The 71,394-nt window shown below is 39.5% G+C and overlaps 3 protein-coding genes across 5 annotated transcripts; 2 read left to right on the plus strand and 1 right to left on the minus strand.

Moving 5' to 3' along the window:
* Positions 1–6,427: 6,427 nt before the first annotated feature.
* On the plus strand, positions 6,428–16,392 carry CFAP90 (cilia and flagella associated protein 90). The gene is made up of 3 exons (XM_059815653.1): positions 6,428–6,619; positions 10,247–10,363; positions 16,064–16,392. Exons 1-3 carry the CDS (start codon positions 6,428–6,430, stop codon positions 16,241–16,243), a joined length of 489 nt encoding a protein of 162 aa, XP_059671636.1. The 3' UTR covers positions 16,244–16,392.
* A 1,100-nt stretch (positions 16,393–17,492) lies between these two features.
* FASTKD3 (FAST kinase domains 3) lies at positions 17,493–29,389 on the minus strand. 2 transcript variants are annotated; one of them, XM_059836262.1, is made up of 7 exons: positions 29,361–29,389; positions 27,360–28,823; positions 23,958–24,043; positions 23,228–23,390; positions 21,987–22,056; positions 20,559–20,673; positions 19,636–19,766 (listed from the first exon to the last, which is right to left on the minus strand). In XM_059836262.1, exons 2-7 carry the CDS (start codon positions 28,792–28,794, stop codon positions 19,668–19,670), a joined length of 1,968 nt encoding a protein of 655 aa, XP_059692245.1. In that variant the 5' UTR covers positions 28,795–28,823; positions 29,361–29,389; the 3' UTR covers positions 19,636–19,667. The 2 variants fall into 2 exon arrangements, with proteins under 2 accessions (XP_059692246.1, XP_059692245.1); XM_059836263.1 differs by lacking the exon at positions 20,559–20,673 and having other exon boundaries at positions 17,493–19,766.
* A 265-nt stretch (positions 29,390–29,654) lies between these two features.
* Positions 29,655–58,927, plus strand: MTRR (5-methyltetrahydrofolate-homocysteine methyltransferase reductase). 2 transcript variants are annotated; one of them, XM_059836042.1, is made up of 16 exons: positions 29,655–29,710; positions 30,675–30,810; positions 33,557–33,738; positions 37,053–37,206; positions 39,250–39,367; positions 40,414–40,780; positions 43,754–43,876; positions 45,512–45,665; positions 49,324–49,412; positions 51,110–51,290; positions 51,769–51,811; positions 52,254–52,440; positions 54,894–55,012; positions 56,619–56,711; positions 56,798–56,977; positions 57,981–58,927. In XM_059836042.1, exons 3-16 carry the CDS (start codon positions 33,595–33,597, stop codon positions 58,123–58,125), a joined length of 2,097 nt encoding a protein of 698 aa, XP_059692025.1. In that variant the 5' UTR covers positions 29,655–29,710; positions 30,675–30,810; positions 33,557–33,594; the 3' UTR covers positions 58,126–58,927. The 2 variants fall into 2 exon arrangements, with proteins under 2 accessions (XP_059692025.1, XP_059692026.1); XM_059836043.1 differs by lacking the exons at positions 45,512–45,665; positions 49,324–49,412.
* The last annotated feature ends 12,467 nt before the right edge of the window (positions 58,928–71,394 follow it).

The raw sequence follows: 71,394 nt of genomic DNA on the forward strand, positions 1-71,394 counted from the left end.
TAAATACTTTTGAATTAAAAAGTATCACACTTTCAGAGTTTCATAGATGAGCCAGGTGAAAGACTGAAAAAGTAGGTAATTGCACTATGCTTCAAAGGAGCATAGATAGTAAAGATTAATTTTTGCTTTGCTATTATCAGTACTTGAAAATAACATATTCTTTTAGTCATAACAGCCTAACAAGACCAAAATTAATAAAATCCTCCTATTTAAAAAATAGCATATAATTACAAGATTTTTTTCTGACTGATATCGTATGAATATAGAAGTCAACTTATTGTGCTGTTAGCTCTGGCTTGTTATTGAAATGTAAAAAGTATTCTGATTTCTCATTCCTGAAACATATATTTACATTTGTATTGCACTGGTGTCCTTTCAGAAGGAGTTCTCAAAATTGCGGGTCACAAATAAATGGCATCAGGCATCAGTCAGTGATCGCTGAGTGTGGCATGGTTTACTCACAGCAGCCATCTGCCCACTAGCAAATTGGAATGGCAGTAGATTTCAAATGCCTACATTTGCAGTAAAATAGACAATCTGAATTTTGATCCCTTTCAGTTAGCCTAAAAGCAAAATGCAAGTTATTTCAGTTATGTCCAACATAACACACTTGATGTCTTACCCAGATCTGGAGACTTTTGATCAGTAACTCTTAAGACAGGTGGTCAGCCTAATACAATCTCATTAAAAATGTTTTGTTGCCTTTATGATTTCTTCTTTTTAATTAGTAAGTTAAGATGAATATTTCCCAGTGGAATGAAAGACTTTCCAAATAGCTCACATAGCAGCAGAAACAATGTCGCAGTCATTGCCTAAAACAATCTATCACTTAGCTCTGCTTAAGACTTCTCCTAAAGCCCTCCTCTCCACTTACTATAAACTTATCCTAGGAACAATTTAAAAAAATATAAAATATCTTAGTCTTTGAATGTACTCTGGGCCCTTAAAATCATTCTGATACTATCACAGGTCAAAGCAATCATTTCTTACTGTGGATGAAAACCCTTTATGTAAAGTTGATTATATTGTACTGTTGTATCTATGTGCAGCTTTGAGGTATAACCTGTACATTCAGGATTTTGCTTTTCATTTGTATTCTTGCACACTTTGGGCATCAGCAGCAAACCTTGTACCTAACTCAACAGTGTTGTTTCTATAATTTTTATAAAAGTTAAACAATATTATATTTCTGTAAGCCATGAAACGTGAAGACATTTAAATGGCCGTGAGGTGACTGGTCCAATGAAATATAAAGAAAAATATATATGTGCCCTCCAAGAGCATGTTGAAAATGCCCTTGTTCAGACCACTCATGTTTCACTGGTGTTCTCTCACTTTGTAGTTGCATTCAGATTCTTGCAGCCAAATCCTGCGAAAGAACAAGGAAGCGGGCAAAAGATGATTATACATACAGTATGATGCCTAGACAAAGAAAGGTGCATACCATCCTCTCTCCAGCCTTCAGTTACTGACTATTATGATTATTATCTTTCTAGTGCTGAGAAGCTATTTGTATCCAATAAATACCTTTTGTCTTCCAATGCATTTTACATCTACTGTTTATACAGTTTTATTTTTCCCCTGTCTGGATTTACCCAGAGTTCTTTTATCTTATTTCTTCCTTTCCCACAGCAATTTCATCTGCCTCAATAACTAGATATAACTAACACTGCTCACATATCAGTGTGTAACTTGAAAAGCTTTATGATAACCATACAAACCAGTATTCAAGATGCCATATATTCTGCATCACAGTAAGGCTCAAGTTCTACAACTTCCATGTTGGTGCCGTAGTTCATAGGTCACTAGCGACCCACAAAGAATGTGACTTTTGAAATGACAATGCAAATGTATTTCACACCGTGAGGCAGCAACCAAAAGATCAATATAAGAGTGATTCACTGTGGTCTGGGGAAATGAAATCCAAATGGGAACACCTGGGGAGCCTCCTGGATTTCTTTTTCAAACTCAGTGCTTTGCTCCAATTTATGAAGGGCTACCAAGGGACAGGAAGAAAGATTAGAAATACAGATACTTTTGTTAACTACAAAAATAGTTGAGATTACCTGTAAATTAATGCTATTTAGCTGCTGTTTCTAAAGAGAAACATTAGCATCACATTTATGCTGTGTGAAAAGCATTTTTCATTCTCTTTATATTCCTTTATGATTCCTCTATTTTGTAAAATATCTACAGACCTTCCCTTTTTCCACTGAGGCACAGGTAGGAGTTCCACCTGCTCGTTTCTAAAGTGGCAGTTGTGCATATCTGAAGGTAGAGCTGTTGAAAGTCTGTCCTGTTTTGTTTTCAGAACCTCATATCAGGACAAATAAATTAGCTATGTTGTCAGGACACTTTATATAGCAGCAGATTTACTGTTAAAAGCAATTATTACCTTGTCCTTTGAGATGTCGTTTTCCTTTTGGTTGTACTTCTGTATGAAGATACTTTAATTTTTCATTTTCAGATAGCAGATTCTCCTTCACCTGACCTAGATACTACCCTTCAACACTTTTTACAAGTGGACCCCAAACAATTTTAAGACTAGGGCTTGTTAGTTTTATTTTTCCTTTCTTGTCTAAAATAGTGGAGTGACTCTGGGGAGGATACAAATGTAGAATGAGATATATGTGCCTTAAATAAAACATGTAATTAAAAGAGTATTTTTGTTCCTTGAAGTACTTCAAATTTGTGTGGATTTGTCAAAAGTGGTGTATAAATCAATTGTAGCTGGTTCACCCTAAAGTTTGCTATGTATTCATTTTAAACATTTTCAAATTTAGGGGCAGGAATTATTCAGGTCAATTTAGCTTTTAATATGTCAGAATGCAAGATAAGGATTTTTTAATCCCATTTGCAACTATGAAGATATGAACCACTTTATGTTGTAGAACACCACTGTTCAAAACAAAGATTCTGCCAAGAATTGTTTGAAATTTTTTGATGGAGTATTTTTCAAATATATTTGCACCCACTGAAATGCTCTGAATGAAAATCTCAATTTTGACGGGAAAAAATGCACGAGGTATTTTGAAAGAATGACATTCCTGGACTAGAAATTTTCATGTTTGCATTCCAAAACAGTGTTACAAATAGCAATTGTTATGAAAGTAATGTCCACCTCATGTATAAAATTGTGTATTACTCTACTTACCAAGAGGGTTATTGAACAGAATATTCATCTGACTCAGTGAATTGGAATATCCATTCAGCAGATATCAGTCAGCATACAAATAATAATTGATATTATATCAGTTAACCAGTTATCATATTTTTAAAAAATTATTAAAATATAAGGAATTACAATTATTTGAAAAGCCTAATTCTCCAGTCAAGCAGTTGAAATTGTAGTCACAGGCCAATCAGGAAATGTTTGCAATCTGCAGACCAAAGCTCAATTATAGTAATTGTGTAGAGAATTACTTGAAACAACAGATATATTCAGGGAAAATTTTAAAATTTCCTGAGTAGCTCATGAACAATAAAACCCAAACCCTGAAGATTGCAAACAGTGTGCTGACTTCTGCAGGTGACGTACAGTTGTCTCCGTCTCCTTCAAAAAACCTCTGAAGAGCCTCCCTGTTTGAGACGGGGAGCCCCACTAATTCAGGGTTTGGAAGAAACAAGCACTTGTGTGAAACAACTGGCTTGGACCAAAGCTATGGCAGTGGAAAGGGGACAGAGTTTTTGAGCCGTTTTTGTTTCATCCTCTTTTTCAAGAGCCATCGAATGCAGCGTTTGTTGGCAAAGGCTGTCTCTCCTTCGAGGATCAGCTGAGGGTCAGGAACATACAGCAATCTGATACTTGTTGAGGACAAACAGCAAGGACAGGAGATAAACTGCTAAGCTTTAATTTGAGGCTAGCCATCTCAGCTCTAAGTGACACGAGTTTGAAAAAGGTACGTCAGCTTGTAGTATGAAAACAGCTACTGTGTTTTTTCTGCGTATCAATGACCTGTCCAATTATATGTCGTCTATCCTCTTGTATCTGCCCCATCTCCATCCCCCTGTTGTTGTCGTTTCCATCCTGTTCCCCCCCGCCCCACCTCATTACCATTTGCTTCACAAATTCCTTTTAGGAATTTTGTGGAAAAGTTATTCCATAAGCCAGTCTGACATTTCAGAACAGGAACCCTGCCCTTGAGACACCTTTATGACTATAAAAGTACATACCAACATATTTGAAATTCAGGAACCTTAGCAGTGGAACCTGAGGGGGATATTGCTAATCCCTAAAAAGGCAAGCAATTGAACTTCTCCTCCTTAAGACACTGAATTCAAAGCAAGTTTTAACACTTTGGTCTCTGATCTCATCTGTATTTGAATGCTAACTTTTGACCATATAGATTAAAATTGCTCCATCGCCCTCTCACGATTGTTTACATGTTCATATTTAAATTACTAAGGAAACATATTGGCCTCCAGTGCTACTCTATAGCAGGAACATACACTTAACAGTAGCATAGTAGCAGCGTACCATCTAAGTCTGGTCGTAACTGGAACAAAAACCCCTGGGCATTCATATCCTGCTTCTGGGGAGTCTGCAAAAGGTGGCTATGAAGAAAAAGCCTTTGTAAGATTTAAATAATTCTAAAGTGATCTATACCTTCATTGGGAAGGAAAAATGAACTGAAAAACATCATTTTAAGTTATTTCAAATGGGTGATTTAGGACAAATCTGTAACAAGCATCCAGCAGTATTTTTGACAATCCGAACTGCATCCAGATAGTGCAATTCAATTAATGCCATTTTAAATGTTAATCAAAATGAGCTACATGTGAGCAGTAGAAGGAAAACTGGAGAGAAACATTTCAGATCTGACATTCAGACATTTCAGAGCTCTTGCCTAGTTTAGTTGAGATTTCTGGCAAACAGTTTCTTGTGGCTCAATTTATAGCTGCAGCTTCATTTGAGCTGCTTCATATAAACGGGCTTGCTATCTCTTGGTGCTCAGACTAAACAACCAAAAGGCACTTGCACAGTGGTAAACGTGTCTCTGTGTAGGAAGCTGATGTAAGGCAGCTGTTGGATTTTCAATTCCACTGCTCACTTACGCTGCGCTAATTTGGCCTATGCTGCAGAAGAGGACCCTAATTGGTAGAGGGATGTTATTAGGTAAGCAGATGGCAATTGTCACGAATGATTAAAAAAAACACCCACCCAAGACTGTAGAGTATAAATACCTCCACACTGCACTTGAAAAAAGCAAGAGGCTTCATTATTCAGTGTGTTAGTGATGGGAGAGTAGCAGCCATATAGTAGGGATGGGACTTTTACATCAGTAGACCTGAATTACTGCATGGGTCTTTGATGCCCAAAAGAACGGGTTGCGAAGATCTCTGGTACCCTGAATGTTGAGGGGGTTTTTTTAACTGTATCTTGGATGTTCAGTAAAAATAAGATGACTGGAAGAGTGCTGTTGTGAAAGTGCTTGCGAAAAGATACTAGTAGCAATAATAATAGTAAGGATGTACCTATGACACATTAGTTCTGCAACTGTGGTTGCAGAAAAGAAAGGTAGAACAAACCAAGCTTGTCACAGATCCCCAAGTGGCACGGTAAGTGTAGTTAATGTGTATGTATTCAAGCAGGATAACCATGAGGTGAATATCAAAACTAGGAGCCAGGTGCTACCAGGGTAGAGCAGTTTTAGAGTCAATCTGTTGTTAGAGATCTGCGCCTGGGAGACGCTTACTTTCAGTGCCCCCAGCATGAGTGTTTGTCTGTGAGAATGATTTCCAATTGCATTGCCTGAAATGGCTGAACATCCTGTGAAAACCTGTGCCCGAGCGGGTGAGGAGGCACGGGCCGAAGAGAGCCCAAGCTCCTCGAGGCTCAGTATCCTCGTTCTGGGGGAAACTCCACAGTTTGGTGTGGTTTTATTCAACTTCTCCATTTAAAAGTGCAAATAGCCACGGGAAAAAGTCAGTCCCTTTTGGCCAGGCTTTGCTCTAACCTTCTTCCCCAGCTTCCGAGGCCAGTAAGAGATGAGGGGGCCAGCCGTGAGGGAGGGCGGCGCTGGAGCCCCAGGCCGGGCCGCAGGTCAGGCTGCCCGCTGACATGGCCCTGAGGCCGCTGCTCGAAACCGGGCCCAAAACCTCACGTCTGGGTGTCCGCGAATCCACACTTCCAGCTTTAACACCACCCTGTGGAAACGCCCAGAGCCCCCCCGGGCCCCCTCTGGCCGCGACCGCCAGGGCCCAGCCGCGCCCGGGGGGCCACTTCCTGTCAGGCTGCCTCAGAGTCCGGGTCACGCCCGGGAGGGGCTTGGCCCGGTGCTCCCCGCGTCGGCTGTCCGTTTCGCGGCGCTGTGGGACCCCCTGCCCGCCTCGGCCCTGCCGCCCGGGCCCTCCCTTCGCCGCGGGCCGCCAGGCGACCTGCGGGCGGCGGCAGAGCGTTGCCGGGTAACGGCGGCCGCCTGGCAGCATGGCCTCCCCCGCCCCGGCGGCGCCCCCGGGGGCCCCGGGCGCAGGAGGGTCGGGAGGGGCAGAGGAGGACCTCGGTGGTGCGGCGGGAAGGAGGCGGCGGCCTCCTCTCTCTGCCGTCTCCGCCTTCAGCTGCATCCCGGCCAGACGGGAAGGGCCTCCGGAGCTCAGCTATTTCCACCGGGAGGCCAAGGTGAGGGGGGGAAGGGAGCGAGCCGGGGAGGCCGAGGGAGAGCCAGGGGAGAGCTGGGGAGCCTCGTAGGGCCCCGCGGGTCTGGAGGGACAAAACTTCCCCCTGGGTTTCTGTACAGCGTAATGACATTGTGCTCAGTCCCAGTGCAAGGGCTCAGCCCTCATCGTGAGGGACCTGGTCAGGTGCGCGCCTAAGAAAACCCTGTTAATACTTCAGAGGCCAGTGGAAATGCTGCGCGTTAGTCACTAGCTAGGCTATCTAATGCCTAAATAGCAGGTTTGATCCTCAGTGTCCTTTGCAAAGTGTAACAGGTGTTTGCTACTTGTGGATGGAAAATGAGGGTGATCTCTTTCACGGGATGGCAAGAGAAGGCAGAGCCATGGTTTGCCAAGGATTAAGGACCAACAGGCCACATGGTATCACCGAAATGTGAGACGTCTTTAGGGGGAACACTAGGAAAGGCGTCACCTGTCACTAGGGTTGGATGCGGCATCTGTGTTTTTTCTGGTACCACACCACACACTCTCGGGGACCCTTTAGTAAGAAACTGCTCCGTCTTCAGCCGAGGGAAAAGGTTTTCAGTGTGCATCACACAAATTTTCTGCATGCTCAGCTTTAATAAAGAAAATCAAAAGAGCTATTCAAAACAATAACATCAATACATGCCTTGATAACTGAATGCTTCTGAAGGTGACAATTTGTAGTAACTCTAGTAGACTAGCAGGGAGCCTCACCCCTCACTCTGCTGCATTATATCACACTTTTTCCTCATTCTCTCTGTCTTCGTATTTAAAATCAGAAAAGAAAACGGTCTTACACCGTCAGCCTCAGCTCATCTATACTTCCTGGGTAGCAAACCTTTCTTTCTCTGAGAAGAGTCATGTGAGACATTGAACTTAACGTCTTTTTTCCCCCAAAAAAGACATTAAAAAGTTCTGAAATGTCTATTATGTCAATGTAATATAGCAATATTCTGGCAACATATATTTATTTACAACAATAAATACACCCTGTGAATCCCTTCCCCACCCAAGTGACAGGGTGCTGAATGTGCAGGGCACTGGGCAGTGACAACTGGCAACCTGTGAGAGTTTGCAGGTCCTGTGGCCCTGGGATGTGGGCAGGGTGCAGACCACAGCACAGCACTGGTCATTAAAGGAACAGCAAAACCAATTTCCCGCAGAAGTTCCAGATTGACTGTGTAGTCCTGCTAAAAGACAGGTAGATTTGCAATTTCAGACTCTTTCATGTTGATTTCAGCATTACCTTGGGAAGGTGCTCTGAGCCAAAGGTGAGCGGGCACAGTTGGTGCCATGCTTAACAAAAGACGGTAGGGAGGGTACAACAAGAGTAAGGCTAGGGCAGGGCAGAGGGCTGGCATGGTGCACTTGGGGCTGGTGGAGCTCGCAGTCTATCCAATCTGCATAGAATTAGCAGCCATATGATAGACCTTTTGCTTACAATATAAAGTCTGCTTTCACACTCCTGATGACGTGGTTTATGGAAAATGCTGCTCCAGTGGCATGGAATCAAAAAGTGATAACAGCTGTTTAATAGTTTTTTTCACAGCACAGGCCTCAGCCACAGGGAAGGAAGCAGATTCAACCCATTCTTCTGCACAATTAAGGAATTAGATCATTTGAAATTTTTTATTTATACAGAAAAAGGAGTTTCATTCCTTTTTGCAGCTTAAATACCTAAAACCAACCGTGTGTCAGAGACTGAATCGGAGAGAAATAGAGGAAGATGTGCTCAGCACATGGCCAGAAGCCAGAAATTCCTGTCTTTTAATCCCTTGGCTGACAGTTGCTCCCTCGATTGCTTTACATAAGTTACTGTAGCCAGTTTGCGTGGTGTTTCCTCTTCTGTGACATGAAGAAAGCTATTACCTATTTTATGTGTGTCTGGCATGTTAATGAATGTTTGCAAAGTGCTTAGCTTTAGTAGCAGTACACAGAGCATGCCCACCCTCAGTGCAAATTTACTGTCTGCTCTGCGTGATTCACTTGCTCTGATGGGTTTAAGAAACAGCTCACCACGACCACCGCCTAGGCCAACTAAGTCAGCATTTGAAAACAAACAGAAACAACAGCAAAAAGTGAGCAGTATATTGAGCACAGAAATATTGCCTCTATGCATCTGGCAGAAGATCTTAAACAGATCGTCTGGGACAGGGCTAATTTTTAACATAACAGGCTGGCTACCTATCTGCGAGTTCCAAAAATAATTAATTATTTGCTCTGACACAGGTAACAAATAACGGACAAATAATGTCACGTGAATAAAAACAAAGGAGCAAATAACATTTGTGGTGGTGAGCACAAATTAGATACCCACTAAAATTCTGAATGAAACTGGTAGTGTGGGGAGGAAAGGAGAAGAAGGAAGCACAGAAATAATAATAGTAATGAAGGTGACAAATCAGGTGCAGGATGCTTTGAACGTGCCTGAAATTCTGTGTGGCCTGATGGTTTCTGAGAAATGAAGGGATGGATAGGTTAAATATCAAACCACCTCTCCTCTTGGCAGAACCAAGTAATGGAGATACCTTTCCAAAAGAAGCCTATGGTTACAGCAGTGCCTCACTAGCGCTCTTACCTATGGTTTCCTTTTAATGGAACCATTACAGCCTTCTTGACCTGCCCTGACGTGACTATTTTTGGAGGATAGCATTGTAAATTGTAAGACTCAAAATACAAGAAATTTTCAAAGGCTAAATTGGGCACACTGTAAGATTAGAGGTAAAAAAAAGCCCAACAAAATGTACAATTTTTCAAATTTGTAGTCAGCCATGCACAAAACCAGTGATCAGTTGACATGCTTACCAGAATATGGACCTTTTAATGAAGTTCATTAACAACTGACAGCATATTTCAACAGAGGATTTTGCTTTTCTTTCCTTGAAAACTTTTTTGGTTTTGAAATTCCTTTGATTCCATTGACGAGAACTTCTTGATTGGATTTCACAAATGCATTTTTAGCAGATCAGGTCTTTAATGTTGCTTATTTGGCTGCACCTATGTCAACAGGTATCATAAATACAATATTCTGGCTTGGGGTGTGCTGTATTTTCATATGGAACAGATACATGCATACTACTGGATCAGAGGATTACCACTATAGCGTGTTTCTGAACTCTTCCCAATTCCACTTTAATCAGAAATTAAATGGTGATTGCACTGCAGGATACCTTTGTCTTTTTCATTTCAAATGAATTCTGAAACTGCCTGCTCTCCTTTTACATTAGAGTGCCAGATCATTTGATAAATTTATGAACTTAAGAAGGAGAGCTTAAAGTTCAGAAAACTAAAGAAACAAACAAAGCAGTTAAATTTCCAAAAGTTACAACAGATTACAGGGAAAAATTGAGGTAAATCACCATAAGGGAAATTTCAGACTTTAAAAAGATTCCACACGTCATTAGGTGTTTTTATTGCAGACTGTTCCAAAGGATTGACCCAAACTTGCTAATGGTAGCTCATTAATATTACAGTTGCCATCATCTAATGCTATATGTGCACTGTTATTAATTATTGAGTTATTAAGTATTGATTTGCCTACATATATTCTGTAACCTGTAAAGTTAAGCAATACTGTGAATTAGCCGTTTTTTCTCCATTTCTCAAGACAGGAGATGTTTCCATTTATGATTCCATTTTTAAAAGACCAGAGGGTTACAACAAAAATCTTCACCGATGTGACAGAGAACATGCAAAGAGTTGTGGTCTTAACATTAATGAGGAGGTAATCCTTTGATAATTTCATAATTATCTTTGTTAAAGGTATTTTGTATTTTTTGACATGGCTGGAGATGATAGCCATTGTTTTACCCTTTATAATGCAGCCTATATAGTATCAAAGGAATTGGAAGGAGAACATCATTGTCCTCAGCCTGGAGGTTTAGGAAAAAGCATTAGCTTTTTGTGAAGACACCTGAGTTAGCTTCTGCTCTTTGACATCCTGTAGATTTCCAGGTGACAAGCCAAGTTAAAGCATGGGAAAAAAGATAGACACAGCAAGGCACACCCTCTGTTACAGAGCTTCAGGGTCACTGAGAGTGACTTCTGAACCATCTGCGCCCCTCGAGAGTTGCAGTTCAGGTGGTCCTGCAGCTATTTCTGTGATCCTTGAAAACTCTTCTCCCTGAGAGGACTGGATTCAGGGGTCTCAACTCAACCACTGTCCTCTGACATCCACCCTCCCTATGCCAGCATTTGCTGAGAGAGCCCAAGTCTCTGAAGCTGGTGAGTTTGTTATGCAAACTTAACACCAGATTGCCCTGCAGGAAGGAAATCCATAGGGAGATAATGCAAAGGAGGGGTCAATCAGAAGACCACAGGACATGCCTGAAATAGGCTGGGCAAAGAATTCAAGGCCAGCAGAATCTGGCAGCCTGATAACTAAGGAAGAATGCAGCCATGTTTCTAAACATCTGCCTTGAAAACAGAAATACTATAATATCACAGAATCACAGAATGATAGGGGTTGGAAGGGACCTCTGGAGATCATCTAGTCTGACCCCCCTGCCAGAGCAGGTTCACCTAGAGCAGATTGCACAGGAATGCGTCCAGGTGAGTTTTGAATATCTCCAGAGAAGGAGACTCCACAGCCTCTCTGGGCAGCTTGTTCCAGTGCTCTGCCACCCTCAAAGCAAAGATGTTCGTCCTCATGTTTAGATGGAACTTCCTATGACCAAGTTTGTGCCCGTTACCTCTTGTCCTGTCTCTGGGCACCACTGAAAAAAGACTGGCCCCATCCTCCTGGCACCCACCCCTTCAGTATTTATAAGCATTAATAAGATCCCCCCTCAGTCTTCTCTTCTCCAGACTAAAAAGACCCAAGTCCCTCAGCCTTTCTGCATAAGAAAGATGTTCCAGTCCCTTAATCATCTCTGTAGCCCTTTACTGTACCCTCTCCAGCAGCTCCCTGTCCTTCTTGAACCGGGGAGCCCAGACCTGGACACAGTACTCCAGATGCAGCCTCACCAGGGCAGAGTAGAGGGGGAGGATAACCTCCCTCGACCTGGTAGCCACACTCTTCTTGATGCACCCCAGGATGCCACTGGTCTTCTTGGCCCCAAGGGCACATTGGTGGCTCATGGTCATCCTGTTGTCCACCAGGACCCCCAGGTACCTTTCCACAGAGCTGCTCTCCAGCAGGTCAGCCCCTCACCTGTACTGATGCATGGGGTTATTCCGCCCCAGGTGCGGTACCCTACACTTGCCTTTGTTGAATTTCATAAGGTTCCTCTCTGCCCAACTCTCCAGCCTGTCCAGGTCACACTGAATGGCAGCGCAGCCTTCTGGTGTGTCCGCCACTCCTCCCAGTTTTGTGTCACCAGCAGACTTGCTGAGGGCATGCTCTATCCCTTCATCCAGGTCATTGATGAATATATTGAACAGGACTGGACCCAGTACTGACCACTGGGGAAGACCACTTGTTACAGACCTCCAGCTAGACTCTGTGCCACTAATCACAACCCTCTGAGCTCTATCTATCAGCCAGTTTTCAATCCACCCCACTGTCCATTCATCTAGCTCACACTTCCTAAGCTTGCCTATGAGGATGATGTGGAAGACAGTGTTGAAAGCCTTGCTGAAGTCAAGGTAGACAACATCCACTGCCCTCCCCTCATCTATCCATCCAGTCATGTCATCGTAGAAGGCTATCAGATCGGTCAGACATGACTTCCCCTTGGTGAATCCATGTTGACTACTTCTGATAACCTTCTTTTCCTCCAGGTGCTTTGAGAAGACATCCAGAACAAGCTATTCCATCATCTTTGCAGGGATGGAGGTGAGGCTGACTGGCCTGTAGTTTCCTGGGTCTTCCTTCTTGCCCTTTTTGAAGACTGGTGTGACATTGGCTTTCCTCCAGTCCTCAGGCACTTTGCCTGTTCTCCAGGACCTTTCAAAGATGATGGAGAGTGGCCCAGCAATGACTTCTGCCAGCTCCCTCAGCACTCATGGGTGCATCCCGTTGGGACCCATGGATTTATGAATGTCCAGTTTACTTAATTGGTCTCTAACTTGATCCTCCTCAACCAAGGGGAAGTCTTCCTTCTTCCAGACTTTCTCTGTTACCTCCAAAGTCTGGGACTCCTGAGGGCTGGCTGGAGCAGTAAAGACTGAAGCAAAGAAGGTGTTCAGTAACTGCCTTCTCTGCATCATCTGTCACCATGGCACCTGAATATATAATATATAAATAAAAACATGTATTTTTCCATGCAGCATCTGAATAATATACATACATACATACACAAGCATCATATATATATGTGTATTTATATTTATATACACATAGACGCACAGAGGCAGAGGCTGTCAAAAACCAAAAGTGCAACCTCTTTGTGTTAATGGCCTCAAAATCCTGATGGGTTTATGGGGTGTAAAGAGGTGGGTGGGCTAAGAATGGCTGCTTGTATTGGTGATTATATATGATAGAGGTGGAAGAAGGAAGAGAGAGACAAAAGTTAAAATTACTGTAATTGCTGTGTTATAAAACTGTTGAGATTTTGGGACAAAGGTCACTGCTTGTGATTCCTCTCACTAGCAGCTATATATGCCAGGCATTTCAGTGCACAGCCATAATGCCCTTCAACTCTATCAGACAGTGCAGGGAGTATTAGGTGCTCCCAAAGGAGGCCCGGGAGTGCCCATCACCATCACCTGCTTATGCCTAGTAACTCAGCTGCAAATCTGCGTGAGGCCAAAAGCCATGTAAATGACTACTTCAGTTAAAAATGAGCCTTTCTATTTAAACAAAACAAAGCCAACCCCCCTCCTCCGATACCAAGCTCAACCTCCAGCTGGGAAATTTGTGTAGAAACAGTTTATCAATGCAGAATTAAGGTTTCTTACTGAGCTCTTGTGTCCTTTCATTATCATCAAAACTCACTTTCCTACCAGTTTGCTTCCTAAAGCAAACGTGCATGGGCCAGAATTCATACCAGCTCTGCTGGGCAGTGCATGCAAGGGACTCTGCCTGAACAGGTGTCCTTTAATCCAGCCCTTTAATTAGCATGGAGACACATCAAACTCACAGCTGTTAAATGTTACAACATGATCCTGCACGTGATGACACCCAACACTGGACTTACCCATCACTGAGTGCAGGTCACATACTCAACTCCTGCTCTTCACTTACTGCAGTGGCCCTCACAGTCTTTATATAATAATAACTATATTATAAAACATAATAAATAAAAAGGCCACAATCAACATCTTTCTAGTACAACACTGACAGGAGACAGGCTGAATCCACCACAGTACAGTCCTTTCCTTGAAGTGGAAAAAATCAAACCACTGCAAGTAAGCCCTTCATTTCCTGCAGCGCACCTGGGTGCACCTAGGGAATCCAACAGTACTGTCACAGATACTCGGTTTAGCTACACGTAGCACAGTGACTGCAGCAGAGTGTTTGCACAAGGCTGCCATTGCTGATTTCAAGCGTTAACCGTGCTAGAATTACATGCTGCGAAGGCGTGTAGCAGGACGCTTCCCAGCCAACTGTTGGAAAGTCTGAAATCTGCTGAATGTCGAACCCACAACGATGAAATGCCACTGTGCACAGTCAGTGCTGTGCTACCAAGGATGCTGAAAACTGCATCTTACTTACTTAAAGGGAACACAAACTATCAGAATTACATACTGCTTACTTAATACGTACGTCATTAGCACTGTAAACCCTGTATTGCTGGCAAAGTCTCTCTTGATAGTACAAAGATTCTGTCATTTCTCCTTTTTCACTATTTATCTACAACTGGGTTTGGGGAGGAAATGGTCTTATTTTTTGCCTGCCACTCTTTTTGACTTGATTTTTGTTCTCACAGGGTTTATAAGTTGGTGTACTGAATAGCTTTTAATGGGGTGGAGCAAGGTAGGCAGGAAGGGTAGGTGGAGAGTTGGGGGATAAATGGTTGTTCTGGAGTGGGCTTTTCTGGGGTTTTTTTTGAAAAAAGGGATTGCAGCATCTTCCCAAGAATCTCAGGTCTGCTTTTGTCCATGAGTCTGGAAATGTCTTGCATCTGACTGCCCTGCTATGAGACCCCTCGGATCTGTGCTCCCACTGCATCCTCGCAGGAAATGCAGGGGCTCATGTGCTTCATGGGTTCTATCGTAAGTGCTGATATGGCTCAGACTTGCATCTGTTATAGCAAAGAAGTCATTTGTTTGCACCTGAACTGTGGTGTGGCATCCGCATTTTCATTCTCCTTGTAAATATTATTTATATGGTAAGACTAGGTAAACACATCAGGGACCAAGGCTTAGGGTGTTAGCCAGTGTGCAAACATACAAGCAGCTGGATAAATCTGAGACCTTTGGCTAGGGAAAGAAAAACGAACAAAGCCTGTCTTTCCCTTCTGACTCCAGAGCTCCCCATTGCTGTAGCACAGGAGGGAACTGCAGATTGCAGATAGTGATTGCACAGTCACTTAAAATGCAGTTTACCAAGAACAAGCTGAAAGTAATCTTTTCTTGATCAAGTTTTTTTCACGAAAATGAAATGGGCCACTTCCCATCATTGCAGAGCAGTTATTTCTCTAATCTTACAGCTACAAGAATTTTTAGTAAAACCTTTCATACAGTAGTATATGTATAAGTATACTTTCAAATACAGTAGAATATCCTTTATGTCCTTCAGGGAAAGCTTGCATGGACTAGTGGTTGCTCAGGGTTTTTCTTTAGGCTTTGATTTTTTTCATGCAGTGGTTTCACTGAATTGTGCAAGCAGTGTAGGTGTTCCTGTAACAGAATACAAATTAAATCTCTCCTATTTTTCAAATTAATCATGCAAGTCAGTGCACAAGAAAAATAAGAATGAAAATAAAATCTGTGCCACTTTCCAGTAACATAGCATTTAGTTTGCCAGTAATCACATGGTAATCGCCTCTGCGTGTGTGAGGAAATGGCCTCAAGTTGCGCCAGGGGAGGTTTAGGCTGGATATTAGGAAAAATTTCTTTACTGAGAGGATGGTGAAACAGTGGAATAAGCTGCCCAGGGAAGTGGTGGAGTCACCATCACTGGAGGTGTTCAAGGAACATGTGGACGAGGCATTGTGGGACATGGTTTAATGGGCATGGTGGTGTTAGCTGGTGGTTGGACTTGATGATCTTACAGGTCTTTTCCAACCTTAATGATTCTGTGATTCTGTGTGCGCGTGTGCGTGTGCGTAAAAAATTATCAGTCCACAGTAACTCATGGCACAGCTCCATATCTTATCTCGTCATCTAGTGATACATTCATGGTTTATTAATATACATAAAAAACTAGGTCAGGGATGGAACAGTAAGGGTGCAATCGCTGCTAAATAAATATACATCTGTGTAGCAGATGCTGTACAGTTCTGTTATTTTGCCCCTGGCCACAGCACATTTAGCAGTAGATAACTGCCAAGTATTCACTGTGTGATTTTTTTATAAGGAGAATTCTATATTTTCACAGGAAACGGCAAGACCTGTCGCTGTTTTGTCATCTTCAGAGTATGGGAGACGCATAAATAAGCCCATAGAGCAGCCGATCAGAGATCATGCAAGGATCAATCACGTGCAGGCAGAATTCTACAGGAAAAATGGCATCACCTGTTTATTGGAAAAACCTTCTCCAAACCTGGATCCATGCTAAACCTCCTGTACCTGTCATTACCAGCAACATTTATGTGGAAAAAACACCACCCACCTCACATCAAAAAAGCAATACGGTGCTTTTGCCTTTTCCTCTACATTTTAGTTAATGGGAATGATTTGGATTAAAAAAAAGATGAAATAGCAGCAGTACTTTTCTTCGTGCTACTTCAAATGCATGTCTTCTCCTTACAGTCTCATAAAAACCTCATGAAGAGCCTCAGCAAGAGCTGAACGTTTTAGATAGCAAGACTGGAAATGAGACCTGTTGGGTCAATAGCTGTCTCTCTGCTATTTTAGGCAGTTCTTTTATGTAACTATTCACAGACTTAACATTTAAGCAAGCTTACTCCTCAAGGTATCAGTGGTCCCTGACTTCTTGATCCTTACAGTGTTGCTACAAAATTGCTAGGTGTTATTTTAACTGCACAACAGCTGAAAAGGGGATTCAACCCAGATCTTCCAAAATGGATGGGCTTACCCATAAACGGGCAAGTAAAGAAATTATCTGACTTACAGAAGTGCTTAGCAGTTTCAGTAGACTTCAAGTGGAAGTCAAGTTAAAGGGAACTTCTGAGTACTTAGCACTTAAATAGACAAAATTTGGGCTTAGCTGATTTCAGGCGTCCATTTCGCTTTTATCATATGAATGGTGTCTGAGGGATTGATCTGTTCAAGAGTGTCACAGGAAAAATCATATTTGGTTCTGTATCCAATGATGAAAGAAAGAAAAAAGAATAATACTAGGAGAACAAGCACTAAATAGTTTGGTAGAAAGGATGGAAAAAACACAAGGCTTTGAACAGTAGTCATTTAAAAAGCGTGTTTACAGTAAAATGTCTAAACCTGCTTAAACATTTAGTGCCTTGTATTCTGACTGAATCCAGTACTAAAGTTACAAGGTAATTTCAGGAAAAGGAGTATCTCCTGCAGGGTATGCATCAGTTTGGTTCTCAAGAGCCATTGATCCCGCTGTTTAAAGCTGAGGCAGTATTGTTCCGAAAGGAGCAACAGCTGGACTGATGATACCAGAACAAGGACCAAAGTCCACAGCTCTGACTGACACTGGAGTTCTGTCAGGTACTTACACATGGGAAACCTGTATCATTTGTAAACACAGTGAGTCTCCTAGTAAAAAATAAGAAAAACAAAGAACTTCTTAATCTGAGGCCTTGATAAGTAGTAAATTAGGCAATCAATAGCACTTGTTTGGCATGATGTGAGAAGCAGAGCAGACACAGCAGCCTGTTCCAAGATGTTTATTACTTTCATTATTCACGACCTGCAAATTCCTCTATATTCAATGAGCTAGGGACAAGAGGGCAGTAACAACTACATTTCTTTTCAACAATAAATACTTCATCAAACAAATCTAGCAGAATTAAATGAAAGGAATCACAGTAAGAACAAAGTGAGAAGGAAATGTTTTCTAACAATACCAGAATGCTTTTCCAAAAATCAGTATCAAATGTATGCCAGTGAAGAATGAGATGGAATATGGCCATATTCTAGACAGGTTATTTTTAGCTTGGGACAGTATGTACAAATCACTCCTTTTAAGTAGTTTTACTATATTTACAAACCATCTGTGTTTGAAAACTACGGGCAATCAAATCTGTTTGAGAACACCGCCACCTTCTGGTGTGAGAAATAAGCATCACCAGCTCCCTTCCACCGTGGAGAAAGGCATCAGTCATTGACACCAGAATCAGTTTTCCTCTCATTTCATCGCTGTCGCTGTGTCACCCCCTTCTCTTTCAGTCCCTTCTCATCCCTCCTCACTTTTGAAGGCTTTTCACAGGTTGTTCCTCTTACTAGTTGTTTCTCATTCAGTTCCGAGTGGTTGACTTGTCCCTTCAGTGCTGTTAGTGTCAAAAGAATACCTTGACGATTTCTTCTGTATTAGGGAAAAGTTCCTTATGAATGTCTGCAAAGACATTTCAGTCATTCTCCTTCAATTTCTCTTTGCTAGGATGACAAATGTTAGGTTACCGATGTGCTGTAAGCTTCCTATTATAGTGTTGGAAAGTATCTCATTACCTCTTGGTCCTCCCTCACCTGTCAGTGCTGACATACTACTGTGAGTAAGGGTTTTATACCTGCAACAAATTAACATGAACAGAATGCACAGCATGACACAATGTAAATCATATTTTGGATCTGGATTTTGCATCCAAAAATTTCCAGGTATTGTTGGGACAATTGATGGACACCTGCAACTCACGAATTATTAACAGTAGCCTTGGAAGGAAAAAATGGCCATGTTCTATATCTGCTGGTAAAATGTAGAGAATTTCAAGGATGTAAATTTTCACCTTTTTTGTATCAGATCATAATCGTTAAAATCAAACCAGGTGATGCTGGGAATTCTGTATTGCTACTCGTAAATAATAACTCCACACAGGGCAGGATGCACAAGCTAACCTGAAAATGTGTTTTACACGGCAGTTCATCAAGTCTACATTATGTGATCAGAACTAGCTATGTTATTTTCCCTTCGTCCATCTGTGAAGCAACACATTAACCCAAGTTAGGGCACACTTGTTCCAGATGAAGTGGTTACTGGTTCCAGTTCTCACTTCCACCCTTCTGCCAGAACTTATACTCGTACATAAAAAAGCACTGCATAGGATATATTTCTTCTGAGCTTCACGGCATAATGAGTTTCGGTTTAGGCTCACATGGCAGGCCGTAAACTGAAGGAACTCTGGAGTGCATACATGACCCCATCTAGCCAGTTTAGCTAAAACTGCCACCAAAGACAAAACTACAAATAGTACATACCCAGAACCTTGGGTGGCCCCCACAGAGACAGCTGTGCAAGTCCACTACCCTGTGGCAGCTGTTCTTTCGCAAAGTGAAGTGAATCGTTTTATTAAAAACCCTCTCATTTTCTGTAAGGCACTGCTATTTAGTGAGAAGCACTCTACATCTCTTAAGTACGAGCAATAAGCCAATATTGCTTGTGCAACTACTGAAAATTTTAGTTTTATGAAACACTTGGGAAATCACACGAACAGCTATGAGTAAATTGCACAATTTCTTCTTATACTGTCAAGAAAAGCCCTGATTGGTAGGTAGCATGGCACATTCTGTATATTCAGCACCAGGCAGTATCCTTCAATAGTCACATCTGTCCATTTGCAGTTGTGAGTTAGAACGAGTGAAGATACAAAGGAAACGCAGTACTGTCTGGCACTTAAATCTGTTAACTTATAATAAATATTTACACAAAACTTAAGAAAATATGTTGCTCTTTATTACTCTTTACATGTCAATTGTTCCAAATATTGGAAGGTCTCACATTCAGAAGCTCAAATTACCTTAGGTGGAGTTATTTAGAAAACAGAATTGTTCCTCCATGCACAATATTTACACTTTATAGTACAGGAGGTCAACCTGTGATTTGGTATAATTCTCCAGTGTCAGCAGCTGAGTCCATATGTATGAGGAAAGATTTTTTTGTGTAGATATTCTGCCATTTTTCTGCAATTTTGTAGACTCTGTATCTCAAAAAATGGAATCTGGAAACAAAACAAAAATGATTGCTGGAAAAAACTTTTAATAAACAACTGGGTAAGACTGATGTTCATTAAGCAGATGTAAAATTACATATCCAAGATTTGTCTGGTTTAAAATTAAACATGTAATCCTAAGCATATTATTGATCTGTAAATAACCTGAATAGAGATTATTGTAAAACGAAGAGTGATATCCATTACAGTTTAAACTAAGTTAAATATAACGGAGTTAGGCTTATGTGGTAAGTGATTATAAATGGAAAAGAAAACCTCAAAAATCTAAAAGTAACTGTTTTGGTCCAAAGTATATTTAAAGATAAAAATACCCCTATTAATTCAACAGGCAAAACATATACTCTGTTGTGAAAATATTATTTACAATACAAAGCAGTTCCTTCACTTCCTTTTTTTTTAAACTCCTCTTTGTAAACTCTAAATTCAGACCTTTTTAAAAAAGTATTTAATTAAAAATCCCAATTCTACTGAACTTTTAGACAACATTTTCCTTTAAGTCAAGATTTGAATCCTAATCACTGCAGAGAAGTAGTCTTTCAAGCAGCCACTATTTGGCAGAAAACGCAGGCGGAATACAGTAATTAATCCAAGGAAGAAAAAAGGAATTTCTGTAACACCCTCAAAAAGGCAAAAGCTAGGCAGACAACATAATATATAAAGGACACGACTACATCTGCCATGGGAAGTAATTGCAACTACAGTTTTAAGCATTATAAAATAATAATTTTTCACTTGTTCTGTTAGCCAGAGCAAAAGCAAACCACTGTCTTTGGACTTTACCTGCACAACTTCATAGCCAAGTAACTGAAGATGTCTCTGTTTAATAGCTTCTTCTCCCAACAGATTGTGGCTATTAACGCAAAATCTGTTTGGACCATCAACACAGAGGGCAATTCTAAAATCAAGCACAAGTGTAGTATCAAAAAAAAAAAAAAATCAGTTACTTTAATCACCACAACTACTGCGGTTCCTAAGAAGCATGAGACAATACCTCCCCTCTTACTCCCTAATACCTCCTAGAATTAGATGTTGTAGGATGAGAGTCACCTAGTTCAGGACAATTTAAATCACTCAATTTAAGGGTGGGAGGGGGAAAGCCTGAAGGTTAGTGAAACTGATCTGAAAAGCTTATTTATATGCTCTGAACAAAAATTACCATACGAGTTAATGAGAGTTTGATATTTGTAATGCTACTATTGGTAAGCTGTTTTGAATTCTTCTAGAAGGAAAAACATACAAAATACTTGTCTCAGCTTGAAAACATTTCAGCAGCTAAATTTATTCAACTTATTAGTGTACCTGTTAAACCTGTTAGAGTTTAAGTTAAAGTGAAGTTTAAACTAAATCCGTTTAAGTTAAACCTGTACGTATGGTTGGCAGCATCATGGATTACAATTGTATTTTTTCTCCTTGGTGATAAAAATCACATCACCTTAAATGAAAATTTGTATACCCACTGTAAAAAAGCTGCTTAAATTTTCAGTATGTTAAGTTTATTGTGACCTTATTTACACGATAGCTGTAATACAAAAAAAATCAAAGCCCGTTCTTAAACATTTAAGCATGGGATTTTTGAAAGAACCTATATTAGTCAGTGAGTCCTGTGAAGGTTAAGCTGGAGAAAACATAACCTTTTCAAAGACTTTTGCTTTGTCCACAGAAGTGCAGTTGCAAATTCCACACAGGCAGGTTGCTTAACTTTGCATCTAAGGTTTCTCAAAATAATCCTTGTTTAACATATTTTTTAAACACCTATGCATTTTTCAATAAAAACAGCATCTGTAGCAAATATCCTCATTATACAGGATTCCTTACAAAAGTAAATTTGTGAACTCAAACTGGCTTAAACTGTGTTAAATGTATGCAGACATGCTCAATTAGAATTAATTTGGTTTTAATTTGAAAATTAATTACAGAAGATCAAAATACATTACTATAAGCCAAATCAGGATCACTTTGATCCTGACTGTCACTGGGTGAAGAGACTAATTGTCTGACACTGTATAGTCAGGAGGCAAAATAACGAGGAAAAAGTGCAGATTGTTCATTTTGCCAAATTTGTCCTTTGCCAGTGGTTTCAATATGAAACCTTAGCTTTGTTGAGGCCAATGCCAAAACTCCAATTAGCTTAAATTTTGCTCGGGTTTTCACCCTGGATGCTTTTTGTCAAAGTTAACATTTTACCAGTAGTTTATTTCATTCTCTTACCGTCTGTGCACCTCTTCACATTGGGCAGCAGGCAACACAAAACCTTCTTCATCTAATTTAATCTCAATATCTATTATAGATGAAAAGAGAAGGGACATTAAAACTCATTTAACAAACTTTTTACTGTAATTCTCATCCTCTTACAGTTCATTGTTTTATAAAATAATTAGAATACTATCGTGACATTTTTTTCAGAATCACAAAGGCTTGCAAAAGATGTGTATAGACTATTTAACACAAATGAGTGATAATTAGTAACACTTCAGCCTTTCATAATGCTAACAGCAAAGTAGTATTCCACGTCCACTAAAAACCATAATGCAATTAAATGGCACATTCCTGGGCTGGCTAGGGCCTCTGGAATTTTGAGGGCTTTGGGGAGAGACACTCTCTCTCTCTCTCCCCCCCTACACCTTTTATTTTTCTCACTAATTCCCTAATTTTATAGATTATGTCAATCTGCAAACAGAGCTTGGGCCCTACACCCTGCCAACTTCAACTCCATGTGGAAGCTGAAATGCAGAGTAATACTGAAGTCATCCCTCTCTCTTGATTTTGTTTTTCATCCCTACGATGTCCGTGGGGTCCAAGAGACCCTTCCCTCAACACCTTCTTTATCCTCCACCCCTCCTGCGCACATGTCTTTCCTCATCATTACCTTCTCTGTTTCCTTTCCTGGTGCATAAAACACTCTGTCTTGCCCACTCCCCTCTTTCAGTCCACAAATCACTACTGACTATATACAGTCAACAGTTCTTACTAAGAGGAGAGAAGCCCAGCTGAGCAGGGCAGAGGGCTGACAACCTTCCAGCTCTCCCTTTCTCTACTCACCACCAAAGCAGACAGATCAGGTGAGTGGCATTGCCTCATTCTGCTTTACATTATATAAATTGTTTACAGTATAAGTAAAAGGGTAGCTGACAGTAAAAATACAGAATACAAGAGTTAGCAGCTATTTTCAGTGCAGACTGGCTGTGTAAATTCCAGGTACTATTGCAGTTCTTTTCTCTCCCTGTTCTTCTTTCTCACTTTGAAAATGCATTTACTTAAAGTTCCCATAATGGTTCCTCATTTCAGACCTTCTACAGAGTTTTGTATTCCAGTTTACTTTTTCCATATTTGCACAATATAGAACGCACATGAAGGGAACAAAATCAATCATTTTTATTTCTGGCAAATAACTGAGCCTAAGTTTTGACAGCATAAGTATACATTTTATTATTAAAAGAAATGTTACTTACCAATTGTATAGAAATATGGTGTTGATACCTCTGATGCAAAATATATTCTTTTTTTCAGTAAATGAAGTAATCCAGTCTTCACCATTTTGAGGAGGTGAACATCCAGGGAACTGTGAGGCGTGAGAAAGGCCTTTACTTGATACTTTGGAAGGAGTTTGGGACCCTACATAATGACAGAAAGCCAAATCAAAGAAAAGAAAAAGGGAGAAAACATTTTTGCTACCTCATATTAATGTAGCAAAATGTATTCTGTGCATTTCAAAGCCATGTCTATTGAGAGACTTGAAAGTCTGAGGTATGATCTGCTAGAAACTTAAAAAAAAAAACAAACCCACAACCACCAGAATATCCTTGGCAAGCTTCCATGCTATCATGCTGAACATATCGCTCATGAGAAATGGACAACTGTTTCCATTCCTCTGCAGTCAGGCCAACATCAAAGTGCCTGATCGATCTCTTTTTGTTCTCCAAGACTTCACAAGTAAACATAAAAAAGGAACAGTTCTTGGAAAAGTACTCAGAAATACTCAAAAAGCACTTTAACTTAGAGCTAGCCAGTTCTGTCAAACATACAAATATATCAAGTCAAACAGGCAGAAATGCTTCGTATTTTCATCAAGGAAAAAAAAAGCTGTTTCATCCAATTCCAGTCTTCAACTAATTATCAACAGGGCCCTAATTACCTTATCACCTCTTGCTAACATCATTTCTGGTTTCCTATGTACCATACCTCATAAAATGGGCACTCCAGGGTAACAGTCAGAAAAAGCTGGGTTAGCTGGGTGGTAACAATTCTGTCCAAACCAGGTGGCTGAGCTGAAACAAAAATATTCAGGCTTTCAGGTGTACCTTCAACAAAGTATCTTTACAAAAACCATCACACAGAAGTTAGGAAAAGCTATTCAGTTTAACATGCAGAGAAGCTATTTTGTCATTATCATCCTTGATCATTGTTTGAATGAACAGAAAGATCAGTTGTGAAATGACATAGTTAGAAAAATGAGGAGATTATTTACAGAAATATCATCAACATAAAAAAAATACAACTAGCAAGATCTTAGTTAAGACTGTCATACTCTTTCACAAAAATATGAGGATCTGAGATACGCAGGACGTTCTACAGGGAGGAATAAGTTTGCGTTGAGGTCTTGGAAAAATATGCTATTTCCTTCTTCCTACAACCCCCTCTCCCCAAGTTATAATCCTAGGATCTCATTGTTTCACTCAGATTTTTTTTTTTAATCTGAAAGTAGTGGATAATACTGAATAATTTCTGGAGATTTACAAGCGTATACTTGAAGAATCTTTCATGTTACATGCAAAGTATTATTACAGAATGGTAAAATCCTGATGAAGTATAAGATGTTAATCATGCAGGTCATCTTCTCAAGTTCCTGTTCTGAACTTCGACCACTCTAGTGGAATACCTTTACATTGATTTAAAAGAACATATTCAAAGTAACTGGCACTATGAGGTTTCTCATTTTCAAAGTATCAGCTTCAGAACTTTAAAAGACATTCTGGTTTTTAGGATATGAGGAATGTCTACTTCCTAAAAATCAACCTCTTAAGGTATTTTATGTTGAACAGCTAAAAACTGAGTGACCAAAGTTTCTAATCACTTTGAAAACTTGATCTTCTATATAGTTTTATTAACAGAGCAATCTTAGCTGGTATCTAGAGAAGTCACTCATCTTTCTGGCATAGCTTGCATATCCCTATAATGCTGCTCAATATGATTTACTATCTAACACAGAATTACTTAAAATCTATAGCTTACAACTGTGTTGTTCGTAATAGATGTGTGTCCAAAAGTGTTGGATTATGTAATAGTTACAGCCAAGGACAGGCTATCACATGGGGGATGTTCTAGAAACTTACTAGACTGGGAAAAAAAATCCAGCAAAATTATTAGGTGAAGGCAGCCCTTACAGACAAGACAGTCTTGGAAGCAGCGGGTGAGCAGACTCTAAGATCTCCTGAGTGAGATGGGATAAACCATGGGGTAGATTTTTAAATTTTGTAATGTTTTCCTCAGTATGGTAAGACATAGGGCCAAGGATGGGACTGTAGTGCTCGCTCAGAGGTGGAAAGGAGCTCAGGGCATGGAAAAAAGATGGACACAGGAAGCCTCCATCAGAGGAGTGTAGTTGGCAGACAGGATGTCCATGGGAAGAAGCATCAAATAACTGCACCAGATTCTAGATTAAAAATAATTTAAAAATCAAGATGAAGCACCAATCTTTATCCCTTGTTAAAACCTATGTGAGCCTTAGAATTCAATTTACATTTTTGCCTAGATAATTAAAAGAAACATACCAGCCTATCCTTAACTGTTCTCATTTATGATGCTGTGACATTTTACTGGCTCGGATCTCACTTCTATTTTAATTAAGCCAACAACTATGCACTGCAAATTAATTTTTTCAGCTTTATCCATTCACGCTTTTCAGCTCTCACAAGCTGACAATAATACAATACGAAAGAGAAATACAACCAACTTGGAAGGAAGAATATAATACAATAATCCTTATCCTGAAAGAACAGAAGAATAGAGATGACAGCAGAAGTCCATACCCGGTTCTACCTTACCCCCACCTGAAAAGCTGGACACGATGCAGCCTGACGGAAGGTAAGGAATAAAGCACTAGAATCACTTATGTGCAATGGACCTTACTTGAATCATAAGGCAAAACAGTATTTGTACTTTTTGTATTTGTACATTTTGTACTGCCTGAGATTTACAAATTCTGTGCATATAACTGTAACGCGTTCTTATTAATAATAGTAATTTAAATTATTTTTGTCCCAATGCTACACTTTACCTCACTTCTCTCTAGAATTTGTACTAATCTTGACCAAAGTTTATAAGGATTTTTAGACTTTTTTTTTTTTAAATATAACAATGAATTATTTTGGTAGTAATAGGTGAGCTTGCTAGTAACACAATTATAAGAAAGCTGTGGAATAGTTATTGTAACTTTTCTTGCATATTATAATTTGGTCCCAATTTTGAAGTCTATGAGCAAGTTTTCTGACAACTGTGACCTTGCCCTTAGAGCCTCAGAAAGAGAGTGGATTGGATGCTTAGGAAGACATCCAGAAATAAGGATTATGCAAAGTCACAGAGGACTTAACTTTAAAAAGACAGGCAGTGAAATCATAAATCTAACCATCAGTGCACAAGCACAAGGTAATTATTTTAGCTTCACAATCAGTACTACTAGTATTTCTACTGTTTTTTGAAATACGTCCTCCCCTGGGCTAGCCCCTGAGTAAAATGCCTAAGAACCAGTCCCAACCGTACGGAGTATGAGATCCAAGTAAGCAAAGCGAATAATTGTGGTGGAAGAAAAAGATAACAGAAAATTGAAGTGACTTCCCAAAGCCGCAAAGCAAATCTGGGGCTACACCCAGAATAAAAGTCAAGTCTCAGGACTCACTATCCAGTGTTCCACCTTTATGCCGCATCCCTCATGTGGCAGTCATTACAATGCAACAGTTTAGAGAAAAATGAATGCAGAATCACTAAACTATATGAGTTTGTATGAGATGTATGATCACTCATGCATCATCCCAGGTATCATTGTCATTAAAAAAATCTACCACTTTTGGTCTCAGTCTTGTTAGTTCCATATTAACTAGTCTCACTAGCCCTCCTAGAGTTACCAGTCTCAGAGTAACATAGTCTCACTTCAGTGTGAGTATTCACATTGGTCACTGCATAGGCAAAGAAGTTTAAACAGCCAGAGTTAAAAGTAACACATTTCCTCCACAGAACAACTTAGCATCTAAAACCTGATGAGACAAAGGACAAACATGGGGAAAAACAGAGGGCCAGTATTTTTTCGAAAGGCAGAAGGATTAACTGAAATAAAATTCTGAAGGGATTTCAAATCTCTGTTTAAGATTGTACACGGCAATTTTCAAACTCCTCTAAATGATATGAACTGAAAGACAACTGTAACAGGAAGCAACAATCTTTGGCCTCCTGATCAGCATTCTCCAGTCACCTTAATCAGGTCATTGTTGATTTGACAGATGTAACTGATAACACATGGATTCTTAACAAGACACACTCCACGTAATAGAAAGAAATGCAGAACGTAGCAAGAGAAACACTGCTGCTTACCTTGAAGCTTTTGCAGAAAATAAGGACTAAATATTTTTGGCAGAAAATTTACTGGATAACGTTGAATAAGGACACATGAGTGCAGCAGGTTCAGCAAGGTGTGAGGCTGAAAGTGACCAAAGCGAGTATGCAGTACAGTTTCAAGCTTCCTAAACAAGGAAGAAGCATTTGGAGGGAGATAGTTAAGAGTCCCAAATGGTATAATATACTCAGCAATCTGGTCGGTGGTAAATCTGTCAGCATCAGAAATGAAACCTTCTGCCACTGCGTTGAAGATGGGCTTAGAAAGGATCATCTTTTGGCAGCAATACTGCATGACTTTGCTGACTGTTTGAGGATGCATGGTAAAGATGGACTTGGGAACATGTCTTTCCAGTGCCTCTGTAAAAATTTGTTCACGACGTCCAAAGTATAGGAAGGCTTCCAGTACATTTACAAGTTCATCACTTGTGAAATATGGAATATACTTCACAGAATGCTTACACAGTGCTGTCACTAAGGGAACTGCCCGAGTCTGACGAAGAACAACCAGTGAATTCAGTATTATGCTTGTGAACTTTGGGCTTAGCTGGGAAACTATGGTTAAAGTAACACTGTTCATCCTGTTTAGCAAGTCTTGGTATTGTTCCCCTTCCCTGACAGTAACCTGCAGCATCTTATAAACTACCACCAGTTCCCTAGGACTCCACTTCTCAATGTCTTTTTCTTGCATGTGGTTCACAATTTGTTCCAGTGTCACGCAACTTGGGCCTTCCAACTCAAGCAAACTCTCTCCAAGAGCACACAGATTTTTAACAGTCAACTGTCCTTTACCAAGCCGTTCCTCACCCTCTGAAAGCAAGCTTGCCATCAGTGTACTCTGGGGATCTATACGCAGTGTTATCAAAGCTTGCAATGCATTCAGCAGCCCAGTGTTCGACAGTTTTGAGGATGCAAATTCAAACTGGAAGCATAATGCCCTAAAAACTTCATTCTCTAGCACTCCTTCAGGGTTTTTCAGGCCATCGTCATCCACCTCAACTTCAGAAATCCTCTGCAGGGCTCCTGATGCCATAGTATCAGACATAACTTCCAGAGAGCTAAGGAAGTCAAAAATCTCTTTCGATGTGCAAAGGCTGTGCAACTTCTTGAAAAATAGTTGTTCATCCATCCACCCGTTATCAGATTTAGGACTGCTCCCAGTATCTCCACAAAGATGCACAGTTTCATTAACAGAAAGAGACTGTATCCGCAGTTGTACGTGATTTTTTCTACATAACACATACTGAGATTTATCTTTGAAACATAGCATCCTCATGGCTACAGAGCTACAGTTTTGGGGCTTTTGCTGCCCACTGATAAAGCTCAACCTTTTGCTTAGGGTCATCAAAATGGACCTGCTTGCTGGTGTGCTGGATGAATAAAAATGGAAACTTTTTCGGCTAATCAAAGCCATATTGGATCAAGTGAGTACTCAAAAGATACCTAGAGGAAGAAACATACATATAAATATATAGTTTGGAAAGCAGCATAAGTGTCATTACAACGCAGCAAAAAAACCTTTTAGCGGCTGGACACGACTGGGACAATCCCTCTCCCACGACCATCAGCGCAAGGCAATGCAAAGAGAAGAATAAACTGCCGGGAGCGGAGAGACCTGCGTGACAGGTTGCAACGCATCTCTGCCCCGTGTCTCCGTAAGGGCACTATGCGCGGGGGACACGTTTCCCCAAGCAGAAACTGCGCGGCGGCGCTTCCCTTTCCCCCCCCGGGCCGGAGAAGGTAGTCAGCAGAGCAGCGCACCGCCGTTACCCGCGGCTGGAGCGGGACAAGGGGGGCTCGCAGCCGCGAAGGCGGGAGTCAATGGGCGAATCTGACATGCGATAGGCGGCACCGGCGGGGCCTCTCCGCCCCTCCGCCTCACAGGCCCAACGCTTCCCTCCGCCGAGAGCGGCGAGGGACGGGCAGGGCCCGAAGGCGCCGCTGCGGGCCGAGGTGCGTCCCTCCCACCCCAGTGCCTACTGCTGCCTGCCACGGGCCGGGGCGTCGCGCCCCCTCCGTCCTCTTCCTCCCTCCGCCGCTGGGGGCACCCGGCGGTGCCGGGGGGCGAGCTGCGGGAGCGCGGGGAGCCTCACCTCCGCCGCCATGACGGGCAGCGCGGGGGCTGCCGGGAGCTTCCGGCGCTCTCCCGGCGGGCACCTCCGGGCGCCGGCAGCCGCCGCCTTCCCACGCGGGGCCCGGCTCACCTGACCGCGGCCCGACCGCCTCCTCGGCTACTGGCGGAGGTCCGGTGTGGCGCAGGCGGTGCCCCGGCGGGTGCGGAGCGCAGGCTGGCGCGGGTGCTTTGCCTCGGGAGCCGGATTTGTCCCCGTGTACGTATTGATCAAGCGCGTCCTTCGGCGAAAGTAACCCCCTTCGCCGCAGGTTGGCGGCGGATAGGCGCTCTGAGGGACAGCTGTGGGGCCAGGCGGGAGGCGAGGTGCGGCCCGGCCCGGCGGCGCTGGCTCTCTGGGCGGCTTCTGTTGCTGCAGCAGCGTTCAGGCCTCCGGTGTGGACCTGGCTTTAGCTTCCTACCGTCCTTCTTCAGGGAGAGCTCTCCCCCTTCCCAGCCGGGTGTCGGTTGGCCCAACCAAACTTTTCTGGTTGGAAGGTCGGCACTGGGCCGTAGAGGGTTTCACAAGCTGGTTTCACTGAGGTTTTTATGGTTTTTATATTTGGCTTGGTCGTAGAGTGACAGTGATTCTGAACAAGTCACTAACTGTTGAAAAAATGGCATGGGAATGGCTTCATGGTTCTGAAGGCACGGTCCCACAACCCGGTTTAAAGCCATGCAGAAGCGTGTAAAAACCACTGCAGAAGTTTCTTGCTTTTTTTATCCTGTCCATGGCCACGCAGTTTGACATTTTTGACAGACCAGGTGTGTGAAATAGGTAGTCTGGCCTTATGGTACAGCTATGTAATTGCTAGGCCCAGCACATTTAGCTCTGTGAAACTGTGTGGCTGGCATTCATAGATGGCTTGTTTGCTCCTACAGTGTGTTGATCTATGGAGCTGATGGACTCGCTGTTAATCTTTTGTTCACTCTTAGTTTTCTGAGTACTGCATCAGACAAGCTATAATTTGGAATTTCATCCTTAGTTTCATTTTAAGCCCTGGTTTGAGCCAGCAAATCCTGGGTTGTTTTCCCAGCTTAAACATTGTTTTGTTTTTTGATGTGTGACTACCAACACATCAACTTGTTAAAGGCTGCTGGTGTGGTAACACTATTAAAGTTAGAGGGATTCTCTAGAAAACTCAATAGTCAAGAATAACCATTTATTTCCCTCTTGATTTCAGTTGAACTCCTATCACATAAGTGGAAGTGGCATATTGTCTTTGAAGAGTGCATAGTGCAGCAAAGCGAGAGCAATGTGGGCAGTATGTTCATCTGAGTGCAAATGTGTTCCTGGTTTATGATTGTGTTCATCTGCAGGTAGGCATGACTAATTTTCCTTTCTTTTAGCAGGCATCGCTTGATCAGTTTGTGCATTAAGTTCTTCTGGTTGATGACAGACAAAAGATGCTCTCACAAGGAGAAACTCCTCAACTTGTGTAGTTTAGATCGAATTAGGATCAAAGGAGTTTATTGATCTATTAATGACAAAATTAACTGTCAGGCAGTTAATTTAACTAGCATTTAATCAGTTAATTGAACTATATATTCAAGATTAATAGCAACAACACAACAGATAGAATACTAGGCACTTAGAAAATGTTAATAAATGCCTACCAGTATTTAAACAGCCTTCTATATCTAATTCCAAGGAATTGTCTAATTGTGGCCTCCCCCTTCCCACAGGCACACATTCGTGCTGTTACATACACACATAGTCCCCTCTCTCAGGAGGTATGCATCTGAAGCACGATCCCCTCTTCTGGCTGTATGGGTTCTCTTGTTTACACACGCCTTCTGTGGGAGATGTGGTTGCTCTAACTTTTGTGTCTCTATGCAATCTACTGGTCCACACACAGTGAGAAAGCTCCCCTGCAAGTTCAAATACATACACCCAAGATGTGGGTAGCTACTTTTTGCACCCTTTATTGTTACTGTACTAGCTGGAGTGGAAGCAGCTCACAGTGTCTTATGGGGAGACTGCTCTGCTTGGCTTAGGCAGAGGTTACGGTGCTGTTTGGACAACATCTGGCCATGTCAAACAACATCGTGACTGCTGTTCTTTCTGTTGCCCTCTTCTCTCCCCCTGCTACTGCAAATTTTCATGCTTTTCTTCTACATCTTCTCAAGCTGATTTTTTTGTTTGAAGTCTGTTGGTAATCCCCTGGCTATAATGCTGGCAGCTTACCCCTCAGCTTTTTGGGTATAGAAGGCTTCCGTGCTATGGTGTGGTCCCAGTGGAAAACTGATTATCTTTCTCCCTTTCTGAGGTATGAGAAAGAATGTAGTAATGAAACGCCGCTTCATCATCGTTGTTTTTCTCCATTTATAGTCAGGCATTGCCACCTGCTGACAAGAGAACAATTAGGGTGAAAACATAGCACGTGACTAGGATGAATCTGTATTACTACAGGGATCTAAGGGTATTTAAACTGTATTTAAACTATTTCATGTGAATCATCATAATTTGTGTGTCATAAAATTTCTTTGTATTTCCTTTGGAAAAGTAGGGTAAAAAATAATATTGTGGATTGTTTTGGAGTATGCGTATTCTGTGCATATGCATATGAAGCCAGTTGTTTAAATGAATTTATTTAAAGTGACTGTTAAGGTAGTTATTAATATTTTTAGGTAATATAACGTAATAAATTGAAAGTGAAAACTATAATGGAAAATGTCATAGAACAAAATACAATGAAAGCCTTAAAATCTTCTAGTAATTGCATTTTTCATGGAATTCACATATGGTGCAGGCACTGTACTCTTAAGAAGCTATCACTTAGTTTTACCACTTTTGATTAACAAGTATGCTTTAAAAAAAAAATTCTAATAGGAGAAACCTTCCACAATATTGTGGGGAGAAATATAATGCCATATCAATAGAGTGCAGTATTCTTATACAGTTGAGCTATGATTGTTTTCCCTTGAGAGAAACAGGAAAAAGATATGTCTCAAATTACTTAGCCATGTGTTTCTGTAAATCAGTGTGTGGCTAGGACACTGAATGCTTTCTGTAGTTGAATCCATGTGGGAGCAATAGGTGAAGTACAGCAAAGTGGGGCCCAGGCATGTGAAAAAAAAATCTCAAGTTGGGAACTGAAAATTACTGAGTTGTAATTGTAGGTATTTGAGTTCTACTGCAGCTCCCTAGCAGTGGCAAAATATTGACAGAAAATTAATTTGTAATATACACACAAGAGACATTCTGCTTATCTATCTTATTCATTGCTTCTTGAAGTTGTCCTTAAATGTGTTGTGTTCTGTCTGTGTCAAAATCATGAAAGAAAACTTCTTGCATTCAAGCTTTCATGGGACAGATGACTGGATAAGGATATGCATCTCATTCATCCTACTGCTTGCCAGACTCTGTGAGGGAGTGGCATTTTACATTACAGCAGATTTCTCTAAGATGATTTCTTATTTTTAGGAAAAAAAACCCTAAACAGTCAATTCTGTAGTTGCACTTGTGTAAGAAGCTCCTTTTTGAAATATGAAATGAAAAACAATGTTTGTGTTCTAAAATATAGACATAGTGGACAGTAAAGCATAAAGGCATTTGGGCAAAAAGTACTGATTTCAGAAAAGAAGAAACAGAGAATTTTAATTTTTTTTTTCTCAGGTGTTGTAGTTTGATGTCACCAGGTCTATGTTTTGTTTTGTTTTGCTTTGTTTTGTTTCCAAATACATCTCAGAAATGTGACCAAAGCAGTCACTGACTTAAAGTAGAAAGTATAACTTACATAATAAAAAAAGTATGTATTTTCATGAAACTAGTTCCTCTATTATATTGTTTACAAACTAGATTCTCGATACTGGGGATATTGCAATGTTACTGCAACATCAAGGCAGTACAGCACATATGACCAATACCACGAGTCCTTCGCAACCTGGCCTACAAAGCTTGGAAATGAGGCATCTACTCTGAAGAGAAGCCCCTTCTCACAACCAAGTTAAACACCAATACTGCTATCCTCTAAAGTATCTCTTTTTAACCTAACAAAGCAAAATCTTGCTGTTCTGCATGCAATAAATTTACTTTTTTTTTTTCTTCTTTTTTCCCCTGCAGTGTCTTTAAAAAAAAATAAAAGTGCTCTGTTTTGGGAAATGTGCTGTGATTTAAAAAGGAGGTTTTTGCTCCTCTATGCAACACAAAAGGGGCAGGCAAAAGCAATAGCTGAGGAAATATGGCAGCAAGCAGGTGCCCATGGACTTGAAGCTGATATGCACTGTATAAGTGAAATGGACAAGGTGAGGTACTCCATGCTGTTTTGAAAAATAGGTATTTGAGAACTGCATTTTTCTTCATGTGCTTGAATGGTGGCTGTTAATAATCATGAAGGCTGAGCACATGCACCTGCCTAAAATATACCATCTAGTTTTAAGTTCTTGTTTCTTATGAATCAGTAATTTGGACCAATACTCACAGACGCTTAATAGCCTCTGCTAAAGGTATGTCTTTCTTGTGATTTTTCTTATTAGAACAGTAAATGAATATATCTTTGATCTCTCTTCTAACAACATTGCAGCGACTTCTTGAAAACTATTTATGTATGCAGTAGTGAATGAATTCTGTATTTACTGGTCATCTCTCTTGTTGTTAGAAATGACACAATTATTTTTCTTCTGTTGTTTTTTGTGTTGCATTGAGGTCCTGTGTTCTGTTAACCATGGGCTCCATAGAGTCACAGAATCACTACGGTTGGAAATGACCTGTAAGATCATCAAGTCCAACCATCAACTAACACCACCATGCCCATTAAACCATGTCCCTCAGCATGACCTGGAGCTTTTGTGGGGTCTTCTTGGGTTTCTTAGCATATGCACTCACTCCAGTTCACACTGAAAACACTCAAGTTACATTCCAGAAAGAAATAAATAGTGTGGCTGGAGCGAAGAAGCGGCTTTTTATTATTTGCTGTTATACAAGGGTAGGGATCTGAAAACTGTTAGTGTCCGTCTGTAACTAAAAGCAATATGGACTGTAATTTCCTTCACAAAGTACTTTCAACTGTACATCCTCAAACAAAAACATTTAAAAAACCAACCAAACAAAACTTGATAGCCTGGTATTTCATATGAGATGAGCAGAAAATAACACCTAAAAGAGTTTTTTTCCATGCACTTGAAAATGTGAGAAGTTTATAAAAACAATTTAGTTTCCTTTTAGCAAATTGCTTTCTTGGGGATACGCTACATGTTGGGTAGCTGGACATCTGCTTTTGAATGAATGTTCACTGAGTATGTCGTGAAGAGACTTTTATGCAGCCAGCAGGGAGTGTGAAGATTCTCCTTGTATTCTTCCATTTCATTTCTTCTGTGTTGACAGGTTTGGAGATTAGTTTCAGGAAGGCGGTAGGCAGGATATTTCTAGCCCTGTTATTGGCCTGCCACTTGAATAGATCTATTTTGTCAAATTTGGCAAGACAACTCGGAGCTGTGAGTTATGTGATGAGGTGGAAAGATGTACTGAATTGAGAACCTGAGAATTGGGCACTGAGGAAAAAAGTAATTTCTGCAGCTTTGTAGATTTCATCACTTAAGCTTTTTCTTACCCTTCACTGTAAATAAAGAGAACTTCTAGAAGCTTAAGTGTAATTGGGGAGGGGAAGGCAGGGTGGCATAATGTACTGGAGCAAGAGCTTGCTTGAGTTTGGTGGGGCCTCTTGTGAAGTCCTTTGGGCATGTTAGATCTGAGAATTTATTCCACGACATGTGCAGTTCAGAAAGATGTGTGTATATGCTTTAGGCGAGGAAGTAAGAGGTTTCTGTTTTGTCCATATTTGTCATTTAGAAGGCCCGTCTTTATGCAGCTGTTGGGTATTTTTCAGACCTTGTCATCGCTTAAAGGGATTGCTGTGAAGGTCTATGGATGGACTAGGTGGCTACAGAGTCAATAGTCATAATGTGATCCTGTTGCCATACAAAAATGAATGGTCAAATACTACTCAAGTCTCAGGAACACTTTCCAAGTAGTGTCTCTCACCTACACTCTCCTAGGTGAGAAAAGGTCATAAATCTTTGGTTGGTTGCTGTGATTGCTTTTTATGCTTGATGAAAGACTGAAATGAAGTGGAAGTGAGGCAAAAGCGGTAAAATAGGAGGCTGAATGGAGATCATCTTGGGTCACAGTGCATGTAGTCAGCCTTGGTTGAGTTATTTGAATAAGCACATTTGCCATGGTACATGTTGTTCTGGATAAGATGTATCTGGGTGTCTGATCCCATCCTCTTCCTTCAGCAATCATTCACAGCTTGAGCAGGCTGCTCACTGTGGCATTGCTGTCCTCAGGTGAGGAGTACTTTTGAAGGAAAGAGAAAGAAGGGGACAAAGATGTAAGTCTAAGGATATAGGAAGAAGTGGATGGTAGAGTAAAAAAAAAAACGTAATTGTGTAACGTTCCTGTTGGTCTAGTGATATATCAGACCTCACAGTAATTGACACAAATTGGCAGATAGTCCCACTTGGGGCATGGGGTGGGACTAGGTGACCTTTAGAGGTCCTAAACTCCTAAACAAGGTGTCCATGATTCTGTGGAGCTGTGTTTCACATAGGTCGCCAGCTGTCCGTGTGATTCAAAACGCGTAGCCCATAGGGATGCTGTGAAAGAGCGTGTTGTGCGGGTGACCTGACAGATGGCACGCTAGCACAGTGCTGCAGCCCACTATCGGTGGAAAGCTGGAATAAGCAAAGAAACAGAATGCTTTTTACTTGAAGTAATGAATGGTTGCATAAGACCTGAATTTATGGAACTGATGCACAATCCCAAATATAGGCAGTTCTTGTCAACCTGGTATAATGGGAATAGCTCCCATAAAACTGGGGGAAATGTGAAAGAAGAGTATTAGCAAAGAGGAGAAAAATTAATTGGGGACAGGGTGAAGGGGCCAAAATGAATCAGACTGTAGAGCACGGTGACTGATTATCTCTGTTCAGAGCTACCTCAGGTCCCCCAAAGCACAGGGGTGTTTTTGTGGCAAAGACAGATGTAACATGGAAGTTATCAAGCAGAACTGAATGATCCCTAATGGAACTTAGAAATGATCCCCACAGTTTGTAAGGCTACATCCCAGTTGTTTGTGTGAAATTACGGGGATTATGGCTAACTGTGCGATTGTGATTGTATATCCAAAAATACTTTTTCCACTTGACAAAGCAAATACTGTAGGAGTTCTGTATTTACACCGAGTGCAGTTGTGAAGTATCTTTGCGTGTGTACTAGCCTGCTCAAAATGCTGCCCTTCAGCATTTGTGTATGGGCTCATAGGATAATTCAGATTGGAAGGGACTTCATGAGGTCATCTTGCAGCAGGATCAGCTGAGGTCAGAGCAGGTTCCTCAGGGCTTTACCCCGTCTGGTCTTGAAAACTGCAACCAAGATTATAAGTTGCATCCCCAAAATGACTTGTAATTACTTGAAAGGCTTTCTGTGGTTTAATACACGTAAGATGAGATTAAACATTTTTCTTTGTACCTTTGGGAAAAGGAAGGGTAGAAGATAATATCTAAGGCCACAAATAGGTATCAAATGGCACCTTGTAACTTACTTGTTCTATTACTTGTAGTATAACCTGGAAACAGAAAAGGATCCTGTAGTTATTGTTATTTCCACTACCGGTACTGGAGACCCACCAGACACTGCCTGCAAGTTTGTAAGGAAAATTCAAGACACGACCTTGCCACCTGATCATTTCGCACATCTCCAGTATGGATTGCTAGGTGATTTAGTATTTTCTGTATTATTGCAGCACTTGTCAGTGAATAATTCTTACAATTTTTACTTATGAGTTAGTTGTTTGGGGTTTTTTTTTAAGTGCTTATAAAACATTTATTCTTATAACATGAACAGCTTTTTTGTGTAATGTCCTCTATGAGCAATAAAGGAAAACCATCACAGAAATTATCTGAATGTAAGCTACCCATTTAATTTTTTATAGTGTAATTTTCTTTGCATAAACAAAATATGATATAAGCTATCTATAATTGTTGTTCGTGTTAAGTCTCTATGGACTAGATGAGTTTACTTGAATTTGCAAGTAATTGGGCATTTTTCTATACAGAGGGAAAGGCAGTATAAAATGTTCTTAAAAAATAAGTTTTTAGATCATCCCATCCCTTTAAATTTGCAATATTTTTTTTAATTTTGAATGTCATACTTGTCAGTAGAAGTATGTAACTTCAGGTTAAAGATTGATATGCAAAATACAGATTTGGCAAAATGATTCTGATATGTCTTGAGCTGATGGTAAGGTCAGTTTGAATTTCCAGGTTGTGTTTAAACAAATTCCAGAAACTTCTGTTTGAACCTAGGTTATTTTTGCCTGACAAGTTTAAGCGGATAGGTACGAGCGAGGAAACTTCTGGATTTCTAGTGAGGAAATTTCTAGTGGATATATAATGTGGAAGTCTGAAATATATGCATCCTAATCATGTAACCTTTTGAGAAGACGGTATGCTATCGTCTAGTTATACAATACAGTTTGTGAAATGGTTAGGTTTTTCATAGCTGACTGAGTGCATATATGCATATATGAAGATAAGCATTGTATTAATACTGATTTTTGTTATAACAGATATTATTATACTAAGTTATAACGTGTTTTGTGATTCTAGTCTAAAAAATTATCAGTCTTAAAATGCATTCATGATACCCATTACAGCTTGTCTAATGAAGTCTTCGCTCTAAGTACCATGCTTGAAAGGAAGCAGAAGCTTTTAAAAAAAAAAAAAAAAGAAAAAGAAGGCTGTTATAAAGGAGAAGGGAGTAGTCCATTGTTAGATGGGGGATGCTAAGGATCTAGTGGTTTGAAATTGCACACAAGAAAAGGTCAGGCTGTGAAAAATTGTGATAGTTAGGATAGTGAAACAGTGGTGTAGATTACTTACAGAATTTGTGAAGACTACCTAACCAGTGGTATTTGGGATTGTTAGATAAACATCTGTTAAGAATGAGGTATGTGTGGTTGATCACTTTAGGGTGGGTCAGTGGTTTATGCGATCTCTTAAAATCGCAGCTCCTCCATGAACATACCTCCTGAATTCACTGGCTGTTTAACTGGTAACAAAGAGCATCTTCTTCTAACAGAGCATCTTCATGACTGTTAAAGGGCAGAAAACCCAATGCAGTGAAAATAACATCTACAAAGAAATCTCTGATTCCTGGGGAGGAGGATGTTAGACCAGATTCCCTTACGCACATTTTCCTACATTTCTTACTTTGTATTGTTTAAAATCACTCCTGTTTGATTTTTTTTTTTCAAGGTTCCAATATTTTTGAATTACTTTTAACACTCTCTCCCTTATGTTGTTGACATATATTAACAATTTTAACCTGAACGTGAGATAATTTCTTTTGGTAATTCACATACAGTTTATCAGTTTCACTCTTTTTCTGGTTATTTCAGTTCCTTACATTTTTCCTGTAAGAGTGGTTTTGTATTTTTTAAAAGCCTCAAACTAAAATGACATTATTCTGAAATGTGAAATTTTGAAAGCGAAGTGTTTTAAGAGAAATTGAGTGTCTTATATTTGTGAAGGAGGAACCACTTTTTCAGTAGGAAAACTACTTCCCAAAGTTTTCTACTTTGGGAAAAACACAATTTTTTTTGAAGGTCATGAAAGTGTTCTGGTAATATGCACTTTGCTATATCAGATTCTTCTGTTTGCCTGCAAGAAAATCCTGTGTCGCCTTTGCAGACCTTTGTCTGTGTAGCCTCGGTGACTGGCCAACTGACATAATTCCTCTTTCCTTGAATTTGCTAGGTCTGGGAGATTCAGAGTACACATTCTTTTGTAATGGTGGAAAGACAGTAGACCGACGACTTCAAGAACTTGGTGCCCAGCACTTCTATGACACAGGATTAGCAGATGATTGTGTAGGGTAAGAGATGAATGAATTTGGATTTTATTAGATGCAATAATTACAAGTGAATTTCGCTAAACATTCTGAACTCTTTGAAATCAGTTGAACCTGAATACTCAGCACGTCATAGGAATGAGTCCTGTCTTAATTGCCATTAAATAAAACTCCATTTTTAAAGTGTCAGCAAACGTCTGTAATGCCTGGAAAAATGGAGAGTATTTAGCAGTTTTAGAAATTAAGTAATTCAGAATAAGTGGAGGGGTTTAAAAATGTAGTCTTTTTACTGAAGCAAATAAAAATAAATCCAGTTCCCAGTATGTATGGGTAATGGGATCTCTTTCTACATACACATCAGACTTTTATCCAAGCTCACATCTTGCAGTATAGCTGCTTTAGGCAAACCCTACAATGTTTTTTAATTTTTTTCCTCTCTTCTGTAAAATATCCTTCTTTTTTTTTTTTTTAATCACTGTAGAGGAATTATGTAAGAAGGTTTTTTTGATTGCCATAGAGGAATTATTTAAGAAAACAGCTCCCTTCCTGTTATTGTTGCTCTTTCTGGCCGGTAGGCTGCAGTCTTGGCTTATTTATTTTGAACTGCTGATTATATCAGTTCTGTGCATGAGGATATGAGTCAATTGAACTCAAACATTGCCATAACCATAAAACTTGCATCTCGTGTTCTAAAATAATAAAAATGGAACATTAGTGTAAGCTATTGGTGTTGCTGTTGCACAGTGCAAAGTTGCATATTTTGCTACTATCCCTCCAACTTCGTGTCATCAAGTTCAGTGTAAGAAAATAAAAATGAGAAACTGGAAGAAGAGTGAGGCTGTTACATGCTTTAGACTCTGTAAATTTACACAGTGGTAATAACTAAAGGAAAATATTTTTTCAGCAAAAAAGTCATCTTGATAACAGCTGCAGATATATATTAAAAATGGAAAATGAATAGTGTTTTTACCTTTCATGGTCTTTTCATTATTTGTAAATTAACAGTCTAGTAAGTCACAATAAGTCAACCGTTCCTTTCTCCGTTTTTTTTTTCTTCCCTCCCTCCCCAGTTTGGAACTAGTGGTTGATCCTTGGATTAATGGACTTTGGTTTGCCCTCAAGGAGGCATTTCTATTGCAGAAAGAAAAAGAAGGCATGAGCAGCGATGCTGTTTCTAGCTCGCTCTCTGCAGCCCCTCATGTTGGGCATGAACTAAACTTAAGCTCAGAAGTACAGAACTTGAAGCTTGAAGATGAAAGAGTGAGGAGTTCTGATCTTCTGACACAGAAGCTGGTTGACATCCCTCTTGTGGCTTCAACTAGAGACACTGAACCTTCACTTGATCATTCTGTCCCTCCTGTCTCTCAATCTGCTCTTAATATTCCTGCCTTGCCACCGGAGTATATAGAGGTGGAGTTTCAGGACACCCATGGTGAGGTAAGGACTTCATTTTGAATGATGAAAGCCTCCAGCTCTGGTAGGAGCATGAGTGTATACCCCTACTTAGGGCTCAAAAGAGCAAGTGGATACTTATGTAAAAGAGATTAATGTCCCTGAAGACAGGAGGTTTCTGAATGGTAAGAGAGAGGTCCATTTATATTGTGATAATGTAGTTACCACCATATGAGTTATGGACACTGATGCAAAAGTATAATTTAGCTAAATAATAATTTGATAAAGGAATGGCATTGCAGTGCCAGGAATGGAAGAATTAAAATCCATAGTGGCTTATGTTAGGACAGTGAAAACATCTTCCTGTAGAATGGACTATAGTACAATTTCTGTTCAAATTTTTAGTACTTGCAGAATGCCTTAAGAGGGTGTAAAATTGTTCAAAGTTTTGCTGCATTTTTAATAATAGAGAAACTTGTCATTGTAAAAACATGAGCATAATTCTACTACTGAAAACAGAAGATGACCTGTAGACTGAAACCCAGTGTGCTTTTCCTATGAAGCCATGTTGAACAAAGACCTGCTATACAAAGAGAAGAATAAGCATGAGCTGATGATCATCTCCAGTTGGCATATTTAGTGTTCAAAATAAACTGGAAAGTGTGACTCAAACTTTTCTGGTTGCCTGCCAGATTGCAGAAGTTCTGGTTATCTGTGCGAGGGAGCAGTGACAGCTGGCTGCTCTTTAAGGGACAGGGAGCCAGGAGCTGAGTGTGGTAACAGCCAGCCGCATTCTCCGATACCCAAGCAATGCAAACCAGGAGGTGGTGGCCAGGATCAGCCAAGAGCGCAGATCATCAGACAAATTTGTGGGAATGAGGTAGGTCTGGAGCCAAGCTGGGAAGTTGGTCTGCAGATCCAGGTCTGGATCAAGAGCATCTGTGGCCAGCTGTGGGTATGGTTGTGGCTGAGGTGCTGACAAGCACTCCTGTGATGTAGCTCGGGCAAGGACTGAAGACCCAGGGCTGAGCTGAGATGGGGCTACTGGGCCCATGAGCAGAGGTGGGGGTAGAGTCCTCTGGTGAGGCTGGTCAGACCATGAAAGTCCATTAGTATCCTCAGGGCCCTGGCTCTCTCTCTGTTGAGAGTGTCAGTGGTAATGCTGAGGGAATCACTTAGTCTAGCTAATATAATTATGTAAGAGTGTATGAATTTAAACAATGGATAATTTTGCTTTTCTTTTAAACCTCATATTGTGGTTGGTTTTGCTCAGGTTGTTGAATCCAAATTACTGAAAGATTTATGATTTAGAGGTCCTCTTCGATTAAAGACTAATACTCGGGTTGGAAGTGGTGCTACAGTTGTTAAGAGACTCCATTTTCTTATTTTAAAGTCCTAGCATATATTCAGGCTGATCTCTGAAATAATTGATCAGGTTCTAATATTGATGCCTTAACTTTTCTGTCAACTGAAAAAAAGTAAATTTTGCTTTCGAACAGCGAATTGAAAAAGCTGAATCTGCTAATCTGGAATTCAGTGACAGATTAAAGGTTATAGTCCAGATTACAGCTATAAAGCTGGATGGTTGTCTTGAGCCTTGGAAAGAATCAAATGCAGGTTTGTTTTTTTTCCTTTGGCACTATTTTTGATACAGTTGGCTAGACCTCATCAACAAGTAGATCCCATGTAGGGTCGTGTTTGTTTATACGACACAATTCATGTCTTTTTCCAGTATCTCACATTGCAACAACCATGGGTATTTTTTGCCAAGCATAGCTGAAGCTGGCTGTTTTGAAATGCATCAACTTGAGGTTTGGATATCTCCAAAAACAGACTTGGTGCCATTTAAAGAAGACTGGGTACACAGTCTCTGTAGTTACTTATATGATCTATGTCCTGGCCTGCTGAGTCTCAGGGTTGAATTAACAAGCTGCTGCTTATTAGTAGCAGAGCAGAAGTGATCTGCATCTTAAGCCTTTGTGGCAAGTGTAAGATAATATAGTTTAGCTTAAATCTTGATCTCATTATGCCTTGAACTTGACTTGGAGGGAATATGAATGTGGACAGTTATCACAGTCCAGCTGATGCACGATAACTTGATGTGGCCCAAGCTGTTAATCACCATGTCAAAATTTTAAGAGAGTGATAAAACTTCCAACTGTTGGTCTTAAGTGATTCTCCTGTTTCCTTTTTTTAAAATAGGAAATCTTCAGATTAACCAATGTTCTCTTATTGGTAGAATAATTCCTTTCCATTTGACAGAGTAATGTTACGGACATCTGGTATCTCTCCCACCTCTTTTCAGTTTTGTCTGTATTGATCTCAAATGAAGCTTGCTGACAATAGTGATGGAGGAATGAGGGCTGTAGTCTGATCTTCAAGTGCCAGCCTTTGACAGAGGTGGTCTCGAACTATTTTTGGTGCCCATTTACAATTCTTGGGGCACATTTTCACCTGTATAGAAATGTTGTGGCATAACATGATGCTGTTTTGTAGTGTAGAGTTTGCTGATTAGCTCTAAATTTAACTAGTTTTTAAAATTCCTCGTATAAATTGCCTGTAATAGTAGCCCCATCTGCAGTCCAAAACCTTAATCTGTAAATCTGCAATGATGTTTTTAAACAGCTTCTGTTCTTACTTCTTATGACCATTCTGTACACCTAGTAATCCTTTAATTAGGCAGGAGTTTTCTGGGTTTTAACATAAATGCCACTTTCTAATTGCCTGTTTTCAAGGCAGCTCTTGAAGAAGGAAACAGCTAGCTGCATTTGATAGTAGTTTAGGCCCATTAGACTGTTCAAACCTGTAGACTTTTTATAGTTGGATATATGCCTGTTACTGCTTGGATGTGATTTTTGAAAATGTAGAGCAAAACACTCTATGTATATAGAAGATTCATGTACTTCCTCACTGTTTTGAATTGTTTTCTAAGATTGTTTCAAAAAAACCGTACCAACACTAATTCCTGTATGTCCTGATTTGCGTTTTTAGTATAAGTTTTTGTGTTCTCTTTTTCAGAATCCACATCTGTCCTCACTGATTTCAGAGGGAACAACCTTTGAAGTGCCAGTTACAAAAGCAGTTCAGCTCACTAGAGAAGATGCGATAAAAACTGCATTGCTCTTAGAACTTGATATTGCAGTAAGTTAGTGAAGGCTTTTTCTTTAGTGGGTTAAAATAAAGGGTGAAAAGCATGTGTGTTATGTATAATATAATGGGGGGAAATTATTTATTTGACTGTTTAAAAAGAAAAAATAATTCCCTATGCAACATGATGTCAGTTTACGCTGATCCATTTTGTAAATGCAAAGCTTGATTTGCTCACTGAAATGTATGACTCCATGGAAGTCAAAACAGAAATAAAGTATCAAATTAATATCCATGGAACAACAAAGAAATTGTATTGGCTGAAACACCTTTTTGAAGGGAATTTGCAGTGGAGAACGGCAGTCAGGGAATATTGAAAATGATTAATCTTTCAGTTTGTAAGTTTACAACTTAAGGAACATTCAGAAACTGTATAGTAAGTTGTGACTGCTCCTTGTGGTTGGTAATCTACACAAGTAATAATTTGACTAGTGTGATCAAGTAATAAGAATCATTTGCTCTTGAGTACTGTTTCTGCCTCTGGCATTTGTTTGCTCTGACTTCTTAACATACTTCTCAAACTGTCAGCCTCTGTTACCCTAAGTATAAAAACTGGTTTAGTTTATTCGGGGAAGATCATATTTTGTATACTGGTTTGAAGATGGAAGGCAGCGCGTGCTTGGTATTACTTTGCAAGAATTCTTTAAAAAGAAAATATGTTGCTTTTGAGTGGTTTTCCAAATTTGTAGAATATTGCCTTTGGGATATTGTGATTTTGGCAGTAACTTTTATTGGACTCTATTAGCCTAATCTGTGTCAATATCTGTGGGACATCTTTAAATCTCACTTATAAATACAGTCTATTAAGTTTTGAGCAACTGAGATGACATGGTTTTTTGCATATATTTGTGTGTATACATGTATCCTGTCATGAGCACCCACTGAAAAATTTGAACATTTTTTGCCTTTTTTTCCTAACATTCTTACCACTCTGTGTATGTAGGTCACCTCACCTGATGCATAAGGGGAGCATAATAATGCAAGTATAATTCTGTATGTTTGTATTACAGGCAGAAGCTTGAGTAAGGTTTCAGCAGTTGCTCACAAGAACCTCAGCCAACTAAACAGAATCTAGGTCTTAAGATCTTGAGATAGCTTTTAATTCTCACTGTGCTCTTCTCTTGCTATTTTTCTTTTTTTGTCCAGAAAGTAAAAACAGTTGGGACATTTCAGTCACAGTTCATCAAATAGTTTAACCAGCAAATTTTCTCTTAGTGATGATGTATCTCTTTACAAAGTTGCATTAATTATGAGGACTTCATTTCTCTGCTCTTCTCAAACCAGAAAACAAAGTACATCAGTAATTAATGATCTGGGCTAATTATATAACACATCCTCTTAATACATATTTATTTTCCTTCTGTTTAGGCTGCTCAGCAGTTCTTATTAAACAGTGTCCAAATATTTAAACCATATAAGGAAAGATTTTTCTAATTACTAAGGCTAAACCTGAAAAGAAAACATGAGTATTTAGTCTCTGTTGTGCTCCAGTGAGGTGCTAGAACAGAGTAAAAGAACATATGAGTCCATGTGACTTCGATAGTAGGAAGATTATTGTTAAGAATGGGGATGCTGTTGGCCTTGGTTTGTGATACAATTTAATAGAAATGATCTCATATTTTAAAACAGGATACAGTCTTTGACTACCAACCTGGAGATGCCTTCTGTGTAATATGTCCCAACAATGTCGATGAGGTGGAAGAACTTCTTCACATCTTGGGACTTTCTGAAAAAGGAGAATATTTTGTTTGTGTGAAGGTTAAGCAGGGCACTAAAAAGAAAGGTATGGTGTGATGCATTGGTCATGAACAAATACTCCTTTCTCTTTTGGTAGTGGTTGGTATGCATAGTTTTGAACATTTTTATCTTTAGTATTGGGACACAGCTGTCATTTCATGGAGGCATGTTGGAAGTCACAGAGATGTGTTAAAAAAGAGGACGCATAGAATGCTGCTGGTGGTTTTACTATAGATGAGTTAGCTTCTGACTGGGAACTTGAGCCTGGCATTGGCATTCATCCATCTCATTCTTCCTCTGTGCTCCTTCATGTTTATGGAGATGAGTCTTTAATCACATAACCTAATAATCCCCCACTTGAAAGTAAAATCTGTCTTTGCACAACACTTCACATAAATCTGTTTTGCTTCCTGAGAGGGCCACACTCCTGAAGCAGAAGACTTAGGGCTGCTCCAAGGTGTCTTTTAAGGGGCTTGTAGGTCTATGTGGATCTGTTCTGCTGAGTCTTATGATCCCATGCCTCAGAAGGGGTAGCTGCAGGTTCAACATATGCCTGTGCAGTGCCAGGTGGACCTGTGAGAATTACTCCTCTTGCCTTGCAATTGATGTCTTAATTGTGCTGCTGAGATGTGCCGTTAGTTCTGCAGGATGGGGTAGGGCTCTTTGTTGTTCCAGTCTGTGGGTACATCAGTTCCCATGGCGAGATTCCCTGCATCATTGAGGGCAACACAAGTTGTCTCAGAATTGGCGAGTAACTCACTTGTTAATGAGGTGAGTTTACATGACAGGCCATGTTGTAATGTATCATATGGGATGTCCAGGCCCAACTGATCCCCATCCTTGACCCCCACTCCAGAAACTAACCTCTGCTGGGAGGGGTCACCAGTTAGATTTGGTGCAGAGCCAGTATCAGTTACAGCCTGGTCCATGCACTGGGGATGAGCCCTGTGTCTGCAGGGCTGGTCTGGCTGTTATCCAGTTATCCAGCCCCACTGTGCTGAACTCCCTCCTTCTGCACGCCCTATCTTGGGGAACCCCACATTGTCCTTGTTCCTCTGGGACAGACCCCCTCCAAACACATCTGCTTCTTACCCACCCACACACCAAAAAACCCCCAAAAAAACAGTCCTAGGAGGGTCCCAGCTTTGTAACAATCTCCCTTTGGATCAGGGCTGGTCCTGAGCACCCTCAAGCTGAAGGCAGTGTCCCCCAGTCCAGGGACCAACAACCATGCACGGGCAAGCAGCAAGAGATTGGGTGGTGTGGAGGAATTTCACGGGTATGCTACTTCTCCTGTTTACACGATTTACAGATTTTTACAGAATCGAGCACATTTGCAAAGGAAGCAGTTAAAAGGGAAGAGGCAGGGAGGAGGTAATGGAGGGCCAAAAACATCAGGTCTTCATAGGAAGGTGGGCTTGAAATTTTGTCTCTCCTGAAGGCTAGTAGGTTTTTCTGTGCAAATCAGAGCCCTGCTACCTGGCTGTATAAAATTTGAATTTCTCTGTAAGTTAAAGGCAGTGTCAACAGCATGTTCAAAGTGAAGGTCTGCTTGAATAGACACAGAGAGATATTCTCTCTTTCCTGCCTACAGTAGTTCCCTTTCTTCTGCTATACTGATGTTGCAGGAAAGACATAAAGCTGCCCTAACAGGGCACTTTGAGTTCATCAATGTCGGAGCCCTTTCCATGTGGAACAGAGCCTGTATATCCAAGTGAACATAGCTTAGCCACTTGATTGTTCTTGTATACCAAAAAACCTGTCCTTCCAAGGCAAAGCTGTGAAACTTGGAATATCAGTGCTTTCATCCTATGTGTAAATAATGCAGGTTATTGCATCTCTGGCTGCCTAATGTAGCACTAATTGGGGGAAAAAAGGTGAAATTATGTGTTATTTATGCAACATTTTGCCGTATCTTGCATGTAAAATGGTATGCCTGTTTGTGAACCTTAATGAATGATAATGGAAAGGAAGATCATAGCACTGGATTGCAGCACAGAGAATCAAAGTTCATTGTTCTGCTCTTGAGTCTTCTGGGTGACCCAGAGCAAATCATGCTGACTTTTTACACTTGCCTTGGATACTTGGCCAGGACCTAGCATGTTGCTGCTGATCCACTGATCTCCAATCACGGCTTGTACACTGACTTCCACCCACTGCAGTTATGAAATTAAGTGGTTTAGGATTAAACCCAAATTCATTTCTTTGGAGCTGTGCTGGTGAGCAGAGACTCATTAACTATAACTTAATTATTACTTCTTGTTGCCAATCTGTACCAAAAAATTCAGCTCTATAATGCAGCTTTGTAATTCCTAGCAATGTTCCAGAGTTGCTTTCCTTTTGAAATGGTTGTCTCTTAACTGCACTCACATTTCTGAGGAATTTGTAATAGTTACTACAACCTATTATGGTTGTGGGTTACTGAATGATGAGAGCTGAAAAAACTGAGAGAAGAGCATGAACAGCAGGCTGTGCCTCTGCTGCATCTTCAAGGTTTACCAGGAATTGAACTGAATTTTGTTCACAGCCTCTCTTTGTTCAGTCTATGAGATCAACTGAGAGGACAAACCAGAAATTATGTGCAGTCTGGTACAAAGTTCAAATACTGGATTTCTGTAGTTGTCTTTTTTTATTGGATGTACCAGCATCCTAGGAAGAGAATTAAGTACTTGTAACATGCTGTTGGCAGAAGTTTATATAAATGTGAAAACGGATGCTTCTTTCCTGCATTATTTTTATGCCAGTCCTGTTATCTTCTAAAAGCAAATTTTGTTTTTTGTAGCAAGGGTTCAGTCAAGTAATGCTGATAAGAAGAGGTAATTTAGCAAGTTACATAGGTATATTCTTGGAGCAAAAATTCTGTAGTATTAAAGGGCTCTTGAGCATGGAAAAAAAGCATAGTAAGACTCAGTAGCTAGATGTCAAAGCCAAGAAACGTCAAGAGAAGTCCCAACATGCAAGTTCGGTCTATAAGGAAGCAATCTGGGACCTGCAGAGCTTATTAATTAAAGGTGTTTTGTCACAGAAATGCTCTTATATTGCTGTTGGGGTTAACTTAGAATAGCCGCTTTAGCATGGTATGGCATGAGGCTGATAAGCCTGACTGCACCCTAGCTGACTCCATGAAGGGATAGATGGGATGTCAGTGTACCTCCTTCCCAGAAATGGAACCTGTAGAGAGTACAGGAGGGATTATTTTCTTGTGTGGAAACCCCTTGGATCTGCTGGGCCTCAGATGCTCTAGCTTGGCGCTGGCTGCATACACTTTTGGTTAGATCATCAGAAAAGTTCAGTGTGTTCTGATTTTCAGGAGTGCTTACTGATAGAGGGGGGGAAAAATGTGGATGTTCCTTTTCCTGGTAAGCATTCCTCTGAATTTCTTCAAGATAGAAAGTGGCAACAAAGCCTTGAGTGGTTTAGCAATGAAATTTATTTGAACACTCATGTATTATAGTCCTCTTCTTGTTTCCTGCTTTCCTGATAAGTTTCGACTTTTAGCTGGAAAATTGTCATTGATACTTCATTGGAAAACGGTCTTGCTGTTTAGTTTGTAATTTTCACTAACCAGCTGGGGCTCAAACATACAGAATTGAATGCAGTTTAACTCTCTTGTATTTCTTGAAAGAATAAGCACTCTGTGATGCCGTTTTTGGATGTTAATAGATGCACATTCTGTTTTCTTCTTTTTTTTCCCACTGAACTAGGAGCAGCTCATCCACAACACATCCCTGAAAGAAGCACTCTGAAATTCATTCTAACCTGGTGTCTGGAAATAAGAGCAATTCCCAAAAAGGTGTTCACGTGTTTGTTGTTTTAAAGAGAAATCCTTAGTAATTCTATGCTATATGGGCTCTTACAGATCTACCCCTGCTTTGTGTGTAGTTACCGTGTTTCCTGATGAATAAGGATTGCCAGTTTGTATGCTGCTGTTTGTACTTATTCTGAGAAGTTTCACTTCTGGTACTCTGTCTGGCAAACTGTGAGATACTGGAATCTCTATTCCCATTCCGCAGTACCTTGATTCATAACTAGTCTGGAAGTAAATAGAAAAGTATTAGATATTTGGTGCCAGATAACTGTAAGGCTGACTGAACCTGACCCCACAGGCATTTTAGAGAAATCATTCTTTCTAATCAGAGGGAGTCATATCTGTCAAGTTTTGTCACTGAAAACACGCATGTTGCTCTATGCAAACATACCATAATATCTTCTAAATTATTTTAAAGCTCTTCTTTAGTACTTCAGTAACCTGCTAGAATTCGAAGAAAGATTTTTTGTTTGTATGGCATTTGTTCTCACAACGTGTGACTGTTATTTTCCTTTCATTCTGTGCCTGCAAAAAACTGGAAGCTTGAAACTGGAATGCATGTGTATTTCTGGTATTGTCAAAACACATTTTAAAGATAACTTTATATGAAGGATGAAGCTAAACAGTTGTGTTGGCTGGATCTCTAACGGAAATCAGTTTTTGGAAGGACCTTTTCACTCAGTTCAGCGGATTTCGCAGCGGAAGAGAATCTTCCAATTGTTTCAACCTTTTCAAAACTGCATTTCACAATTTTGAAAATTTTTCTCCACAGTAAGAGTAGGCAGAGAGTGCTGGCTGGGGAGTATCGCCCAAGCTAGTTTTTATAACCTATCTGCTTTATTACCTTGTCTGTGTAGAATGTGCTTTATGTAACTCCATACTCAAAACTATTGTCTGGAAGCTCAGTGTTTGAGAACACTCAAATTACTTTCCAAGTATTCTTTTGAGTAGAATATGTCATCTGATTGGACTTTGTGTTTTGGATCACTTTTCTTTTATGCACTGTGTCTATTTCCACCTTGCTTTTGGAAAAAAAAAACTTGTAACTATTTACATCTGATTTTTACTTTATCTTACAATTCTCAATTTAATTTTCCCTTAAGAAAGGCTTGTAGTACCATTACATAGGCATAAAGTATGGAATAAAACATCACAGTGACATTTACATGACTTACTAAATACTGTATTTTATTTACAGTAATACCTCTTCTAAGACTTTTTGTTATTCCTTCCCTGGCTTCTGTAACTTAGCAAATGGTGTTTTGTCTTGAATTAATTTGTGTTATGGAGCTGTTTACTTAACTGAAGTGCAAACACATAAATAAGAAAGCCTTTCATAAATTCAGGATTTTTCAGGGAATGGCTTGTGCCTATTTATTTGTCTCTCCCCCACTCAGGCTAAGTAGGATTTTCTGACCTGCTAGCTTGTCCCAGACATAGAGGAGCAGCCAAAAAAAAAAAAAACCAAAACACCAAACCCTCAAAAAATAACAACAACAAAAAAAACCTGTAAATTTTTCATAGTAGGTAAAAGTGTGCATTGGGAAATAAATTGTATTATCCATTAACCTATCAGGTGACTGCTTCCTGTCCCCAGGCATTCCAAGTTTTTCCCAGATTTGTGACCATTTTTCCAAATGGACAAGTTTTTTTACCCTTCACTCTTATTTTCTTCCTTACAGGCATTTTTGCGAGCTCTTGTAGAATGTACCAGTGACGTGGGAGAAAAACGGAGGCTTCAAGAGCTTTGCAGCAGACAAGGAGCCTCTGATTACACACGCTTTATTAGAGATTGTAATGTTTGCTTGCTGGATTTACTTCACGCTTTTCCAAGCTGCAAGCCTTCACTTAACCTCTTAATTGGTAAGTGACTGATTTAGATTTAATTAGATTTGGTTTCTGAAAATGCATCAGACTAAATGTTCAGTTTCACAAGAAAGGGAAATATCTATTCTAAGAGCTTTTGAGCTCTTAGATGAAAGGTGGGGAAAATTAAATTTCAAGCTTCACCTTGTCCGCTAGCTACTGTCATCTCTTCTGTGCACCTTACAGTTGTTTTTAATTGACCAAGAACCCCATAAAATAACTGTTGTAGCCTCATTTTATAGCATCTTTAACAGATGTTCCACAAAGTCTAAAAAACATTCAAAATTGAGTTCAAGTTTAATAGCTTATTTCTAAATCACAAACACAGAATATTAATAGAGTAAAATTACAGTTAAATCATAATACGCTTTTAATGTGTTGTAGTGTAAACACTTATATGATATTTTCATTTTCATTGGGGTGAATCAAATAATAAGTGATGCTTTTATTTATCTCCTCATTTTTAATTTTTCAGAACATCTTCCTAAATTACAAGCCAGATCCTATTCAGTGTCAAGGTAATGAAATATTCAAATTATATCTCCTTAGTAATTTAGGTATGCTTTTTTCTCAAATGTGCGTGTGTACATTATAATCTAAAGAAGAAAGAGGAATGAAGGATAAAACCTGAGGAACAAGTGATTGTGTCCATGTTGCAAAAAACCCCAGGGTTTGATATCTCAAACATTGTTTTGAGTGAATGGCAAGACTTTGGTAGGGTTCTCAAGAACAAGCTCACACACTTGTGAATCTGGTAGGAATTTGAAAACCCTTTAGTAGGCACTGGCCTCTGAGTCCAACCTTAAGACGTTTTCTAACTATATATAAATATAACACGGTTAGCTGAACACTGAGAATCTTGATTCAGTTGAGGCGGTTTGGGCTGCAAATGGACCAGCTGTAAGATTGTACAGCTATCTGTCAAGTTTTGGGGTTTTTTTTATACTTTTGTCTTTGCAGTTCAAACTTGTATCAGCCAGGAAAACTGTGTTTTGTATTTAATATTGTGGAGTTCCCTGCCTGTCCCGCTAGACCAGTCTCACGGAAAGGAGTATGTACAGGGTGGCTTGCTGAGTTAGTTGCACCTCTACTGCACCCCAGTAAAAACACTCTGGATACAAAAGGAGGAAGTTCTTCAACTGGAAAGGTATGAATATTAGATCTAAACTCCTTAACCGTTAAATTTATGCATGTTTGAAAGAACTGCAGGTTTCTTTCTTCACTGCTGTGATGGAATGCGGGTGTTTTGGCAGTATACTTCATTTTGCAGTTCTACCATACTTGTAAGTTTACCCTTCCCTCTGTAACATGTCTAGAACTTCATCGCTAAGTTGCTAAACTTACTTTTTACTTTATCTATGGATACCTGAGTTGTGAAACTTCCCATTCCTGATAGGCCAGGAATTGTCCATCGTCTTGGACGATGTTTTCGTAGACTAAAACGCCACTGTGCAATTAAATGGTTATGACTCTTAGTCTTGTAGGAGAGAGGCACTTGGTCACTTCCAGGGAAAGGGTGGCAGATAATAGGGGAGATATTGTAAAACTCACTTCTTGTCAGGTCTCACACAGTTTGCAAAGGCCAAGTTACTGAATATGACACAGGGGACAGTTGTCTGTGGTACTCCTGATGTGCATCAAAGATGGTTTGGTATGGTGGGTATTATTAGGTGAAGGTACTTTTCTTTTTTTTTTTTGCCTCTTTTCCTTTCGTGGCAGAGAATCTATGTAATTAATCGGTCTCAAAGTTACTAGGTGCAAGCTAATTATTGAAAATTTGGAATTCTACTATATAATTAATATGACAACAGAACTACTGCCAGTCTGATCTATCTTTGATTAAGAAAAATGGAAACAAGCATAGAATTTGGTTACAGGAAAACTGTGCCAGTAATTCAGGGTGTTGGTCTGGCAAAATGGAAGGAAAACCCATACAAGTTATCTTCATTTTTTAAAACTAGCTCAGAAGACAAAATGATTAATATGTGCATCATATACCTTATTCCAGTATTCATGTCTGCTCTGTATTTAAAGTATAATTGATTTGCAGTACATTAAAGATCAAACATGAAAAAGAGGTGGAGTTAAAAACAAAAAGAAAGGATTATTACAAAATGAGTCTGAATAAAGTTCTGAACTATTTGCATCTGCTGTGCAAGCTAGAATTCAGCATAGATACATGTGCAGCAATACACGTAGGTTGCAGAAATATGTGGAATACCAATGCAAAATAGATGATCTTATGCAAAAATACCTTAGATTAATTGAAGATACTTTACAGTATAAATGTGTTTACCATTTGCAGTATATTTGAAAGGAATGGCCAGTTTGGAATCATCAATAGGGAAAATAGCCTCCTAACTTAAGTGTGCTTTGAAGTAGTAAGTATAAGAGAAATTCACATATTGCCCCCCACCAGCAAGAATTATACTATTTTTTTTATCATCATGAAAACAGAAAAATAATCCTGTTTAACATTGTAGTATCTGTAGTGAATTAAATGATAAGAAATGAGTAGTGCTAAACCACTCAGGTTTACAGAACAAAGTTTAAATAATTTGGTCTAGTGCTTCGCTCCTTCCTTAAACTTGAAAGTAAATTCAAATCCTTTCATAATTAATATGTAAAATAAATCAGGTGTTTGCTTATGACTTTAATGAATGAAGCTCTGCTATGGCTGCTGCTGAGTCTTGAATAATCTTAAAGAATTAAAAATAGTCATCTCTCATTTTCTGTATGTTATATTAACCAATGCCTCAGTGAATAGTTGTGGAGCTCTTATGAAAATTATATTTAGACTTCCCTTCAGACACAGATCTGAAGATCAGAATTAGAGTTTATTGGTGGAATGATATAAACCGTTTTCCAAGATCTTTGAGCAGTTATCTGCATCCCCTCACCCATATGCATTTTTGGAGATCATGTGAAACTTCTATGCAAATTAAGAAAGCAAGCTCAGTATGGGTAGGCTTCAATTTGCTATAAACGAATCCTCACCTCTACTGGAATATTTTTTAGATGTCCACAATATATAAAAAGGTTGAGTTGCCTATAATAGCAATAAACAAACTTTACTTCCCTTTGAGTACCAACATCAAACTTTCCATGTATTCTGTAACAGTATTCCACAAATTTATGGTGCCGTCAACTTTCATATTCAGAAACTCATGTTTCTGTGATTTTCCCTAGTTTTCCTCCAGATGGATCAGTAGGTTTGTAAATATGGTGTGGTTTGGTTTTGGTTTTGTGTCGTGTCCCCCCCCCGCCCGCCCCCCCGAAACTCACTTTGATATTCAGAAACTCATGTTTCTGTGATTTTTCCCTAGTTTTCCTCCAGATGGATTAGTAGGTTTGTAAATATGGTGTGGTTTGGTTTTGGTTTTTTGGGTTTTTTTTGTTTTTTTTTTTTTTCCCCAGAAACTCAAGTGAAATTTTGTCTTAAATGTCTGTGTGGCATTAAAAATAAACTCTGAAGCTAAAGATTTGGAAGGGTGTGTGGACACATACACTATGTAAATATCCTGAAGGTTTTAAAAATTTCATGGTATTTTCACTGCTTAAGAATATTTTTGATTTGTATTCTATCTAATTTCATTTTAGATCTCTATTTTTGCTCGCCCAAACAATACTTTTCACTTACCTGCAGACCCATCTGTCCCATTCATAATGGTTGGTCCAGGAACAGGAATTTCACCATTTATTGGTTTCCTACAACATAGGTATGTACCAAGTTGTTACCTGGAAAGCAGCCTTTTTATGTTGGAGAAAATACAGCCTAAGGTTTTGAGTACAAATGCAGTTAATGTTTTTTTTCCTAATCTTTTTTTTTCCTTTCTCTTTTTTTTCTTCTTTTTATTTTTTGTAACAGTGGTATGCTGATTAGAAACAGTCTTATTAGTTTTAAACAAGCAGTGCTTATGTATTTATTTGTTTTTCAAATGAATAAAACTTACACTTTCATCTGACTGTATTTAATATCCATAGTGCATATATGAGGAATTGGGGAAATTGGTAATAAGAAATTAAATCCGTTATCTGTATGTTGGAAGTCCTGTATCTGTATGTTAGTGGAAGTCCTGTAAGAGGTTGGTGGTTTTTAGAAACAGGGTTGATTGGCTTAAGTTTGGTATTCAAAATCCATTTCCTTCAGAAGTGACATCTATATGAAAAGGCTTGGCATGATGAATGTCAGATTTTCTCCCACATTCCCTTATTTCTGTGTGTTTACACATTTTGATATTTTAAGATGAAGAGCTTGGCACCTGAACCCTCATCTGGGTGGTAGTCTTGGGTTTTGTGGGTTTGTATTTGAGGGATACAAAAAATTGTATGCCATTTTTTTCTCCTCCCACTCCAGCAGCATGATTTTTGCAAGGCAAAGAGATGCTTGTTCAAAGAAGTGACAGATAACATGTGACCAAGAATATGTAAAAACATGATCATTTAGAGGAAACGAAGAACGGATAGAGTGGAATATTTGGGTGGGAAAGGTTGCAAATTTTATAGGTAACGAACACATATAATTCCTACATGACTCATTAGTTCCAGCAAGATAATGGCGTTTCTTGCATCCTGTAACAATTATTTTTAAACCATTTTGAGAGAAAAGTGAAATGTTGACGTGATGTTTCTGACTCTGTGCTTCCACTTTAACCAAATCATTATGTACAATCCTCACTCCTTAATTTTAACTCCCAAATATACCTTTATCTCTCAGAAGTACTTTGCATTTTATTTTAAAGGATTCATAGCATTTCATAAGCATTTATTTGATCAATGATAAATGAAATCTCTCTCTCAAAATGTAACTAGAAAGTTGCAGCTACAATCCCTCTAAAGTAATACCTTCAACATTATTTCAAGAAAATACAATAACTCTTCTGATGATGTGGTAGTAAATAGATTGTTATTTATAAAGTCTAGCAGGTTTCTATAGCTAAATGGAAAGCAGCTAAAACTGCTTTGTGCTGAGTTTTCCCGGGTGTTTTTACGGGGCTCCCAATGAAGGATAAAGGGTAGTGATCTCCTTATTCAGCAGTCAAGATTGTTTTGTGAGGTGTTTGGAAGTGTCAGTCTTGACTATTCTAATATGAAACTGTGGTGAAAAAAAACCCTTTGAATTTGATTGATTTTGAGCTGGACCAAAAGTGAGTAGTCAAGAAAATCAAAGGAGGGTTTGACTGTGATTTATCTTAAGTCGTTTCACATTTCTGCCAATCCAGAGGTTTATTAAAGCACTACTTTAAATGAGAATTAGGTTACAGACATTTTAGATTCTACACTTGATAAAATAGGATTGGATTTTTTTTTTTTTGGTCTGTTTAGGCAAAAACTCAGAGAAGAACATCCAGACTGGGAATTTGGAGAGACATGGCTGTTTTTTGGTTGTCGACATCAGGATCGAGACTATTTGTTCAAGCAAGTTCACTGCTTAGCATTCATTTTGTATTCATGAGGGCATGCTTGTCTCTAAGTCACTACTAACAGTTTTTATTGCCTTTCAGAGATGAGCTCAGATGTTTTCTTGAAAATGGCACATTAACTCATCTTAAAGTTTGTTTCTCAAGAGACTCTTCAACTGCAGAAGTAGCTCCGCCTAAATATGTGCAAGATGTCATTAGGCTTTATTCTAAGGAAGTTGCCAGAGTCCTGCTGAAAGAGAGAGGTTACTTCTATATATGTGGGTGAGTAGAGTGGGGAGGGACTCTTTCAGAAAGAGAACAGAGTTAGCAGAAGTTTGAGGCTTTAGAAAGACTTAGAGCTGTCCGAAAGAAAGGACCAACATGATGCTGAAAGGGCCTTACTGGAATGCTAGAATTTCATCACTATGTTCATTTTTTCCAATATAGTCTTGAAAGTATAGCTTGTAACCACACAGTTCCACTGGTTGCTTTAGTCCCTTACTACTACTTTTTGGTATTCAATTAAGTTATAGGAGCTTTCAAGCTAATAGATTTCTCTTGAGAAAATGAGATACTTGAATACATGTGATGATAAACTGCACAGCTGTGAGATAGCAGCAGTCTTCTGCTGTGTTCCAGGCTTGGGTGGGCCAGAATGCTAAATCTCTGTAATAGTAAAATATTTTACTATTTACTATTAGTGGGAAGTTTTATTTGTGGATGCTAACTTACCTGGAGGTTGGAGATTTTTAGGAAGTTTGTTGATAAATGGACAAACTCTTTGAATATAGAGCCCAATGTCAATACGTTCTCCTGCAGGAATAAATGTCAGCTATTTGTATTAAAATTAGCGTTATTAATATAAGTGAGGGTTGGGGGGTTTTTTGTGTGTTGTGGTGTTTTATGATTGGGGTTTTTTTTTGTTTTTTTTTTTTTGCGGGAACCATATGGTGATATAATAATAAAAAATACTTCAGCTGGTCCAACTCTCCCTAGAAGAAAACTATTATTCTGTGACAGCTCAACTAGGGTTCCAAGGTTTTTTTTTCTTATAAATTACAGCATGCTGAAAACTTTGTAATGTTTGATTGAGAGAAGCCCTTGTTACTGTCAGTGCTCACCTACATGAAAACTCAGTGAGAATCTTGCCATACAATATACAACCTATATGTTTGTTTGGGATTTTTATTTAATGCCTTTTTTCCAATATTATCCTGCCTCTGAAACTATTGATAAAAGGAAAAATACATTAATATGCATTTTCCTCTTCTCCCCCCCCACCCAGAGATAAGAAACACATGGCTGATGGTGTAAGTGATGCTGTAGTGGACATTTTAAGCACGGAAATGGAAGCTGACAAATTGGAAGCAATGAAAATCCTGGCCATGCTTCGAGAAGCAAAACGATATTTGCAGGATGTTTGGAGCTAAACATTTAGCTTTTACTGTGTCTTTGTAACACAAAAGATTTCGTTTCACACATATGCTTTTGACTAAAATTTATTGTCAAAAGTGATGTCTGTAGTCACCCAAATCTTAACTTTGTCTATTGACCTTTCAAGCAGGAATATGAAACCTTTTAAATGACAACAAATGAGGCTGCCTTTTGAAGTGTATGGGTTTTTAACGATGTTACATAATGGACTGTCTCAGTGCCTTGATTCTCTCATTTTAAGATTGGTTTAATGTAGAAAGTAAAAACTTCTGCGCTTGTACAAGTATAATTGTATGTTTACATTACATCATGTATTTTTTCATATAATGTATACATAAAGAAGCTACAGAGTAAATGTGTTACACACCAATCTATGCATCATCAAATACATTACTGAATTGCCAAGATTTATTTGAACACTTCCCAGATACTTCCTGAGACTATTTATATCTTTTCAGCTTGCACAATGACAGTAACTGCCAAATGGAATGAATGTTGAGAATGTTGCACAGAAAGGTTACTGCAGAATTTAAACTCTGAAGTTTTCTTTAAATACTTAGCTTTTTCATTACATCATATATCACAGTTTTGCTACACTCCATGCTAATCCTTATTAGATTTTCCTGCATAATTCTTTTGAAATTATTTTTATTCCTGTCTCTAAAATGCTTGTGGTTTAATTTATGAGCGCTTGTGGTTTAATTTATGAGCGAACTCACCAGTTGGGTTGAATTTGGTTGCTGGAGAAATATTGCTTAGTAAATACTTTCTCAGATTACTAAACTAATTTTTTCAAGATGAAGACATAGTAAAATAAGGTGTTTTGAAAGCAGTTGACCTTACATATGACAATTCACTGCAAAAATCAAGTTGTTGAAAGCAAATTATTGAAGTATCTGGTCTTCTTTCTAACAAGGGCCATTTGGAGTGCGAATAGGTGGAAGAGCGAATGTGTGAGCCATTCATGCTTCTCTTCAGCTTCCTCTTCTCTTCCCTCTGCTTTTTCTAGCTTCTAAACATCCATGTTGTCTTCTTGCTTCGTTGTTGTACTTAGATCCTTAAAGATAAACACAAAGTGTGAGAGAATATTTTAGACAAATAATTGTTTATTTCCAGGCGAGAATTCTAGTTTTGTTTTGCCTTACGCATAATCGGAACCACATCACTTATTCCAAGTCTTGTAGTAGTCTAGTGATTATTAGTTAATTGGTAGGTAAATCAAGAAAAAAAAAAAACGGAAAAAATATGGTTATCAGTTAGAATAAAATAATTTCTTTAAAGAATCACAGATTCACAGAATCATTAAGGTTGAAAAAGACCCATTAAACCATGTCCCACAATGCCTTGTCCACACATTCCTTGAACACCTCCAGTGAGGGTGACTCCACTCCTTCCCTGGGCAGCCTGTTCCACTGTTTCACCATTCTCTCATTAAAGAAATTTTTCCTAATATCCAGCCTAAACCTCCCCTGGCACAACTTGAGGCCATTTCCTCTTGTCCTGTCACTAGTCTCTTGGGAGAAGATACCAATACCCACCTCTCTGCAACCCCCTTCCAGGTAATTGTAGAGAGCGATGAGGTCTCCCCTCAGCCTCCTCTTCTCCAGACTGAACAACCCCAGTTCCCTCAGCCGCTCCTCACAAGACTTGTGCTCCAGACCCCTCACCAGCTTCGTTGCCCTTCTTTGGACACGCTCAGTGTCCTTCTTGTAGTGAGGGGCCCAAAACTGAACACAGTATTCGAGGTGCGGCCTCACCAGAGGCATGATCACTTCCCTGCTCCTGCTGGCCACACCATTTCTGATACAAGCCAGGATGCCGTTGGCCTTCTTGGCCACCTGGGCACACTGCTGGCTCATATTCAGCCGGCTGTCAATCAACACCCCCAGGTCCTTTCCTGCAGGGCACAAACGTTCTAGTGAAGTGCCCGTAATTAAGTTTTTGATACAATCTCTGTAATGATTATTTAAATATGCTCAGAAGAGATCAACTAAAATTTTGTGCAGAAATTCTTTGGCTGAGCGGTTATATCAAACACTGTCAAGTAACCTCTACAAAAAAAGCCCCATAGGAAGAGGTGGCTTACAGTAATTGCAAACATTGCATTTTTTTATCTTTGGCACGTAAGAAGGAAAGAAGTGCTTCTTTTTGAAAAGTGCTCCAATTTTAAACTTTAGTGGAAATGACTAAGGTGATACGAACATCAACATTTTGCATCAGCCAGTCACCTTTACATGTTTTTGAAAATTATTAATAAAAGAAAAAGCTACCAGTACTGCAATAGTAAAGATAAATAATTAACTACCTTCTGTTAACTGGAGTTCGGTTGGAAATAACACTTGTTATGTCATGTGTGTTCTCAGATAGGATTTATGATTTTCAGTGCCTCTTGGAAGTTCTTGGAGATTACAGAGAAAGCAATGTTTCTTTGACTGCAAGTTGCAGCATTTCCCAGATCTCTTACAGGTATTCATTTTTGTGTTACATATCAGAATACAGAAGTTGCAATGACCGTTTTAGTAATACTACAGGTAATAGCATAGCACCTTTTGGGATATTAACAGTTGAGTGTCCTTTTCTGATTGTGTATTGTGTTTGACAGGGTCTGATGTACAACTGGTTTTCATGCATTTTCCTTGTCCTGTTATCAATTCTCTACAAAACTAAAATGGATTATTTAGTAATGTAGTGGTAAGTCCATAGTGAAGCGCATGAGCTTTATTATGATCTCTTAGAACAAAGAAAAAGAGTTGCAGCTTAATCTTAAATTTACAACTGCATGGTGCAAAGCCCAAAGTTCAAACAAACTAATAACCCCAACAAACATCACTGTGTGTTACATGAAGGAAGTATTTTTGCATTCACGTTCAGTGACATTGAATGAGCAGGAAAGGCAGGGGGGAAAGTACTTCTGAGATACAGGAATCATGGAGATGGAGAAGGCTTGCAATAAGAACTGTATGGTTTTTTTAATTTAATTGTGTCTCTATATAATTAGATAGTGCTGATTTATGACTCCTCCTCAGTGTGTCTTAGAAAAGCATAGAGGGGTGGGTTTTACTCTATCTCCTAAAGCTAAGCAGGGGATTTTTCTAACATCTTTTAGTTTTCTTTCATTAGAGAAATACCATGTATGTGCTTTTCCTCGTAATTCCAGAATTGGTTACAGAATTCCTTTCTTTAAAAGAAATAGTGAAGTTGTGTGCTGTTTCTTATATTTGAAAGGCTTACAGTTTTTATGCTAGTAACAAGGACTGGTTGTTATGCTAAAGCTGTTGTTCCAGAGAAGCATTCCTTATGGCCTGTTTTCTTATCAGTTTTTGAATGTGATTCTGAATTTGTGAAATAGGATTGATGTTACAATTTGTCTTTTTAATCTACAGTTTCAAAAGCGGGTTTACTTTTCAAATTACTAAACTCATGCCAGTTTTTTTCAGTTTGCTGCTTCTAAATTCAAGCTGACTTTACTGCACCTGGAAGCAGAAGTAGTATTTCCATGTCTCTTGCACCTCTATTTCCTCTCCCTTTCCCTCCCCCTTCTCTCCCAACTTTTCAGGAAATCTATAGTACTGGCAGAAATAGATGGAATACACCTTTTTAGCAGTCTCTGAAGATACTGAGCATCTTGAGAAGTTTCTTCTGAAAAATGACAAGGCCAGATGAGAGAAATAGCAGAATCACAGAACATGACTAGTGTGTCAGTTTAAGGATTGAACTTAGCTACTGAATGGCACCTTAGGTGTTGAATGGTACAGGGATGGGGGGTGGGGAGGAGGTTACTGGAAGTAAAAGTCCAAGTTTATTAAGTCTCAAAATAAAATAAGCTTGTGGAATAAGGTAGGGGCTGTGTTGCAAACCATAGAGTTTGTAGGCAGTTTGAAAATATGGAAATTGCGTTTTCCCTCTTTCACCATTCCAAGTTATCAGCAACCATGATTTGTTGATGAATCCGACAGCGTTTTACCCAAAATGAAATGTTTTGTTCTAAGCAAATATAGATCACTGAGCTGAAACATTTTCAGGGGTTCTCCAAACATTGGTTTATTTGGTAAAATTGTCTTGGCTTCCATAAATACTTTTGTTGTGCCCAACTTTGTGAGTAGGATAGGAAAAAACTTTAAAACAAACAAAAAAAGAAGCACACACACACACACAAAAACTTTGGCTGAGTAACTTTGCTTTTTGCCTCAAAGGAACAGGGCAACATCAAGTTGTGTGCTGTGCTTGCTGAACCTGTTTCACACATAGGCCTTATCCTATTTTTATTCGCTCCTGGGGAATGTGTAGTGTATCGCTGTCTGCTTGTTTCTTTGGAAGTTAAGCCCCAAGGTCACAGTTTTTTACTTAACTGCATTCCGATTTTACTTTGGAACTAGAAATGGGGAAAAGAGTTAGCTTAAGAGAAAGTGAGTATAGTAAGTCTTACCAGTAATGTCATTGGGACTCATGCTCATAACTCTCTTGCTTTCTGTCTTTGGTAATTCTGTTATTCTATCAGAGCACTTGTCAGCTATGTACATGATCATAACAGCCGTTACTCTGCACTGCTCTTAGGTAAACTCCTTCATTTTATACAAAGGGAAAGCCAGGCAAGGAAAGGCTACCAAATTGCCCAAAGTAAAGAAGGAAATGAACAGAGATTTGAGCTGCTGTTTCTCCCAAGTGCCATGCTACTGATTAGCTCATAGATCCATCTTTCTTATGCATTTCCTCAATAATTGCACTGTCTGCTATCACAGAAAATCTAGTTACTTTCCAAAAATGCAGAGGTGTTTTTTAATAATAAGTTTGAGTAACTTTTGTACAGTGGGACGGAAAATCTAAGTCTCAGACTTTGTGGGAAGGGGTAGGTCCCGCTGCGCTCTACACAAATTCTGTCCAGGGACCGGTGTGTCAGAGGCACCAGTAATGGGCGCGCGAGGGTACACGTGCCAGTCTGGGGTTGTCAGTGAGTGTCAAGCCAGGCTAGCCAGCAAGTGGGTAAGTGTCTGGTGAGACAGGTATGTGTGCATGTCTCTTGTGAGACAGCTGGAAGACTTGGCTACTGGAGGGACCAAGAGGTTCAGGCCAACTGCTGGAGAGACCGTGGGGTCTGGAGGTCAGCTGGGGCCCGTTTTCATGTGTGTCTGTGCATGAGGCAGTCGGGGAGAGCAGGGATTCAGGGCCAGCTACTGGGTGGACTGTGTGTCTAAGCCCAGCTCCTGGTGGGATCCACAGCGTATGTGTTTGTCGGTGTTGGTGGGATCCACTTTGTTTGTATGTATGTATTTCCCACTAATGACCTTTAGTCTGCTCAGCTAGAGAGAGGGACAACTGCTGGTTGGATCTGGGATCACTCCCAGTTCAGATCAGGGCCTGGTACAGACTGGCATATATGTGGATACCAGGGAGTGTTCTTGCCCTCAAATTTCATCCCTGAAAGAATGCGCTTTTAAATGTATTTTTAAATAAAACCCCAAGCCTATATTTGCCAAAACTTAGTGGTTTGGGGTTTTTTTAATGTTTCATCACCTGGTATTTAGTGCACCCAGTGTAACTGAAGATGAGGCCGCATGGGGACGTGTATATTTTTCTACGTGTGAAGCCACACGCAGATTTTGGAGCAGGCACAAGACCTTTGCTACCCCCCGCCCCAGTTTCACAAAGACTGCACGTGTGTAGGGCTAAGCAGAAGTTCAGTGAAGTCATGAGCCGTTTCTTACTCCTGTGACATCCTTTTTACTCCCCAGCTACTCTCAGTGCAGCTGTATGGCTGGAGATTAACATATTAGCTGCTGCCACCATCTCTTCAAGCCACTATGATGTGCTTAGTGAAAATGCCCTTTTTTTTTCCCCCTCTGCCTGTGCCAGACACGCAGGGTATCTCAGAGGCCAGTGTCAGACGTGGCAGTTCCTCTAGTGCCCCTGTGCTGATTCTAGACTGGAGGTCTCTGAAGCCCAGGTACTGCTTAGCTTATACTCAGGAACATGATGAAACCATGACATGGGGTTTTGTTCATTTGTTTGCTTGGTTTTTTGACCAGGTGTATTTTTTTATTGTTCCTGTCAGCTGCATCCACTGTTACATGTTATCTTCAGATATGTCCTGCTCGTAGGGAGACTTATGAGACAGAAGGATTTTTCTCTTCCTTCCCCAACAGAAATATCCATGCAGCAGGATATTTATTCTGGTAGAATTGTCTTCCTCACTTGACCCTTCATTCTTCTGTAATGATTTTAATTTATTTTTCTTGTGCTTACAGATTATTTTTTTAATAGAGCCCAGCAGTAATAATTAGTTTTACATTAAGGCTTTTAAGAGCATTTACCAGGTTTTTATTCAGCTGGTTAGATACAATCAAGACAGTGAAAGTGTTACTATTCCAATACATTCAATGAAAAAAATATTCCATTTCTGCTTGTTACATATTCTACAATTTCCTGCATGTTGTTTGCAGTCATTCATATTGCTGCATAGAGCAGGAGATGTGTGGAATGCCAAAGTTAGTGTCATCTTTGCACATTTTATGTGGACTCTTCCATTAACCAGTGGCTTACTGTGCTGTTACTTATTGTAGATATTCTGAAAATCTGAACTTTTTTGACACCATCCCTGAATGTTACGCAAATTCTTCTCCTACAGTTATATTTTATGCTGCCTAATAGCAATTACTGTTACTAGACAAAGACGTGTTGTCATGTAAACCATACAGCAAAATACACACTGCATGTTTTATCTAAATGTTATCATGTAGCCTTACTAATACTACTTTTCAGATGATAGTATTTCTGTCCTGTTGAGAACAGAAATATTTTGTCAGGTTCCATGCTTGGCTAAAGTAGTGACCATGGTGGATATGATATCAGATGCCTATACCTGAAGACTTCATTCTTTTTAAAACCTTTGTCAACACCATGTCATAGATAATTTTAAATGTATCTGACTCACAAATCCTCTGCTTGAATGGACAAATTCAGCTGCAGCTGTATATAGTGCTAAATTCCACTTAAATAACCATTTATATTCAGTCCGTTATTCTGTAGGTGATTTTTTCTTTAAAGATGGATAAAAGAACACTTCTAGCAAGCATATATGAAATGACCTGCCTGAAGCTCAACTTTGAGCTTTACGATTCACATGAAGTCATATGCTTGCAACTTTTATTTTCTGTAATGTAAATATGGATATTCTCATTGCAAATTTATGCATTTAGCAGTTTGGTATGTTGATGGCCTTGCACAATCAATTTATTAGTGTCTCAGTTTCACTTGATGTCCCTTGTATAAAAGGGAATTTTTCTTTTTTTTTTGAGTAACTCTGTCATCCTGTGTCTTAACTTGACAGCCTCATATTTTTTCATGCTCTTCAAATGGAAACTTAATGCCTCCATCTCTGGAACCGTTTCATTCCAGTTATGCTTCGTCTGAGTTGGGAAGACCAAAACTGAATCCAGTAGTTCAACTTCAGACATGACAGTGATTATCTAACAAATAACAACATAATATTTTCAGTATTATTTTCTATTCTGTTCTGGGTTTGGGGGTGTCATGGAGGAATAAAAATCGGAGAATCACTGCATGCCTGCTGGTGATTATAGGAAGAATATTACATCGCTAAAAGTTATGGTTTACAAGCCCTGATCAGTTATGGTGAATGGAAAGGTGAATCTACATTGGCACGATGGTACGAGCAGTTGATTTGGATCTGAAAATTGAGCTAGTTGATACAATGGTTTAATATAAGAGCTATAGACTATTTTAATGAATCTTGAGAGTCTGCTCTCCAGTTGAAGAAAATTTGTAAATATAAAAAGCTGCTCAGTATTTTTAGAGTTGCGTATCATAAAGAAATCCAAATACTTCTAAGTTGATGGCAAAAGCAGTATGTCAATTTGTTTAGTCTCAAAACCATATTCAAATATGTTTCATATTGAAAAAATTGAGGTTTATACAAATGCAAATTACAGTCTTGAAAAGTCGATTCAGCACCACTACAAATTATATTCACTTTCATTAGCATTTGAATAAATGCTCCACTTCTGGTGGAAAAGGTTTGTCATGTTGACAAAGCACTCAAAGCCAATTGTGCTTATTAAAAAAGAAAAGGTTCTGCAGTTGGTTTGAAAACAGCAGTTTTGTAAGGCTTCATCAGTCAGGGATATTAATTTCTAATCTGCTTTTAACTCTATTGCTTAGATGATTGATTGGTTTTCCTAAACTTTTTTTTTAAATGCATTTTATTGTAACTTGCTAGAAGATCAGCAGGGCTGTTTCCAGTACTTTCTCCTCAATGGTGGGACAATGGCATTTTTTAATTGTTTTTCAGGTGTTCTGAGAAAATGGTGTCACTTGCCCTCAATTTACGAACATCGCCAAACCAAAGCAGAATTACGGGGTATGACTACTCAGCATTTGTGGGCAGGGCTGGATGTTGAAACAGGCACTTGTGCGTACATATATCTCTTTCCGTGTGTTTGTATAAACTAGTCTGTCTTCCAGTTAAATGCCAGCTCCCTGCTTGTGATTCTTACAGACCACTACTTCTTAAGACTAAGATAATACTGCACTCTTTTTCTTTTGGTGGGGACAGATTCCTGTAGAATAAGCCACTCTTTATGTCACCAGCACTCCGTTTTGTTTTCTGTACAGATGAGAAAGGAGCAGCATATGAGCTATGGAAACTGCAGTCATAAACAGCTTGTGGCTCTTGGAAGGTGCTGCTTTCAAGGCAGAATCTCTTTCCTTTTTTCATGTTACAGTTCCTAAACAAGCTGGGAGGGGGTGGCATTGATGGCAATGGAAGCCCCAAAGGCACAGCTTGATGGTAGTAAATTTTTAGGTTTTCCTTGCCTAAGAACAGCTGGAGCAAACACAGGTAGGAGGGGGAGAAAGGGATCCTGTAACATTTTTAAAATAAATTGTGGGATGTCCAAGAATTTCATGCAAGTTGGTTTTTAAAACATCTGTTCCTATGAGAAGCAGAACACACTGATTTTTTTTATGTTATTTTTGTAACATTCTTGAACAAAAAGCTAATTCCTAAGTAGAAATGGCTATATTTCTTTACCAATGGGCAAGTTTGTTAAGGCTCTTACAGCTTTGCACAAGTAGAGTATTGCATTTTAAGGTAAATGGAAACATTCGTCATGTTTGTAAAAGTCAATTCAGAACTCATAGCAAAGGAGGATAATAATTCTTTCAGCAGTTTGTAGTTGTTTTGCTTTTTCTTTTTTAATGAGCTTTGTAAACATCTTTGTTTTCTTCATACACATGCACCTATATATATGCATTACCAAGATCTCAATTTAGTTTTTGTCCTTACTTTACAGATTAGACATATTTTGAAATACCTGTCTGGATAACTGTGTCCTTCAGTTTACACAGCTGTGTTTTACTATTAAAATAAATGTAGACCTCTATTCAGAAAATGTCAAATGAACACTTCCAAGAAAAAATAGCTGTCGGGTAGTTCCCTCTATTCATTCAGTCCTATCAGAAGAATATAGGCTTTTCCTTACTTTTTCATTTTGCAGAGATAAAGAACCTTTTGAATGCACAAATGGTAAATAAAAAGGAGGGCATAAATCTGTAAACTGCTGTACAGATGTGGTAGAAAAAAATTTATTTCCCTCACTCATTGTTTCTTATAATGCCTGCAGCACGCTAGGGGCTTTCAAACATGAAGAAACACAGTTGATCTAGTCCATATTAATCTCACTAACTGTAAAGGCTTTTGTAGAGTTGCATATTAGCAACTGTCATTGCTGTCAAAATATAGGAGGATGAGAGAATCTGTGTATTTTGTAAATAGGTTATTATCCAATGTTTCTATTTATGTATTCAACATGTAGATTGTGAGTCCACTCTAGATTATCTTTGAAAGGTCATGACGACCAGGAGAGGTTCCTGGGGGCTCGAGGGAAGCAAACATCAAGATGGACAAGAAGAAAGATCTGGACTAACTACAGGCTGGTCGGCTTCACCTTGATCCCTGGGAAGGTGATGGAGCAAATCCTCCTGGAAACCATTTCCAAGGGCAAAATGGTGATGAGGATTAGTCATTGTGAATGAAGAGGGCTGGCCAACGTGGTAGCTTTCTAAAATAAGAACACTGGCTTGTTGATCAGGGGAGAGCACTGGATGTCATTGGATCGCAATTGTAGCGAGGCTTTCAACACTGTCTTGCTGATGAAATACGGACTAAAGAATTGAACAGTGAGGTGGATTGAAAACCGTCTGAACTGCTGGTCTCCAGTGGTTGTGATCAGCTCAACTGGATGACAGTCACTAGTCTTGCGCCCTGGGCAACAATACTTGGTCCAGTCCTGTTAAGATCTTCATTGATGACCTGGATGATGGGACAGAGTGTGTACTCAGCAAGTTGGCAGATGATGCAGAACAGGGGGTGATGGAATAGTGGTTGCTAGACAAGATGAATGTGTTGCCTTTCACAGGGACCCTGACAGGCTGGAGCACAGAGCCAGCAGGACTCTCACTTGCAAGTGCTTGTCTTCAGCTTGAGTGCTGTCAGCTCTCTTATATGGAGTGTGGTTTACCCCAGATAGAAAGCTTCTGACTTGAGCTTCAAAAAATGAGAAGATATTCCTCAAGGAAACCTATGAATGAAGAGGGAGTCCTGTAGAGGCTACTTAAAGCTTGCACAATAGGGAGTTTGATGTGTTCTTTGATGCCTCTGGTATTTACAGCATTGTGTGATGGTCTATGGTCTACATTTTGTTGTCCTGACACTTAATGCTTTCTGAAATATTTAATGTTGCACATATTTGGAAGGGGTGGACAGGGGGAGGGATTTCATGGACAACTGCAGTCTATCAGGTAGAGCTATTTCCCTTTCCCTGATGTTTGCATTAAAAATGATCACATTTGTTTCCTAATGAAACTTTTATGTTGAAGTTCAACAGTATTTTTCCATTATGAGATTTCCAGCAGCAGCTTGAGTGCTGGTATGTGACTATGTTTGTTTTGTGTTCCTGCTTTGTCTTGGGCCAAAGCCAGATTAATCTTTTAAAAGAAAATATTCAAGACATGGTATGAACTTCTGCAACTCAGTACATCTGGGCAACTTCATCCTCAACAGAGCTAAATTAAAAACAAACTTGTTGACTTACTGTGAGTCAGGCTGAAAAAAAAGGGTGCATACAGGCTTCAGTAAGACAAAATACATATGTCAGATGGCCTAATAAACCAAACTTTGTTTTGTATTTTTCCTGTTGGGCTTGTGCATAGAATGATTATGTTGCTGGTTTTTGAGGCATGTATTCAGGCTCTGCAGCACTGATCTAGCTTTGATCTAGACAGAGATCCAGGTAATTGCAAGTTTCAGATGATCACTTATAATTACATTTCTAGTGCATCTGAAAAGGATGGTTAATACTGACTTGTAATGTTGATGTGCAGGGTAGACAACATCTCTGAAAGTTTCATATAGAAAGTGCATGTTAATAGATGGCTAAGCTTACAGGGGATAACCTACAACCGAAATCAGGGACTCCGAGATTTTGAATGCGTGTGCTTCTGTCAATGAGGGACTCTGTAAATTCTTGTATTTATGGTCTGGTGATGGCCATAGTTGTTATTTGTCATTACCTTGTATGTGCAGCATGCCAATCCATGTTTTATCATATGTGATAACAGCAAATAAATTAGTGCTAGGGCTTCTGGTTCATTTTGCCAAAGATCTCTGCGAAATTCTTACTCGCCTCACTGATGGCTTATGGTTACTTGGAGCAACACAGTTGCTTTAAATGATTTTCTCATTAAAATCCATAAAATCTCAAAAAATATGTGATTCTTGTTAAATAACTAGTTTTCAGATTCTGTGTAGCTCTGAGTGTAAATGTGAACCACTGAAAATCACGGTATTTCAAATGTCTTATAGTATTATGCACATTTTAATTTAACAGTTTATCTTATGTGGTACACTCCTCAATTGTTAGATTGAGCAAACCACCTCCTTGCCTCTTAATTCCTGTATACCTCAGTGTCAACTCCCGCTGTTAATTTTATAGAAAAGCTGGACTAAAGAGGTCTTTTTCGATAATGTAACAGTGTGGAATCTTTGAAAAGGTTTAGCTAATTTCTCTTTCTATTTTCTCTCTTGCTTCTTTGTCCTTGCACCTTCATGTATACACTTCTGTCATCTGCTTATCTTCTTTTGCAGATGCATGTATTCCTCTGATAACCTCTCCTCTCTCCCCTGTACGTACTTGTAGCTGTGTTTCTCATGCTAGAAGGTATCCTGTTGGCAGTTTGAATATTTGCATTTGAGAATATCTATTTCCAAAGGTGATTCTGCCCTCCTGAAGGTATCTCATGTTTTCCATGCATTTTTTTGTTTCATGGCAATAATTCCAATGGCAGCATCCAGGCTGGAATTCTGTCTTTTTTTCTCATAGAGATCTGGGACTTCTGCTGCAATAAAATGTAAAGAAGCATATAGACATGGCTGAAAGCCAGGAGTCAGCAATGGAAGAACTTTTTCCTACCTCTTTCTGTGTATTTCAGAAATGATTGCTGTAAAATCCCCCTTTTTTACAGGACAAATCCTTTATTTGTCTCTTAATGAATTGATTCTATGTCTCAGAACTCATACCAGGGAATTTTCACAGATTCTGGCTTGTCTTCTGCAGAGGATATGACCTTCTTTTTCTCTGGCAGACCATTCGAAATAGAGAAAGACATGGAAATACTGTTTTCTCTAGCACTGATACCTGTGAACTCCTAGTGAATATGATGCAGATAGCCATGTCATCCTTTGGGTTTATTTAATTCCAGGTTCAAAAATCTCCTGTCAAGGGAAACAAAAAACCCACATGCCTCCAGCACTGGCCATGTGTAAGATGACAGAAAAAGAGTGTGCATCCTCTTTTTCCTGCTCTTATCATCACCCAGGCAGTGTTTCTGTGTGTGTGTGTGTGTGTGTGTGTGTGTGTGTGTGTGTGTGTAAATCAACCCCTGGCAAGCCAGAAAATAAGCAATCAATGATCAATATAGCATACACAGATTTCTGTTGCTGCAAATCTGCCCATGGCATATGCAAGAGCCTTTTTTTAAGAAAGGAGGAAAAGGATCATTAAATTGGAAATAATGTATCTGAAAAATCGTGAGTATTAGTTTTCGGTATACTTGGTTTTCATTCTCAGATTTTTGTCTCCTTACTGTATGCTAGGATTGAGAGAGATTTCTTGACAGGGTGCCTGTGATTCATTGCTTGCATCGTTCAGAGTAAACACAGCAGCTTTCCTGAGACAGACTGCCCAGTTGAT

Source organism: Gavia stellata, chromosome 3, assembly GCF_030936135.1.
Source record: "Gavia stellata isolate bGavSte3 chromosome 3, bGavSte3.hap2, whole genome shotgun sequence".
Lineage (NCBI taxonomy): Eukaryota > Metazoa > Chordata > Aves > Gaviiformes > Gaviidae > Gavia > Gavia stellata.

Coding starts and splice junctions, on each gene's coding strand:
- FASTKD3 (XM_059836262.1), bottom strand. CDS start 28,794: ATGGCTTTGATTAGCCGAAAAAGTTTCCATTTTTATTCATCCAGCACA. Junction 23,391..23,957: donor TGGAGTGCCCATTTTATGAG/GTATGGTACATA, acceptor GTCATTATGTAG/GGTCCCAAACTCCTTCCAAA. Junction 20,674..21,986: donor TGTGAAGAGGTGCACAGACG/GTAAGAGAATGA, acceptor GCTTGATTTTAG/AATTGCCCTCTGTGTTGATG.
- MTRR (XM_059836042.1), top strand. CDS start 33,595: ATGTGCTGTGATTTAAAAAGGAGGTTTTTGCTCCTCTATGCAACACAA. Junction 51,291..51,768: donor TTCACTTAACCTCTTAATTG/GTAAGTGACTGA, acceptor TTAATTTTTCAG/AACATCTTCCTAAATTACAA. Junction 56,712..56,797: donor GATCGAGACTATTTGTTCAA/GCAAGTTCACTG, acceptor ATTGCCTTTCAG/AGATGAGCTCAGATGTTTTC.
- CFAP90 (XM_059815653.1), top strand. CDS start 6,428: ATGGCCTCCCCCGCCCCGGCGGCGCCCCCGGGGGCCCCGGGCGCAGGA. Junction 6,620..10,246: donor ATTTCCACCGGGAGGCCAAG/GTGAGGGGGGGA, acceptor CCATTTCTCAAG/ACAGGAGATGTTTCCATTTA. Junction 10,364..16,063: donor GTCTTAACATTAATGAGGAG/GTAATCCTTTGA, acceptor ATATTTTCACAG/GAAACGGCAAGACCTGTCGC.